The 72,089-nt window shown below is 46.3% G+C and overlaps 1 pseudogene; it reads left to right on the top strand.

Moving 5' to 3' along the window:
* The first annotated feature begins 22,913 nt into the window (after positions 1-22,913).
* On the top strand, positions 22,914-53,932 carry LOC116903246 (annotated as a pseudogene).
* The last annotated feature ends 18,157 nt before the right edge of the window (positions 53,933-72,089 follow it).

The raw sequence follows: 72,089 nt of genomic DNA, 5'->3' as shown, positions 1-72,089 counted from the left end.
TTGACTTTCAGGCATGGTCACTGCAGTGAGGAAGTTGGAGACTCAGGCAGAGGAGGATGTGTTCGTTTCTATTGTGAATGGTCTCTCTGCTCCTCTCCATGGCCCTTTATGTGCTCCTTTGTGATAAGCCTGCAAGGTGTGGACCACACAAACATGAACTGAGACCCCAGAACCCCAAGAACTGTGAACCAAACTGAACCTCTGCTTTTCACAGGGTCCTCTGGCTCAGGTATTTCATTTTCCTGGTGTAAAAGAAGGTTTATTGGGGGAAGGGGAGAGGAATGAAGACCTGGGAAACCGAAGAGGCAGCAAGCAAGCCATGGGGGGTGGGAGGGACAGAGACCCCAGTCAGCAGGAAGCAGTTTAAAGAACACAATAACCTCACTCCTGTCCTCCATCACCCATTCCTGGTTCCTCTGGTATTTTTAAAAATAATGGCAGAAAGGTAATACCTAGATTTTATTTTCATAAGAATCTCTAGGTACCTTTGAAGGCATTATAAGTTTCCTGGGAGGACCACAGGGTCCGAAGCTACATGTTCTCAAAAGGAAAAAGCTAGGGATTAGAGAGATGGCTTGGAGTCAAAAACACCAGAGCACCTGGGTTGGATTCCCATCACCTATGGGGCAAGTCATAACTGTCATTGACTCCAGTTCCAGGGGATCTAACACTATCACACAAACAAATGCAGACAAAACACCGATGCACATTTAAAAGAAGAAGAAGAAGAAGAAGGAAAGAACTGTTGTATCATATGCCTCATGGGAAAGAACTTTCTGTGGTAGCATTTATCCTCTCAAGTCCCAGGTGATGAGAAAGGCTTTAGGTGGGGCTTCATTAGTCTCCAATGGGCTGAGTTGTCAGAAACCATTCTTCTATTTGAGCCTGACAGATGTGAACCAATGGATCACCAAGAGTGTGTAGAAGATGTAATTACCAGTTTTCACACTACACTATAGCAAAGAATAGAAACTCTGATGAGGTTATACAGACAATGGGGTGATTACTTGGCCATGTGGTAAGGAATTACTAAAAAATAACAGTTAATATTTGGTGACAATATTTGTCGAAGACGGTGGGTTGGTCCCTGAGAGTAGTGTTAATGATCACCCAAAGTCTCTGATGATAGAAAAGGGTCCTTTCAATAAAGTGGACATGAAGGTCTGTTCTCTATCACTGAGCCACTGTCTTCAGTAGCCCAGGACTTGTGATGTGCCAAGAACAAAGCCATTGGAAGGTGGCAAAGGTTAAACACTGACGGGAGAAAAGGAGAAGGCTAGGGTCCCATGAATCAAGGGCACACTGCCAGTGATCTAAAGACCTTCCATGAGGCCTTCCTTCTAATGATGCTACCATAGCACCATGACTAGGGGACCTAATCAACACTGCTCTTCCCACAGTGTGGAGCAAAGGTTTAGTGGTTGAAGAATTAGTGCATTTATCTCTTACAAAGATATCATGGCACCAATATTTCTTGCTCATTGGGTCCCATCAGAGTGCTATTATTAGTGTAATTAATCCAGTTATTAATGTAACAATCCTATGTGTTAACTCTTGTAAAGTGAGTTAATCAATGGTGAAGAGTTACCAGTACCCAGCTGTACAAAGCAAACTTATTTCAGTGATTTCTATTAACACGGAGAAAAAAAAAATGAGATAAGAACCTTTATAGAAGTGCCTCAGCCAAGTTGGTTTCTTTCAGTGGAGAGAACCCACATCCAGTAATGGCAATTCAATCAACCGTGTTATTAATCACATAATAATCCTCTAGCACTTGAACTTGCAGAACATTCTGGGGCCTGACCCTACTTATAGAGCTAATTACAGGTCTAAAAGGGCTAAAGGTTTGAAGCATGATACCCAGTTTTGCTAAAACAAAGAACCAGCAATAGCCTGCCAGGAAGGGTAGGAGGGCTTCCTTGGTGTGCAGAGAAGGTTTGGGGAGCTAGAATATCCTGGCCCTCTGAAGAATTCACTGGGTCCACCAAATCACAATTTGAATTTGCAGGCTTGGACTCCCAATCAATACGCTGCATATTGTATATGAGATCCAGGAAAGCCAAATTCATTACCGTGCAGGATTCAACTCTAAGACTGCTTTTGCCCATGTGGGACCTACGGCTGTAAGAAATAAAAATTTTAACTGTCTCAAATTTAATGACTATGTTTTGCGTCCAGTAATGGACATATTTTAACTTTCTTTAAGTAGTTTATCACTTAAGAGACACTAGCCCCACACTTAAACGCTCATCCCTGGGGTCTAGTACTTTGCATGAATCCAAGAGACCTGTCAGAACCACAGCTCATTATTTTCTCAAATCAACCCTAAGTAGGCCCAGTAACCAAGCCCATATTTCTTCATCGTGTGAGATCTGTTTCCTATAACTACTGCCGGGTTCAATTTCCCCATCTGTGAATATTCTTAGTTGTGAGCCGTGGAGATTTATTGAGTTGGTTAGGGGGAAAAAAAAAACTCAGTTAGAAAGATGCCATGTGGGCCAATGAAATGGCTCAGCAGCTAAAGGCACTTGCTGCTAAACATGATGACTTGAGTTCAATCCCCAGAACTCACATGGTGGAAAGAAAAAACAAGATTCCTACAAGCTGTCCACACACCACACCCATGCAATGGCATGTACGCAGAAACACACACACACACACACACACACACACACACAAACAAATGTCAATAAATACTATAAAAACTTATAAAAAGCTATCATGAGTTTTAAACAGTCTCTACAAGGGTATGAAAACAAGAAAAACCATCCCCAGATTACACTACAGGGAGCGGCCTCTTCTCATTCCTACACAGGGCAAAGCTGAGTCACGCCTTGCCCCAGTCATGGAGGCCAGGAAAAGAAAGAACTGACATTTCTAACTCTTCTCACTTATTTTCAGTCTTGCTTCTCTGTTAGTTTTCCAGCGCTACAACAAAGCTCCTGGAACTGGGAAACTTTTAAAGAAAAGAGGTTGATTTAGTTCGTTGAGTGGAGAAATAAAAACATCTCCATAGCTTGGAGCTGGCTATCTCGTAGACACCTTGGCAACCTCACAACCTGGCAGATGGCTTCCTAACAGCTATTCACACAAGAGGAAGTGATCACACAACGAGAAAAGGAGCCAACAGTTGGCGAGTTTTCATGCTCCTCCATTAACATCCCTCTCTCAAGAAGTGTCCAGGGTTCCATGAGAGAGCATCGTCAATTCCTTTCAAGAGCTGGGCCTTTATTGACCTAATTACTTCCGAACGGGCCCCTCCTCTATGGTTCCCACCACTTCCTAATAGCGCTACACTGGGCACTGTAACAATCGGGATAGCCCAAACGGTCTGCACATATCCGCACGTATCCTACTGTTCATCAACAACTGGAGAACTTCTGGTGGGGCTAGAAAGATGGCTCAACACTTGAGAGTGTCGGGTATTCTGCCCACTCAAGTAACAGCAAAAGGCTTCCCAACTGTGGACTCTCTTTGTAAACTTTGCATATTTTATATACTTTTTAAACTTTGTAAACTCTCAAGGCCCCCAACCCCTAAAGAAAGGTTGTGTTTGCTCAATTCCCTGCTGGTGGCAACTTGGAGCAGAGGCAATCACCACTGGATTTGTCCCTCCACACCCCGGACCCTCCCAATAAACCTCTTTTATGAGACTTGCTACAGGTGTGGCCAAGAAGCAGTGAAGAAAAGAAGCAGAAGAAGGAGTGCAGGGCTGAGGTTCCTCAGCTCCTCAGCTGGGGATATCTTCCTGGGAGCTGCAACCCCTCTGCTGAGGAGGCTTCTCTCAGAGCTGTGTGTTTCCTGGGCTCCCATTTCTCAGTAGACCCTTCCATCGGGATACCATCCCCCCTCAGAGCCATGTTCCTAAGCTCCCCCCACCCCTGGAACACCTTCCCATCTGAGCAGAAAGGCCCACGAAGAGCACTGGCTTCTCTCCCAGAGGACCTGGGTTCAGTTCCCAGCATCCACTTGGCAGCTTGAAACTGTAACTCCAGTTCCAGGGGATCTGGCATTCTCACACAGATGTAAATGCAGGCAAAACGCCAAAGTACACAACACCAAAATAAGTAAATCTTATAAAAAGAAATTCTTGCATAGCAACATGCCTGAAGGGTAGGTACGTGACTAGGTAAATGCTCTAAAATTACGGAGGTTAGACTCCTGTGTGAGAACCATATTACTATGAAATAATGCATGTAAGTAGCAATATTTATAAAGGCTATGATAACGGAGAACGGAAATACTAATTCTGACAGGGATAACTGTGAAAGACTTCTAGAAGGAGTGGTATTTACATTGCATTTTTCTTTTCATGTTGCTTTTGGTTTGAGACAAGCTCTCTCTGTAAGCCGGGCTACACTTGAATGCAGAGACGTGCCTGCCTCTGCCTCATGGGTGCTGAGATTAAAAGCATGTGCGCCCCTGGCCAGCTTGTAGCTTATCTGAAAAGCTCAGTACAACTTGCTAAGGAAAAGTAGCAGGTGAGAGCGGGGTGTGTGGCAAGACTGCAAGGCAGAAGGTAGCAGGTATTAAACTTCGAAAAACTGTAGTCGTCCAAAGTTAGCAGGACAGATCAAAGTGGATGCAGGAGGCTGCGAATGGGTTTCAAGGTCTTCCAAGCTTGAGCAGATACTTAACTCCTACGAGAGGCAGTAAAGAGGTTCCAGCAAGAAAAAAAAAAAAAAAAAAAAAAAAAAAAAAAAAAAAAACAGGTGGGACTTCTGTTTCAGAATGAGCACTGTGGAAAAATGGTTCTCTGGGTGAAAAGTCCAAGATCAATGTTTTAGTTAGGTTCCTCTTGCTGTGATAGAGCACCACAATGAAAAGCAATCTGGCAAAGACAGGAACTAAAGTAGAGGCCATGGAGGAGCTTTGCTTACTGACTTATTCGTCATGGCTTACTTCGCCTGCTTTCTTCTATACCTCAGGTCCACCTGCCCAGGGACCGCATCACCTACAGAGGGTAGGCCGGTCCACATCAAATGTCAATCAAGACAATTGCCGTAGACTTGCCCACAGGCCAATTGGGTGGAAGCATGATTCTTAATTAACATTCCCTTTTCCCAGATATGTCTGGGTTTGTGTCAAATTGACAAAAAACCAACCACTTGAACCAGTCATTGTCAACAGGGGTCAGATGTAAGGTCTGGCTGTCATAACAGATGGGACTGATCTGATTACATGGGTGGTAATGTGGATATCGGATGGGAGAGAATGAAAAAGCTAAGATAATACTAATGACTCTCATCGGAGTATCTTTTGCTTGAATGCTTTTGACCGTAGGAACAGGGAAGAACAGGTAGCAGGACGGAGTACGCCATTTGTTTTTGTTTTTTCTCCTTCGGTTTAAGAGGTATGTGAAAGGCATTCACGTTGGAAGGCTGGGTCTGGACACCAGAAGGAAGGCTTTGGAAGGTGTTTACTGGCTCGAGAGCTACAGTAGTTAGCAGGGAAGATATTAGGGCCACAAGAATAGAACTTGAGGTCCAGTGATGCTTAGTTTGTTTATACAAGAAGACGAGAGAATGGCCTAGAGAGGCGAGGAGGAGGAAGAGGAGAAGGTGGAGAAAGAGGAAGCAGAGGAGTAGGAAGAGGAGGAAGAGGATGATGACGAAGAGGATGAAGATAAGAGAAGAGGAGGAGGAAGAGGAGGACGAGAGAAGTCCTTTCGGCAATAAAGGGGAACCAGAAGGGAAGAGGCATCAGGAAGGGGCCCTACACAGAGATCAAGCAAGGAGACGACCAGGCTCATCTACTGCCTTGAACAATCAGGGATACTTAGGAAACTAATGGCTGAAGTCGGACTTCAGTTAGCCTGACGGTGACGGTGAAGGAGAGGAGATTGAGGTAGACTGTCATGAGTAATGTCTGAGCAGAGCTGACTCAAATGTCATATCTGTGAGACCCCTACGCATGCCTGGAACCGTGGATAGCACCAAACCCTATAATTTAATGCCCCTTTCCTTTCTTTCTTTTTTCAGCATGCAGGCATGTGTCATGCCGAGGTCAACGGCAGTTGTCATTCTTCAGTGGCTATGTGCGTTATTATAAAAAAGGCCTTTTTCCCTAGGACTGGGGCCTGGTTAGGATAGATTGGCTGGCTAGCAGTCTCTCCCTCCCAGAACTTCAATGACAGGTACTTACCATTATGCCCGTTTCTTAAAATATGGGCTCAGATAAGCTCACGGCAAGCCTAACTAAGCCAGGCTCCCTGTCTGTCTTTTCTGAATTACCTAAGGACTTACAATGTAGTGGGGCCTTAATGTTTGCAGTCTGGGGTGAAACCATAAAAGTGACATGGATTTCTCGTTCCCTCACAGTAGTATTTATTCATGGTAAGTATCAAGAGAAGGTTCATCCTTACCACCAAGTCTAGCAGCCTCTGCTGATTCTTACCCTCATTGCTTAGTAAGGTGAGAAAAGCCACTGACTTAAAGGTCTCATTGGCTTCATTTCTCGGAACTTCCACTGCCTTCCAGTAGTTCCCATCTTGGGAACCAGGCCTTTGAACGGATGGGTCCTGGAAAACAGTAAAGCTCTGAACTGTAGCACAGCCATGGAGGCCAAGAGAGGTAAGTTTTAAAATTATTAAGATGGGGTTGGGGATTTAGCTCAGTGGTAGAGCGCTTGCCTAGGAAGCGCAAGGCCCTGGGTTAGATCCCCAGCTCCAAAAAAAAAAAAAAAAAAAAAATAAAATTATTAAGATGAGATTGGGCACATTTAGGGTGATATGGCCATAGAAAGTTGGGAGACACAGGCAATATCTAATTTTCAAGGTTGAAAGACAGGGTAGGGGTAGAAATAGAAATGAAGGCAGGTTTCCCTGGCTCTATTTCAGACGACGGAGCTGTAAGCAGCCTCATGTACCTGGAGGCAGGTGGCATTTACAACTCCATTCATGCCAGCCCTGTGTAGGAACCAGTGACCGACGACCACCCCCCACCCAGCTCACTCAGGCTCGTCCTCATTATGGATCCTCACCAAAGCATGTTAAAAGAAAAATTCTTTACTTTGATACTAGGGGTTGAACTCAGGGCTTCACTCATGCTAAGCACTGGCTTGCCTTAAAAAGGGAAAGAAGGGAAAAGAAAAGAAAGTTATAGGGTGTTATAGCTAGAGAGATGACTCAGCAGCTAAGAGCACTGGCTGCTCTTCCCGAGGACCAGGGTTCAATTCCCAGCACCTACATAGTAGCTCATAATCATCTGTAACTGCAAACTGTAGGAGATACATACAGGCAAAACGCCCATACATATCAAATGAAGTTTAATTTTTTTTTAATTAAAGAAATAAAAAAAAACTAGTAAAGCTGTTATTTTTGGAGCCATGTGGTCTGTCTTCTTGTCCCGGAGGAGGAACACGGCTGAACTGATAAACCCTCTTGAGGTTCCAGAACCGAGGACACCGGAGAGTTTTCTCATAAATTGCCTCTCTATTACACTCCGAGTGTATTCACAGTGGAGAGCTCTAAATAAGATGAAGGTGAGGCTAATTCACTTTATAAACATCACTTTAAATCTCTTTCTGTACCTCAGCCACAAAATTAATTATGACTGATAAAATGGCGGGGGGGGGGGCTGCTCGAGTGTGCGCTGAGTATTAGCAGAGCCAATGGCCACACTAACGCAAACGTGCCTCATCCTGTCTGAGCTCTACCAGAGCCCATTTTCTGAGCCAGTTTACTTTCTGAAAGACGAGTGGATGGTTTTCATGACTCTCTGGAGCTGCCTGATGGCAAATCACAGTTATTGAGCTCTCAGCAGAAAATAGATGTAATATTCTTATCATGAAAGGATGCTGCTCTATTCTGGAGCAACAGTAGGTCCCCAGATAGCCCCCACCCATCCTTTAAGAAGTGTAAAACTCTGCAGACAAGCAGGCACTCTCCAGTACATGACGTAGTTTGTTGTAGAGATATCCCGTGCACTCTTTTTTTTTTTTTTCTGGTGTGCATTTCTGGTCCCTGAAAATCCCATTCTCACAACTTCTTCTCTGGAAGGTAAAGTGTCAAGCAAGCCTCTACCTGATTACCGAGGTAGGCTTTTCCACCGAGTTGCTTAGCCCAGACTACTGCATTTGAATCAGCGCCCACTTTGACAAACATTAAGATTCACTTACTGACATCGACTGCGTCTTTTTTCTTTTGCTCAAGGTCTTTGCTAAGTGAGACCCTGAAGCCTATGGGAACCAACAAACCTAGTAGCAAATTAATTTCTGCTGACTATCAACACAGACAAGATCAAAGTGACACCCCAAGCATCCTATACAGCCTTGGGGTGCCCAGAGGAGAGTGGTGCTTTTTAATAATCTGAGCACACAGGTATCACAGGCACTGCATAAACAACAAAGGGGTGGGCGAGCACAGCACGGCAGTCACTGGTATTGACCGCACACCTGTTCTCTGCCCTTCTGCCTCTCCACACTGCTAACTCTCACCACGGTTTCCTCGACAAGCGCTGTCTTGTCACCTTCATAGCAAAGCTGGGGAAACTGAGGCAAGGAGAGTAGAATAGCATACCCCTGAAGCATAGGACGACCCGTTGAGAGAACAGGGGGTTGAATCAGATCGTAGAGACTCACACTTATAACTTTGGAGAGAAAGTTTGCTGTGGAAGAAGTGTGGGCTACATAGCAAGACCCCCACACACCCCCTGTCTCAAAAAATAAAAATCAGACAAACAAAAATCTAGGTATGTGTGGCTCAGATCCAGAAACATTGCAGTAGTCTGCCTTGGGGAGATAGGGAGAGGGAGATTTGGACAAATAGCTAACAGGGTCTTTGTGTAGAATGTTTCTGATATATCAAGATCATGTCTTAGCTGTATTCACTGCTCCCACCCCATCTCAGTTTTTTGGAATGACAGGCGTGGCTGCAGTTGATGGAATTTTGCTCTCAAGGGCTTTCGCTCCTAGTCCACATGCCTCCTGTTTACCCGTACACCACCTCAAGTCATGACCTCTGTATTTCTGGGTTCTCTCCCCCACTGTCAATTGGATCAGATCTTTATTCTGTCTGGAGTCAGTGTGCTCAGAGGGTGCTAACTGGATCCAGTTCTCTCCCTTAGGATGACTCATCAGTTCCCCAGGGACGCTCTCCTTCCTGTGTCTTGAGGATGGAAACTGTAACTGTGTTCTTTCCCCTTGGGCAAGGTTATGCAAAAAAATGCTCATCTTGCAAGGTTCGCTATGGTCATGTGGAATGGCACAAGTGCTAGTTTTATCATTGACTTTCGGTTCTTTTTTTTTTTTTTTTTCGGAGCTGGGGACCGAACCCAGGGCCTTGCGCTTCCTAGGCAAGCGCTCTACCACTGAGCTAAATCCCCAACCCCTATCATTGACTTTCACCATTTTTGTGGACCGCCAAATCTTTGCCTTGCAAGGCAATTACACTTGAAAGTATCAAAGTCTGTTTCAGAATTACCACAGATTCTATGTCTGCAAAGGTTTCTTACGACTTCCCTAACATGCCAAGGGAAAGACAATAGGATGGATATTACTTCCCAGGTGGCTTTACCTGGCCATTGATGTTTGAGTGGGATACCATGAACACCTCTAGAAAGTAGAGGTGAGAGTTGCAAGTCTGGTGTTCTTTGGAGAGGACTTGGTTCCCATGTGCCTTCTAGAATGTCTCTTGCATTTAAAGTCTTGCTTCTCCACGAGTTCCTACTTGGAAGTGAAACGCTCTAGACAGTTCTGTGCTGAAGAAGCAGTAGCTTGCCTGCCTCGGAAGGGAAGGTAGATGTGTTAGACTTTGGACCCCACGAGGCTTCTTTCTAATGGATTTTTAGGGTGATTCTGAAACCTTGTGACTTCACTTTGAGTGTCTTCTGCTCTGTGATGATCATGGTGGTGTTTATGATGATATATCACCTGGCATTTTCTTTTTGTTTGTTAGCTTTTAATTGAAAGAAACCTTTATTACAATAGTCTCTGACCGTGATTTCCCCTCCCCCAACTTCTCCCAGATCCTCCCCACTTCCCCAACTCCATGCTTTTTTTAAAAGACAAACAAAACAAAAACAGCAGCAAAAGACAGCCCCCCACCCACACAGAAAGCAAAAAATACAAGCAAGAGATAAATATGAACCTCCCTCCAAAAAGACAAAGCAAAATGAGATCAAAAGTCTACAGAAATATCATCATTGGTTTTGTGTTGGCCATCTAGTGTGGCTTATATACCCAATGAGACTCCATTGAAAGAAAACTACATTTTCCTTTGCCAGTAGCTGTCAACTGCAGCCAGCTTCTTGGTTAGGAGTGAGAGCGTGTGTCTACTTCCCATCTCTGATTCCTGCGACCTTGTCCAGCTTGAACCTGTGCAGGCCCTTTGAGGGTTCCCACAGTCTCTGTGGGCTTCTATGTGCATTAGTCCTGTTGTGTCTGGAAGTTTCCTCTTACAATCTTTCTGCTTCCTCTTCACCTGGATCCATGAGACCTTGAGGGAGGGATTGGAGGAAGATTTCCCATTCAGAGTACCCTCTGGTACTACAAACGCTCGTCAGTATGGGTGCAGCCTCTAGATTGATTTCTACTTATTTGATGAGCTGCATCAATGTTGTCCTCATCAATAAAGTCTTACCATCAGTCTGTGGATAGCATCCAATAGCCTTCACCAGAGCCTGTCCTATTTGGGGATTCCATGGGGTCCCTTTGGCTTGTGACATCAAAATTTAACCTACTCCTCACATTGGTGGTTTTCCTCGGTGGTGTAAGATTGTCTCCCCCATTATTTGGTGACTCAAATTAGATGTCTTTCTTGTATGTGTGTGTGTGTGTGTGTGTGTGTGTGTGTGTGTGTATATGTGTGTGTGTGTGTGTGTGTGTGTCTATGTGTGTCTGTGTATGTCTGTGTGTGTGTGTCTGTGTGTGTGTGTCTGTGTGTCTGTGTCTGTGTGTGTGTGTCTGTGTCTGTATGTGTGTCTGTGTGTCCGTGTGTGTGTCTGTGTGTGTGTCTGTCTGTGTGTGTCTGTGTCTGTGTCTGTGTGTGTCTGTGTGTGTATGTGTGTGTATGTGTCTGTGTGTCTGTGTGTGTGTCTGTCTGTGTGTGTCCGTGTGTGTGTGTCTGTGTGTGTCTGTGTGTCTGTGTGTCTGTGTGTGTGTGTCTGTGTGTGTGTGTCTGTGTGTGTGTGTGTGTGTCTGTGTGTGTGTGTGTGTGTGTGTGTGTGTCTGTGTGTGTGTGTGTCTGTGTGTGTGTGTGTGTCTGTGTGTGTGTGTCTGTGTGTGTGTGTCTGTGTGTGTGTGTGTGTGTCTGTGTGTGTGTGTCTGTGTGTGTGTCTGTGTGTGTGTGTCTGTGTCTGTATGTGTCTGTGTGTGTGTGTCTGTGTGTGTGTGTCTGTGTGTGTCTGTGTCTGTGTGTATATGTGTCTGTGTGTATATGTGTCTGTGTGTGTGTCTGTGTGTGTGTCTGTGTGTATCTGTGTGTGTCTGTGTGTGTCTGTGTGAGTGTGTGTGTGTCTGTGTCTGTGTGTCTGTGTCTGTGTCTGTGTCTGTGTGTCTGTGTGTGTTGGTTGCCTCTTCCCACGTTCCCTCTCTTACCTTCCACCCTCTTCTCCTTTTAATCTCCCCACTCCAGTCTCCTCCCTACCTCTCTCTAACAATATATTCATTTCCCCTTCTTTGGAATATCCAATGAGGTTTTTGTTCCAGTGGGGGTGGGAATGTACAGAGGTAGGGTTTATCTGTGTAGCCCTGTCTGTTCTGGAGCATACTTTGTAGACCAATAGCTTTGAATTCTGAAATCTGCCTACCTTTGCTTCTCCAGTGCTAGAATTAAAGTACATTACCAACATCTAGCTGAGGCATTTTTTTAAATTTACTAATTGATGTTGGAGAGCCCAGTCCATCCTGGGAGGTGCTATTCCTAGACATGTGTACCTGGGCTATGTAAGAAAGGTGGCTGAGGAAGCTGAGGAAAGGGAACCAGTCAGCAGCTTTCCTCCAGGACCCCTGCCCTAGCTTCCTTCACTGACGGACTGTGAAAAGGGCGTGTAAGCCAAACAAACCCTTTCACCGTGAGTTCAGTGTGGTCAGTTTTTATCAGCACAAAAGAAAGCAAACTAGCACAGGAGACATAAGGTATAGGATATACTCACTCTCCCTAAAGGCACACTTCTTTCATCGTGCATTGTCATAGACTTATATAGCATATTCTGGGAGTAACCATGGCCATCCCCTCTGATCTAAGCTGGGTCCAGCCACATGAGGTTCTCCAAAGCAGGAGCCTGAAGATGCTGTGCCCTGATTCAATGCTTCCTGTTGAAGAGGGGTCTAAAAGTTGACCTCACATTGGAAATGTATACTTTCTTCTCTACCTCTCATCTCTGATTTTCTCTGGTTGACTTTCTTTATGGGTAGCTTCCTTAGTGACTACTTCTTAATTGTAACCAGAAGGACTCCTCTTGGTAAGAGCTCTAGAAGCTTCTCCACTGGCTCCTGCTAACACAGATTACATCATGCACCCACCTGTGAACTTGCTGTTGAGGCCCAGGGCATATATGATGCTGGCTAATTGGCCCTGGAGCTGATGCAGAGCCAAGTGGTGCCCACTCTTTGCATAAGCAAGGTGGGCATCAGGGGAGAGAAGCAAACCCAGGACCAGCTGCTGCCTGAAGAACGGAGAATAGGTGCACAGTGGCAAACGCAGCCTGTATCAGTTTCTCAGACCATTGTTGGTCCTCCTGTTGCAACTGACTACAGTGGTAGGTCTCCCTTATCCGTGTATTGTGTTACCAAAATCCCAGTTTACCCAATATCAACCCAATAACAAGGTTATTCTAGTTTCTTTTTACTTATGGTTGTTGATCTCTTGTGTCAATTTTATAAGTTAAACATTTTTTTGTGTGCAGTTCTTATAGGATTCAGTACTATCTGCACAATATCTTGAAACTTCATAAAGGGAATCTATGTATGTATGTATGTATGTATGCATCTATGTATGTATGCATCTATGTATGTATGTATCATGTATCTATCTATGTATCTATCTATCTATCTATGTATCTATATATATATATGTACCTACCTATGTATCTATGTATCTATGTATGTATCATGTATCTAACTATGTATCTATCTATCTCTGTATATATCTATATATCTATGTACCTACCTATGTATCTATGTATCTATGTATCATGTATGTATGTATGTATGTATGTATGTATGTATGTATGTATCTCCCTTCTTCACTCTCCTTCCCTCCTTTCCTTTCTCCTTCCTCCCCTCTTTCTCTTCATCTATCTGTCTCTGTCTCTCTATCCCCCTTTTTATTGTGAACTTGACACAAACTAGAGTAACCTGGGAACTTCAGCTGAGGAACTGGCTCCAGCAGATTGGCCTATGGAATGTCTGTTGGCATTCTTCTTGATTACTAATTGATGAAGGAGGGCCCAGATTACTATGGTCAGTAATAACCATAGGCACATGGTCCAGGATGTGTAAGAAAGTCAGCTAAACAGAAGCCAGTAAGCAGGGTTCCTCCATGGTCCTTGCTTCAGTTCTTACCTCCAAGTGCCTAATTGAGCTCCTGCCTTGACATCTCTCAGTGATGCACAGTTACCTGGCAATGTTAGGATGAAGTAAGCTCCTTCCTTACCTCAGGTTTTTTTCTGGTCCCTCTGTTTGTAGTAGTTTGAATGAGAAGCATCCCCATCAACTCAGGTATTTAAATATTTGGTTCCCAGTGGGTGATGTGTTATTTGGGGAGGTTAAGGAGGTGCAGCTTTGATGAAGGAAGTATGGCCTTGCGAGATTATAGCCTCCTGATTGGCTCCCTGCTTGCTGCCTGCGGTTGATGATGTGAACGCTCAACTTCTGACTCCCACAGTCTGTCATGCTTGCTCTTGCTGTCAGGCCTCCCTGCCGTGATATGCTTTAATCCTTCTGGGACTATGTGGCAAAATCAACTCCTTATTCCACAAGTTGTCCTGTTTTATTGCTGCAACAGAATGACAACTAACACAGTGTTTCTTGGAGCAACAGAAAACAAACAGAAGACGGGTCTTGTTGGTGTTCTTCATAATGTGACTCCATTAAGCAGTATAGTCATGAAAAACCCCCATAGCCACTAGCCGGCCTATAGATTCCTCTTCATCAGCCTCTTTTGTCTAATTAGTCAAGTGGGACTACTATAGCACTAGAAATTAGGAGATGTATGTAAAAGGGGAGGTTTTGGTAGCTATGCTGTAACAGCAAAATAATCAAGGATTCATAGACAAAACAAAAACCTAAAACAAAACAAAAAACAAGTTTTGCATTTTCCCTAAAGTGCCTCAACCTTTCCTGAAATGCCACAGAAACCAAAGCCATGCTTACTGAAAGAACTGTGTTTGTAGAGAATGGACTGTGTGTTTCTTTAAACTCTAGAGCAGATGACTGGATGGAAAGTCTAGAAACCAATCATCGTATTGACTAAAGGGAAATGAGTTTGATAAGAAAAGAGGAAAGGGGTTCAGAAGGACTAAAGGGGAACCGCAAGTGCTCGCAGGAAAGTAAAGGTCGAAAAGACACAGGCTGGGCTGTGGCTCGGCAGCTGAGGATTTGTGTAGCATGTGCGAAGCCTGGGTTAGATGCTCAGCCCTGCAACCAGCACACACACACTCGCGCACACATGCACACACACACCACACACATGCATACACACACACCACACATGCACATACACACACGCACACGCACACCACACACACACATGCACACATACCACACACACACACACCACACTCACACACCACACACAAACACCCACACACACAACATGCTCACACCACACACCACACACCCCAACCACACACAACACCCACACACCACACACACCCCCTCACCCCACACATACCACACCACACACACACATGCACACATACCACACACACCACACACTCACACTCACCACACACACACATATACACACACCACACACACCACACACTCACACTCATACACACACCACACACACACACACAACACAAATCCACACCCGCACGCCCACACACACACACACAGAGTGTAGACATCACCTTTTGTTCCTCCACATTTACAAAGTGCAGATGGAAAAGAGCTGTTCAATAGTAACAAGAAGTAGCTTCCTTATCCATGGTTGGAAATAAGGAGAAGCACCTAAAGGGTCTGAGAGTCCTTATGGAAGACTGTGGAGTAGATGCCTGGCTGCTTCCGTGTGGCTAGGGCTGTTATTTGGGAAGCCCATACATCTTTAATTGATTGTGATCAATGAAAAAGTGCACCCCCGCCCCCGCCACCTTAACTAGAATGCTGAGCTAGGGTGAGGTCAGCATCGAATTAAAGGAGCCCCCCATTCCCATTCCCATTGTACTAGCAGGAGCCTGAGCTTACAGACCCCCTTCCATGCTGCACCCTGGGTTTCTGGTGGCTTCTCATTAGTTCTAGTCTCCTGTTAATCACTTAGCCCTGGTAGGCTGGGACACCCTGTCCTCCTGTCAGCCTCTGGAGGGCCGTGTTGACAGATGTGTACCACCAAACCTAGAAGTCCTTGCCCTTTTCAATAGAATGAGTGGCTTCGTTTTCCTAAGAGCAAAGCTTTTTTGGTGGCTTAGATGAGACACTCACATTTTATTGTTCTCTTTCTGACCTAGGTTGCTGGATTCAAGCTTAAATAAAGAATGTAATTTGTATGTGAGAAAGAAAAGAAAAATGCAAGTTTTTCTAAGTAAATTTTTAAAAAATCCTATTATCACTCGTGTTAGTTCAAATTGTTTCCTTGTTTTTTGCCACTACAGGCTATCACACATCTGCCATGACTAGAATCATCCCGAAGGCTGGAGGGTAGCAGCCACCTCTGATCTTCACACAGGTGAAGTCTTCTGTATCATCCAAGCACTCCCTAGACGTGTCATGTTCTTGTGACTCATTAATAATTGGCTGCAACCTTTCCAATTTTCCCCTCTAATAGGCTCGCAGTGTTTGTTACTTATCTCGTTATGAGCCCGGCTCTCCCCGGTTTTACATTACTCGTCTGAGGCCCTCAGGTAAATTGGAGGATCACCCGCGTGACGCGGTGCTGATGAGGGAAGTTTTGAGGCAAATACCAACCCAGACAGGACCAGAATGTCCTGGAAACGTGGGATAACTGTCACCAGGCCACCTAATGTGACCACACCATACCTGGCTTTCTCTCCAGCACTGAGGAAAATGTCCCGTGAACAGTGAACAAATGTTCCCATGAAGGAATCAGGTGGGGCTGAATCTCACTTATTTTCTCACTGAGTGGCACCACATTTGTACAGACTTCAGCCTTCAACTTCCTCAGAGGCCACACTCTCCACAAGCATCTCTCCTAGTCATAAGCATGGTGCAAACTTTAATTCTGTCAGAAAGTAGTCCAGGCTTCTTGTCCTACTGGAGCTGGTTACATACATATATACATATATACATTGTTTCTCTTTAGGCACTTATTCCTGGGGGGAGGGGGGAAATCCTTAGACAGTTCCACTTACATTGTCTATTTTCAGGTCATATTGAAAAAAAAAAAAGATGTAGGGATGTGTAGCACATGTTTTTAGTTCCAGCACTTGAGAGGCAGAGGCAGGAGGATCTCTGTGAATTCGAAGCCAGCCTGGTCTACAGAGGGAGTTCCAGAACAGCCAGGACTATACAGAGAAACCTTGTCTTGAAATAGCAAAAGAAAAGAAGGACAGCTTTTTAAAAAAAATAGTAATTATATAACATTATTTGTTACAACTCAGGTGTGGGGTGTGGTGAAAAGCAAGCACTTTCCCTCTGGGCTTTCCTTTCAGTGTTTTGGTTCTCTGGCTTCAGCCCGGAGAAGCTTTAGGTGTACTCTGTGGGCTGCTTGGCCAGTTCATCCAGTCTCTCAGGGGAAGTGAGTCTAAAGCCTGTTTCTATGCAAGAAATGATTTGTTAGGGTGCCTGGAGGTATTTGGCTTAAGACTGTTGCTTGCTTAACCCAAAACACAAGACACTGACATGGGAACTAGGACTCTAATTCATTCATTCTTAGGGCAGGATAGACCAGTGACAGTGTGTGTGTGTGTGTGTGTGTGTGTGTGTGTGTGTGTGTGTGTGTGCGCATGTGCATGTGTGTGTGCATGTGTATATGCACGTGCGTGTGTGCATGTGTGAGCGTGTGCGTGTACGTGTGTGTGTGTGTGTGTGTGTGTGTGTGTGTGTGTGTGTGTGTGTGTGTGCGTGATGCAGATGGCTGCTGATGTCTGTCCCCAGGAATCACCTGCGTCCATCTCTCCTGTAAGGGAGCAAATCCTAAAACACAGTAATTTCTGCCTAGGGCTCATTTTCCTCTCCCCAGCAATATTAGAGAGAATATGACAGTTCTAGACTCAAACTTTCTTTCCCAAAGTCCTCATGCTGACCATTTCAGTCCTAGAATCTTGAGAGCAGCTCACAATTTTTACCCTCCTACCCACCATGTCAACCAGAGTCCACTTGGTGACAGGTTATCTCCTCCTGAGAATGTTTGCTCATTGTCTAGTAAAATTCGTGCCTTCAACTTCTGTAAACTATTCATTTGCTTGTTGACAAGTCCTAAGATTGCAGCATTTCTGCAGGTAGATGGTTATGGTTAGAAGACTAGGGATTGCCAGGGTCCAGGACTCTGTTCTTTAGGGTCTTAGTAGCTTCTGCTAATGCCAGTGCCTCCAAGAATGAACAATTCAGCATTTTTACATTTACTTATTTCTATGTGTATGACTGTTTTGCTTACATGCACATACATAGGTGTACTACATGTGTGCTTGGTGCCTAAGGAGGTCAGAAGAGGGTGTTGGATCCCCTGAAACTAGAAATGGATGGGTGTGAGCCACCATATGGGTGTTGGATACTGAACCAATGTTCTCTGACAGAGCAACAAGTGCTCTTAACTGCTGAGCCAACTCTCTAGCCCCAGGATTGGACAATATTTACAACCAGGAGAAGGAAAATAATCAATGTATCTTAGACAGGGAAGCAAACAGACCTTTTGGCCTCCGTGAGCAGCAATGATATGTTTGAAAGTCTCAAGACTAGAAAACTCCCCTGGCACAAACGTGTATAAGAAAGTATATGGTGTGTAAGGAAAAGAGATTTGGGAACTAAAAGCAACATACGATCTCTACCCAGTGCTGTCCCCATGAAGTGTGTATATCACCAACTTCTTTTTTTTTTTCTTTTTTTTTTTTTTTTGGTTCTTTTTTTCGGAGCTGGGGACCGAACCCAGGGCTTTGCGCTTCCTAGGCAAGCGCTCTAACCACTGAGCTAAATTCCCAACCCTATCACCAACTTCTTAAGACAGTGAGTATACTGTAAGAATTCATCTCTCTTATACCTAGTAATACACTGAGAATATTCCTCCACACAGGCTGTGTGGGGAGTCTTTGCAACTGAAAGTCTCACAACAGGCAGAGATGACTGATAGCAAGACTAACAGAAAGTAGCTCTCTACAGCCACCTCTCCACCCTCCATAAGTCAGCTTTGTGTGTGTAGCAGGAAGACTCAGAGGGGGGGGAAAAAGCAACATTGATTAGTCAGAACACAGGCCTCACTGGAAAACCACCTTTGGAGGGCCAGGAAATGACCATTTCAGCCTCCTGTGGTTTGTGAAGGATAAACCATACATAGCGTCATGTGAAACCAGAGACACTCACGTATTTCAGGAAAGCCCCTCCCTCTTGGGGTTGGTGGCTTGTATTCTGCATGAATCAATTCCTGTATTTTCCTCTGGTTCCTGCCGGAAGGAAATGAGAAGTTTTAGTTCGCTGCGGGGAAAGCTACTTCTGAAACCTCCAGGCTCTTACTGGAAAGCCTCCTGTATTTCCCCTATAAGGACCTACAGGTTTAGCTGAGGAGCGAAAGCTACATCAAGATAACGCCCAGCGACAGGCATATTCCTTGTGACCCAAAGTCATCTGCTTAGCGTCTGGGCATCAGCGCTCCCAGGGCTTTGAAGGTACCAGGTGATTAAAGGGAACCTTCTTTGTGTCAATTTCTCCTCTGTAATGCTGCTTACAAGTGATGTGAAGATTCAGAAGGCAGCAAGCAGTGTCTTGCGTCTGTGGCTGTGTATGGCTTCTATGGGAAGGCATTGTCTGCCTGGCTCTGAGGGTAACAGCAGAAATGATCAAATGCATGCTTTCTGTCCACACGGCTTAAAAAGAACTGATATTTGATTTGTTTCATTGTTTAATGAACCCTTGGTCTTGTGCTTGATGGGTCAAATGTTCAACCACTGAGCTATATTCCCAGAAGAAACGTGTAACCGTTTGAATGATCCAATGCTCAGAAATACTTTCAAAGAAAACAAACAAACAAAAATATAAACCCTGACACTATGGGTAAACACAGCATCTGCAGACACAAAAGTATGGCCACTGGTTCCAGTGTGACTGGAGTAAACGTATGTGCTGCTGGGTCGGTCTGATAGACCTGGAGTATTGCCTTGATGTCAACTGAATTTCTTCAGAGGATGTGTTCATTCTTTAACAAATATATCACCAATGTCATCATCTTCATCGTCAATTTCCTCCTCCTCCTCCTCTTCCTCCTCCTCCTCCTCCTCCTCCTTGTTAAATGCTACTGAGAGAACCAGGGCCTTGTATTTGCTAGTCCAGTGCTTTACCACTGAACCATATTCCTGCCCTTCCACAGAATCCAGATTTGAGCATTTCTTCAGGATCATGTGTTTGTCCTATGGTTTTTGGTTTCAACCAATGGTAACAATTTAAGATAGTTATGACCTCCTTCTAGGTCCTCTTGAGTAACTTGAACCTTGGTTTCCTCCATTACTAAGTGAGGATAATATCAGTTCCTATCTCTGAGAGCATTTATGTATTAATCCAACAAACACTGAATGTCCTCAGAACGTCAGGTATTGAGGCTACGGCGGGAGCCACATGGAGGATGTCCCCCGCCCTCCTTGTTATTATGGACTAGGAGGCAAAGTGAACAAGTCCACAAATAAAGATAAAGTGAGTTTACAGAATGTGAGGTGCCTTGAGAGAAGAGAACAGGGTTTGATGGAAATAGAGACATCTAAGCCAAGGGATGGGAAACTGGTATTATAGGTGAAGGAAGGAAATATGCCATGACCCCGAGGTCAGCTGTGGTGAGCAGGACTATAGATAACAAACCCTCGGAGAGGGGTTGGGGATTTAGCTCAGTGGTAGAGCGCTTGCCTAGCAAGCGCAAGGCCCTGGGTTCAGTCCCCAGCTCCGAAAAAAAGAAAAGAAAAGAAAAAAAAAAACCCTTGGAGAGATGACCTGTGGACTGATGGTATAGGTGCGTTGTGTTAGTAATTTGTGTTAGTAATTTTTGTTAATGATAATTAACGATAACACATTGTAACCTGACTTCATTAAATCAATCCAGCATGGACACCAGGAATTAAAATGTCATCTCTGATTTCAGCTACTACACCGTCAGAAGAGGGAGCAGAGTGAGTTTACTGACTTAGGTGGTACCCACATCTAAACCTGATTCAAATTTGAATTTCCTACTTTTAAATCTCATTGTCTTCATACAAAGTTTAACAGATCAACGTTGTGATGTTTTTTTCACCATTGAATTAGTATACTCATCTTAAAGAAAGCATCTTTTGAAAGAATACCTTCAAGAAACACTATACTTGTTTTGAAATTTACTTTCTGAAGGTTAATGACTAAAGCCTCACTCAGGTGGACTGAGAAAGCTCTAGACAGGAAAGTTGAATTCCCCAATGTCGGGGATCCCAGGAGGCCTGCCACTCTGAAACTGCAGAGGGACCTTTCATCCCCTTCCTTTCCTGCCCCTGTAAGCCCCTGATCCCCCTGATCCACCAGTGCAGTCTCTACTCCAGGAAAGACTGTGGTCCTGTAGTCGTTGGGAACAATTCTGATTCCGGAGGTGTCTATCTCTTCCTTTCCAAGATGCCCCCATCAATCCTGATCTAACACTTTTGACCCAAAACGAACCCATATGTAAAAAGAATGTGTGTCTGGAAAGCCGGCATACACCGAATTCTCAGGCTACAGAAAACCAAAGACATCACTCAGTTCCCCCTTGCTATTCTGTTAGAATTAAGTGCTTGGTGACATTTTCTTAACCTCCAGGCACCAGGCAGAGTAAGCCCAAGTCGTTACTAAACCAATAAAGATCCTGTAGCAGGGCTGGGGATGTGGCTAAGGGGTAGAACTTAAGCCCTCACCGTGGGTGCACCTCTGGTGCCGAAACAAACAAACATCAAAAAACATGGAAGCAAATGCCAAGAAACGCCCCCGTGCTCTTACCGATCACGTGATCTGGTAAGGCTGTTGTGAGGACTGAGCGCAACATCCTACTACATAGTCCAACAGCAACTAGGTAGCAGCTTAGCAACTGCTGTCTCTTCAGGCGACTATCAGACACCAAATACCATTTAAAAAAAAAGAAATGCCCGTGCTCTAGGTAGAATTAGTTTGGATATTAGAAAATAGTGCTAGGATTTTTGACCTGTGACCTTAATTTGACTTTTGAGCCAAGTTGAGGACTGGACAGGAGCCCGGTCCCAGCCCTGGGTGACAGTTACAGTCTCCTTGGAGTTCTCCTCAAGTCACAGCCTTCCTGCTCGGTGCAAGGTGGCCCTGTAAATCCTTGAAATTACACTTGTAACCTGGGCGTTTGAGAAGCCAAGGGGGCTGCGGTTTCAATTCCCTCTGTCCTCTGCTTCTCTAATTATCTTTGTAATGCTCTAATGCTAAGTAATGATGCTGCTAATGCACGCTGCATTTCGCACACAGGTGCCAGCTGTTACCTCGCTGGGCAGCTGACCTCACAGTGCAGACCAGGCGTATTCACGGCCCAGCCCTGCCCACACCAACAAAACAAAGAAAGCCCAGCTTTCTATCCATCTACCCGCCCTCCCTCCTCTCCTCCAGGAGGCCCTGCGCAGAGTCCCTGGCCTCGCTCTCCTTCTCAGCTCCCTTCCTCACCCTTCCCCTATCTACCCTCCCTCTCATCGGTGGTTTCTTCCTGCAACAGAAATCCAGGAAGCCGCCCCCCGCCCCACCCCACGTTTCCTCTACCCACATTTTCTCCGGGGCCCTGAGTCACACAGTTCGGCTTGATCTGGAGTTCTCCTTTCTCCGCCTCAAGAGAAATCCTAACTATTCCATTTCTTCATTTATTTCTGCAACTAGAGCTTGTCAAAGAGGTTGCTTAGGTTTGAGCGTGATAACTTTCATCATTAATTTTTTTAAAAGGGATACTAAGGACTAATGACCAGAGGACAAATGGGAGGCTGTTGGCTTTACAGACACAGGCTTCCATGCAACCAAAGACCTTTCACACTCTCCGGTGGAACAGCCTTCAGCAGACATCTGCAGGATGAGTTTTTTTTTTTTTTTTTAAACTTTAATCTCACAATTCATTGTGTCTGTGGTGACGGTTCCGCCGCTAAAAGGGTCTAACAGCAGCCAACTTGGCACACAAATTTAAATGTGAACCGAGGGCTTTGTGCACCTTATGATGACTGCTTTGGACTTATTGCAAAACCTCAAAAAAAAAAAAAAAAAGAAAGAAAGAAAGAAAAGAAAGAAAGAAAAAAAGAAAAAAAAAGCAAAACAAACAAACAACCTCCCCCATCCCCAAGCGGTGGGTTGGCGAGGGTCGGGGGACGAGAGTTGCAGTTGCTAAATGGGGTGGAGGCTTCTTTAATCCTGACAGCACGGATGCTAGCAGGGGTCACCGCACATCTGCTCCGGCAAAGACAAAGGGCAAGGTGGGGCGGCGAGGCCGGCGCGGGGCTCCTGCAGGGAGTCGGGCCCGGCGAAGGGGGCCGTAGCCCCGCCGCAGCGTTTAACCTTGACTTCTGCCTCTTGGCTTTCTGGCACCAGAGCAAAGCCCGGCCAGATGGGCGTCCTGATTGTAACGACCCCCCCGCCCCCACCGCGCTCTCTCTCCCCCTCTCGCACAGATGTCGCAGGCTGCCCCCGGGGCCCCTGCCACGCCGCCCATGAAGGCCGCCAAGTCAGCACAGGCTCCTTCACCCTCCCTGCTCGCCCGCCCTGGGCGCCTTGGCGTCCTCCACTCGGCCTGGCCCCGCTGGGACCTGAGCGCCCAGGCCAGCTCCGGGTGTCCCCGCGGGAGTCCCCGGGAACAAAGGCGAGCCTGTGCTCGGCCGGCTGGGGGGCGTCGTCCCTGCAGCTGGTGCGTCCCTCGGGGCTGAGCACCGCTCTGTCCCCGCGGCCCCAGGCCGGGCTGCCCCGCGGGGCGCCAGGGAAAGGCCGGAGGAGGCGGTGGGGGTGGGGAGAGATCTGAGGTTCAGAGACCAGTGCTCCAGGACAACAGTGTCACCCGCGCCCGGCACGTCCATGGAGACAAACCAAGCAGTGACAGGCCGGAGGCGGCTCGACGGATCCATAATTTATGATGTCGTTCTACCAACAGGGTTTGGGATTTCACAAGCTTTGTCTGTTTCCTTCCCATTTGTTGCTTTCTGAGTCCTTTTTGGAGAAGACTCTTGTCCCTTCCAAGACAGAGAGAGCAGTTATTATGTTGAATTAATGATATAAGAAGAAAGTGGGATTTTAATGGAGGCCCGGGTGAGTAGGGTGAGGGGACACGGGTAAAGGGGCAGGTGGCTTAGGCCACTGTATAGTGGACTAACTGTCCCTAGATTACTCAGAACAAAACAAACCCTGTACGTCCTTTAGACACACACAGCACAGCTATCTTTATGCTTCTTTTTAATAAATAAGGCTTTGGGTCGCCATTTTGATTTTCCTCCTGCCGGCCTGAAGTGAACAATCCCCACCCCCTCAACTTGGGTGGCAGGAAGGGAAGAGGTTAATGGCTTCTTACAATATTCTCTGTTGATCTCTGAGAGGACTCTGCTTTGCTGACCTTAGGTGCTTCCAGTTTAGAATTCTTCTGGGACCCTTGGGCAAAGGTCCTGAAAATTCCTTGAATTGTTTTAGTGACTGGGAAGCTTTGTGGATTTTACCAATTTGGGAGCAATACTGACTTTTGTGTGCAACAAAGGATCTGAAACTAGGGAAATTTTTTTTTTCTAGTTACCTCCCCCTCTCTTTCCTTTGAAAACTACATTCTGGACGTGTCCTTTTTGGCATCCAAGGTTGCTAAATGAATTGCTGTGGTGTTCCAGGGAGGATGTGAAATATCAAGAGGTTTTAGAGGACAGGCTCCATCTTGGTTGCTACAAGTACAGGGAAGCCCTCCCTGGTAAAGAAGTGACAGGTCTGGGGAGAACTGTCTGCCCCTCAAGCCAAAACTCCTACAGATGGCTGGGTCACTGTGTGGCTTACAAGTGACCAAGTCAGGCCAAAGCCAGTCTCTGTGGTTCTAGGCAACTGTGCTTAGTCACACGGTTAGTGACCCAGTTGTGACAAGCCTTTATTTCCCCTTTCTCTTTTGCAGCACATCCTCTGTGAAAAGAGCATTCAGTTAACATCTTGCCGGCTTGATTTTAGAAACTGCCCATGTGTATGTGGAAAAGCAAAATTGCGAGGGGGTAGGAAACCGAAGTCAGCCTGTAGGTTTAACTAGGCCTGGAGTTGGTTTGCTGAAAGGGAATATATCAGGGTGTGGAAAGTGGAATTTCTCTGACGGCTGGGGAGAGATGCCTTCCGGGTTCAAGGATAGCTCGTTTCCAAGGGAGTCTGTGAGAAAAAGAAAGGGGCTTCCTGGTTGCTTTGACTTGGCCATTTGTAAAACGAAAGTGGGGCTGAGGGAGGGCAGGAAAGGGAAGAAGAACCCTCAGTTTGGAGGTTTGTGTGGGTTTTTTTTTTTAACTTCTTAAAAATAGCATTTCTTACCACAGGGGCACAGGAACTTGTAAATAAGAGCTGCCAGCAACAGTAAACAAATCAGTCTGGGTCCTTCTACCTAAGTGTGCTTCTCTCTCTCTCTCTCTCTCTCTCTCTCTCTCTCTCTCTCTCTCTCTCTCTCTGTCGTGCAAAACAGAAATCCCCCCCTCCCCTTCAAGGCTTCTTTGCTGGTGTTTGTCCAGGAACAAACAGCCTTTCTATAAAAATGGTCTCCAAAAGTTCAGGAACAAAAAAAGTATCCAGTGTCTGAGTACCCACAAAAACGACCTCTGCCGCACAGGAGCTTTTCTGTCATGAATCTGTGGTCTGCTATCAGAGTCCTTTAATTTCTCTGAACAGAGGGCTCTTTGGGAGAAGAAAGGCTGGGGGTGGGGAAGCGGCGACGGAACCGTCTTTTTTTTCCCTCTTCCTTTGCTGTTTTCTTCCAGTCAGCAAGGAGTGCATGACTGGCTCTGATCTGCCCTAGCGTCTTGCTGAGGTGGGAGCCTTGAAGGGTTAAGGGAGGCCACCACCAGTTTCCCTGCTGAGTGGGACAGCTAGACAGGCCCCATCTCAGAGCTGTTCATAGAAAAGAGACACCCCACTCCTGACACCCTTTATCTCCTTTGGAGATTTTCCTTTTTACTGTGTGTTTAAAATGCTTTTCAGTGATGACTGTCTTTTTTAAGCCATAGGTTTCCTTTAACCACTGGGAATCACTTTCAACCTGGTCAAAGGAAAGGAATGTTAGGGATGGGTGGGGTGGGGGGGCACAGGACACAGACACTATGACTACTGTTTGAGAGCTTAGAGAAAAAAAAAATAATTGTGGTTAACTTTTAACAGCCAACCTCTTGATTTTTGATATTTGGCTACTTGTTTGTGGGTTTGAAGGTTTAATTTCATTGAATTCAGTTTGACACACTTTGAGCAGTCTCAACAAAAGCCACGTGCTTCCTCTGGTGCCCAGATCAGGGGCGGGAACAAGATGCACCATAGCCGTGCTCTTCTGGCAACATAGTCTACTTAGGAAGATCGAAGAAAGAATGTCTGAATTTCACCTCTTTGGTATTGGAGATCCAATTTACAACATGATCCACGCAAGTCAAGTGTTCTGTCATTGAACTAAATGCCCAGACCTGGATATCCTACTTAGGACAACTTTTGGATAAACATAATGTATTTTTCGGATAAAACTTCGGACAGAAAGCCTTCCTCTCATTGGGGGGAGGGGGCTGATATGTGCACTGAGACTAAGCAACAAAGATATTATATGGGGGAGACATGGTTAAAGCAGAGAGTCGGGGTGGACTTGAGCAGCAGAGGAAGAAGGGCTGTGTTATAGGCCCAGGGAGAAATGGTAGAAGATGGTCTTTATCTAGCATTTTCTAGTTCTGTGCTTGCTGGAGCTCTCATCGGGACACTGTCAGGGACTCTGCCATTACTGCAGCTCACAATGCCCTGGCTCTGGCCATCTCAAGCCAGCAGAACCTTGAAGGTCCCACACCAGAGGACCTTTCGCTGTCTGCGCTTGACATCCGTACTCACCAGAGGCAGGAACTGTAGCAGAGCCAAAAGACCGAGTTCCAGTTTGGGAGGGAAGATGTGGACACGCATATCTTACGGAGCAGAGAATCATGGGAAGAAATGTAGGTATGTGACGGGTGAGGAGAGCCACCCACAATACCGGTCTCACTACTATTTATGATCAAGACTAGGTTGTGCCCGTAAGGCAGTCCAGAAATGTGTTTTGCCTTTCTCCAGGTCCTTCTATTCCTCTTGTACCACACTTGGCATTTCCTTCCACTCCCACATCTGTTCTGTCTTTACTCCAGGGGTGCTGGGGTATCTTGCCATCACCATCCCTGGTCTTCTTCTGTGTCTGGCATCCAGGGAGCTGGTACATGCAGTTACTTCCTATGAAGCACCAAACCTGGGACAAAATTCCTGGGACAAGTCCTAACCTCTCCTCTCTCTTTCCCGACCTTTCTCTTCCTAAACTTGGGTTCTTCATGGACAGGGGTGTTCTCGTCATTGGTTAGAATAGGGGCAAGAGAAAGAAATGGAGAGAAAAAGAACCAGGCCTGTGCTCTTGCCTTTTTTTTAATGGGAAGTCAGTGGCAGGCCCTCGCTTAGGAAAGTACCCTAGCAGTGACTCTACATGGCTGCCCACATCCTATTTACCTCAGGGCCCCTGGCTCCTTGCTGGGTGGCAGGGATTTCCTTCGAAGGGCCCTCGGAAGTTGGTTATGAGCTGTCTCCCCTGCTGTACTTCCAGCCCGCCCTGACTGCTGAAAAAACCCAGGGGCTGGCAAGATGGGCATGCCAGTCTGAACACTTGCTGCCAAGCCCGGCGATTTCCCTCCATATTTGTAAGGGTGTGAGCAGAAATGAAGTTGTTAGAGGAGCTGATTGATTACCACGTCTCTACAGTCCTGGCCGTGAGGACGAAGTCGAGATACAAGGGTTTATTCATGTCTTCAGAGTTTCTTAAGAAGGCAATGCACTTCAGATTTGGGGTCTCACTGAGCAATCCATACCTGCTGGCGTTTCTTTCCCCGAAGAAAGAGTCATAGTAGCTATAATTAGTCATGGTGAAGGTCTGCCCATGGCCTGGGTGGTCATATACCGAAGGTTATAGGAATGTATATTTGGGCTACTTAAGCTTCACGGAGGACAGAATCTAAACTGTGGCATGGAGAAAGAGGAAGGGTTCATCAGAAGAGGGGGTACAAAGCACACACAACTCCTTGGGGGCATAGAAGCATGACAGTTTTGAGGAACTGAAGAGGTCCAGCTTCGGCAGATTGAAGGCAGGATGCTGAGAGACAGGATTAGAGAGGCTAATGAGCAAGGCCTTGTAAGCCATGTACATGAGTTTTGATTTTACCTTAAAAGGCAAAGGGAAGCCACTGTAGGGTTGTAAATGCTCTGTGTGTGTGTGTGTGTGTGTGTGTGTGTGTGTACACCAACAAGACTAGAGTGTTACAGGGTCCATCTGGTTGTTAGAGAAGAACGAGACAGGGGGAAGGGAACCAGGTACTATGGGATAGATGAAGGCTATGAAGCCTAGACTACAGCAGAGTAAATGAAGGCAAAGGGGTGGGCCGGTTGGGATGGTATTTGAGAGAGCTCGTTATGGTTGAAGAAGAAAACGAAGAAGAAAAGTCAAGGATAGTCCTAGGCTTCTGGCCTTAAGCAATTAGAGGGAGTATGGCATTCATTCAATGAGGCTGGAAACAAGGGGACATGGAGCATGCTGGGGGTGTGTGTGGAGCCTTTGTTTTTCTGTATGTTGAAATTGGAGTTCCTGAGGGGACAGCCAGGTGGGAATGCACTCGGGAACAGGGAACACCGCTCATCAACAGCAAAGCAACAGCACAGGCTTGAGAAAACGCTTCTCTTATCTGTGTTTATTTATGCTGGAGTCTCAGATCTTCGGTCGTGAGGGAAGAAATTTACTCGAGCTAGCTCAGTTAAAAGAAGGTATTGCTCCAGCACAGCAGGCTTCAAAGAGTGTTGCTCATGGGGAAGCCCTGAGCAGGGGGCAGCTCTTCTGAACTTTGCAGAGCAAAGTGGACCCTCTTTCATTTCGACTCCCCTCCCCCTGCATTGTAGCATACCAGAGCAGATCCATGGAGCCCTACCCTCCACTGACTCCTGTTCTATCCCCTACCTGACCCAGTGGAAGTCTGTGCTGAAAAGATTACCTTCGCCTTTGTCATGGTGCGTCCTTCTCTTTATTCAAATTCTGGGAAAGAGAAGATCTAATTGGCCAGTGAGTGGGGCATTAGCAGCTCCAAGGGCTCTCATAGTTGGTCTAGCTCTCTCTCTCTCTCTCTCTCTCTCTCTCTCTCTCTCTCTCTCTCTCTCTCTCTCTCTCTGTGTGTGTGTGTGTGTGTTGATTCAGTGTAAGGGGTGTGGTTTAGCAGGTTTTAATACCTAGAACTTCTGGTTGAATGTATAGAATGTCGATATCTGCTTGCTTAAGGAGCACATGAAATGACAATTCCTCTCGTGCTGTTGTCTTTCATGGAGCAGGAAGAAAGCCTGAATGAGAACAGCCTGACCATCAGGAACTTCTTGGCTGTCTTACCTATATTGTTCTTTGGGGCCTTCAGTATCTTGGCTGTAAAATCATCGATGCAGTCTCATTTGCTAGGAGAGCGTTAGAGGAGAAGCCACCAAGGCAGGTAGAGGGGAGCACGGAGCGACTGCTCCTTCTCTTGGGGTACTTCCCCTTCCGGTTTGTTGAGCTCACCGCTTATCAGCTTGCAGGAAACCTACTTGTTAAGTCACAGTTTAGGGGTAGTGAGTCCAGTGCTGGAACACAAACAAATGGGTATGGGTTGGACTTATCCTTTATTCCGTCCAAAAGAACTCATAACCACCCTAACAGTTTAGGGAAGTGAGCTAAGGAAGAGTTAGTGAGGCCATATGCATGCCTTTATCATAGCACCCAGAAAGCAGATGCAGGCAGATCTCTGTGGGTTCAGCCAGAGCTTACGGTGAGAAAGAAAGAAGGAAAGAAAGAAAGAAAGAAAGAAAGAAAGAAAGAAACCAAGCAAAAATTATTGAGCAGTACTATCCTGCTATCTATAAAAGATACATACATTTTTTGATTTATAGTATTTAACTTTTGTAGGTTTTTTTCACAGAATAATGAACATACAATCAAAAATAAAAGCTATATACTTTAAAAACATCTGATTTTTCTAGTCTAGACTAGTGATTTGCACTATAATTTCTTTCTTTGGGTCTAGAATATTCTTTTATGACAGAATAGTGCCCAATCAATGAAGATCATGTCTACCAAATCACAAATGTGTTCTAGGTTAGAGCTGGAACATTTTGATATATTATATTTAATACAGGGCTAATGAAACCAAGCGTAAGGCTTCTTTCTCCTTAAAGACCATCCTCTATCCTTATGAGTTATGGTGGCCATTGATTTTACCCTTGTCTTGGTTTCTACTTTGCAAGTGAGTGTTAGGGATTCCAAGGAAGAATGGCCACAGAGAATTTGCTCTATGCAAACACAGGGCTGTTATTAGGGCAAGAAGCACGTCATCTCTGAACCGTTAAGTGAGGTTGAAATGGTGGGGTGTGAGGGAGCGCGACTGGCACATTTCTGACCTAGAAAGAACATTCTAGATGGGACTAGAACAGAAGTAGTTCAGAGTTAGCTCTTTTCAATGGACAGTATATGTAAAAAAAAAAAGTCTCTGGCTTCAAATGAAAGATCACTCTCCTCTGAGCATCAAGGCAGCTAGAGGATCCCTTCAGCAGGGGTCTCATCTCTAACAAAAGCTCAGCTAGTTGGAGTTAACCATCCCGAGAGAAGCAAGGTGCAGCTACTGAGTGTGTCTTGATGTAACGGAACCTCGGGGAACATACGGGAAGAGCTCCAGAGAGGTAGGGGCAGTTTGCAAATGCGCTTGCTGTCCAGGGTGTCTTGCTAGGACAGAATGTCAGCGTCTGGGGAGATATCAACTGCCCGGAGCTCTAGAGGCTGTGAAGTCTAAAATCAAGAAAGGCAGTGTTGGAGTTATAGATGGAGACTTCCAGCCTCATTACTGCGTGGTAGAGAGGTTGGGTTTCTTTTTTTTTTTTTTTTTCCCCGGAGCTGGGGACCGAACCCAGGGCCTTGTGCTTGCTAGGCAAGCACTCTCCACCGAGCTAAATCCCCAACCCCGGGGCTGGGTTTCTTTTACACTGATTTGAATCCCATTTGTAAATGCTCTGACCTCATGACAGTCATCTCTCGAAGGCCCCACCTGCTAATGTCATCACTTTGGGGGTGAGCACTCCACACATGGACCGACCTAGTGTGTGCACTGCATTCTGCCTTAGCCCTTTACCTTGGATCACCTTAGATTATTAACAAACACTTTAAAAGAACAATTGAATAAAAATGTACCACAGTACTGGGGGCAATTTCTGCAGTGGTATCAAGTCTTTGTGACCAGGCATTCGTACAGCGCCTCGCCAGCGTCAGACGTACCCTGCTTTCTGTACCCTGATGACTTTTCTTTTGGGGGAACCTCACCTACATATCCAATGCTCCCTGTAACTTTGGAGGAAAGACATAGAGGCTGTTGAAGAATATTGTTTGTGGGTCTCCTGAGCTCTTCTGTTAAAGGATCGGTGTTTGCGCCATTCAGATACTAATCTTTGCCCTCGGGGTTTCAGTGCTAGGTGTGGAGAAGTTCGTCCCCGTGGTGGCTTTTCATCGGTATCCTCTAAGCTAGTTCAGTTGTACACTATAATGAGCAGTGGCGAGCAGAAACTTCTTGGTTCCCTGCTTCCTCGTCTCTCTGTTTTGGAGATCACATAGCACAGGCAGAGAGCACATTATCTGAGGTCCAGCTGAGGGGCCGTTTGATACGGTTCTCACTTGTTACCACATGGGTGACATCATGCGTCCTTATCGATTTATACCTGATGGGTCCAACATGGATCAGGATCAGCCCGATACATCTCATGATGTCTGACCATTATGGTCGGGGAATATGAGATTTGTTATTCTTAACTATGAACTCCCCCAAGGAAAGACAAATGCTGGGTTTCTCTCGCCTTTTTTTTTTTCTTTTCTTTCCCTTACCTCCTCTACTCTCTTGCTATTTATTGGAAATACTTAGCTCCCTTCCCAACAATACTCACTGAAATCCCAGATCATTCCTGGGGCCCCTGAATCAGTCACCAATTGAGTCACTCTGAGTGAAGGATATTGGAAGAAAAGTGCCTGATGTAGGTTAAGGGGAGGGTCAGAGACCTGACGCTGGGTCGCTTTATAACAGGGCTCCTGGTGTTGGGAGTCTCCTTAAACTCTCCAAAGCCAGCGTTCAGAACCGCAACCTTAGAGTTAGGACAAAGGAATAGAATTCTAGGTTTTATTTTTGTGTGTGTGCATGCGCCTGTTGGTGCGCGCGTGTGTGTGTGTGTGTGTGTGTGTGTGTGTAATTCACGCTTTCCGAGAGTTCCCACACGAAGCTTTCCTTGTTTTTTAGCATCAGCTCCTTCCTTGATACCTTTGTTCTCCAGCCGCTAGCTTGCCTTCCTCCCCCTAACAGCTGGACACATCACCATCCCATTTTTCTATTGGTTGTGACTGAAGTAGCTCGGGGTCAATTATTTCCCCAGCAATTGACAAAGAATCTTGATGAAGAGGAAAGTGACATTGTCCCTTAAACAGCCTTGCTCCCTCTCTCCCTCCCCCTCCTCCCTCTCTTTCTTCGAGGAGCCTAGCAGGGCAGTGGCCACTTGGTCTGGGGAAGCCAGTGGATAACATGTGGGAAGCGCAGGGAAGATTTTTCTTCAGAGCGGAAAGGCAGAAGATCCAGAGGCGGCCATTCCACAGAGACTGCATGCAGGCGACCCAAGTCCTATATTTTGTCTTTGCCAAGCTTTAACAGAAAATGTAGATAGAGTTTCGATGTGAAGCTCTCCTTAAGCCCTGTACTTCTGTTGAAGATTTGAATCCTTAGCAGTGCCAAAGGGGCTGTGGGTCCCTTAAGATTAGCGAAAATGTGACCCTGGACCGCCCCAGAACCTTTCCCCTCCCTCAGCCTCTGCACTCAAAAGACCAGAACTCAAAGCTCTCTCTCTGGTCCATGCGCCTGAAGCCTGTCCGTGGCTTTTGTTATTTTGACTGGGCCACTAGGTAAGTCATTCTAGCGTACTGTTTGAATGGACATTTGGGTCGGCTGGTACTTGGGGAAGACACAAATGATTGATGGTTGTTAGGTGCAGTGCCCTAGCTTCCCAGCGGATTTTTTGTAACACAGCTTCCTAGGAAAGGTAAAACAAAACAAAACCAACAGACGCCTCCTTTTGGTACCCCTACTCTTATGACTAGAGGCTGCCCCACAATTTTACCAGCAGAAGGGACGTGTGTGGGGAGAGTGGGTCCAGATGCTCCTGCAAGAAATATTCATAAGTGGCCTGCATCGACCCACCGCGCGCTGAGGACAGCCACCTGTGCCTTAAGTCTTGTCTGCATCAGGTTCAATCGTACCCCCCCACCCCACCCCCCGCGCCCCTTTCCTCAGCTTTGGGTGGTGGGATAAAGAGCTCACAGATTGCAATGAGACCAGAACAAACCGAAGGGAAGAGCATTTTTTTCTTTTCTCTTTGGGAAGTTGCCCTTCCTGGGTACGCAATGACCCACAGCATGATGATAGGACACCGGGAGACCTTGGGGGCGGGGGCACCTTGACGGTGGATGGACTCCATATCCAACTATGTTAACTCTTTAGGCAGGGTGCTTGTTCTCTGGTGCCCACCCCACCCCCGCTAGGTCCCAGTTGTTGAGCGTACTGGGTACTGGTGGATAAGAGTCATCGCTGGGGAGGGGTCCCCCTTAGGAATCCCTTGAGATGTTGCCAATGAAGGAGCGCCTTGCCCTGGTGCACAAAGGCCACGCTTAATGGATTCTTGCAGATAAAAGAACCCTGCTACCTTTCTTTCCTATAATGGCCCCTGAGGCTAATGTCTTAAAGAGGAAACAAAAGGATTGTTTTACAGTACACAAGTGAGGCAGGCAGCGCAGTAGATTGGAAGTCAGAGTACTAAATACAGGGAGAGGTGGCCCCAGCTTGTTAACCCTTCCCCTCCCGCAGCCCCCAGGTCTCATTTGGCCTTTCATTCGTACCCACCACGAAGAACGCTTGAGTTTGTCGTGCCTGGAAGGGACCGTGAGAAGACCTCTGGCTAGCTCAGTCCTTTCTCTGTTTTCCTGTAGAGTAACAGAGGGCAAAGATCTCTTTTGATTTGCTACAATTTCGGAAGGCAACCGAGTAAAGAGGAACATTTCTTGCGTCCCCGGGCAACTATGCAGAGCCACCTGGATTTTTAGACAGTTGAGACAGCCGCGCCTGGGCCCCAAGTAGCCTGTTCTGGGAGCACCTAATGAAGTTTCAGAGAAGGCAGCAGCGCTACTCCAAGAGCCCAAGCAGCACCCTGGGAGCTGCTCTAAGGTCATCAGGTGTAGGCAGCTTTCAGGTGTGAGTGGTGTATGCACAAGAGTGTGTGTGCCTGCTTACCCCAATGTCTCTGACAGGAAGTTTATATTTGCAAACTCCGTTGCTGCTGGGGGTTGGGAGGGGAGGGGAGAGAGAGAGAGAGAGAGAGAGAGAGAGAGAGAGAGAGAGAGAGAGAGAGACAGACAGACAGAGAGAGAGACAGAGAGACAGAGACAGAGACAGAGGGCAGAGACACAGAGACAGGCACAGAGAGAGTGAGTGGGTGTCGTAGTTTCTTCTGCCTTCTGGCTTTTTGTTCTGGTTCCAGGAGAAGATTTGAAAAAAAAAAAAAAAAGTTAAATAGCAGTTGGAGACAAATGATCTAAGAAAAAAAAAAAAAACTCAACAACAAAAATGCCCACAGGGATGGTTTTTAAAACCCTTTATTATGGAAATCCATTGCTTACACAAAAAGGGAGAGAATGATATTTATTCAGCGGGTCTTCAATTTGAGGGTGTATCAGAGTAGCTGAGCAGAATCCTCTGGGGGGCTTGTTAAAACACAGATTGCTGGGCCCTAGCCCCAGAGGTTATTTTATTTGGGAGACCTGGGGTTGGCCCCAGCTTGAGACTTTGCAACTTGTTAGAATTCCCAGGTGCTGCTTCTGGCTGCAGAGATCCTTATGTAACCCTCTCCTGGCTTCAGCATGTGTACCAAGTTCTCCATTACGGTGCCTCCCTCCCCCTCCCCCAACCTGCTCGCTTTGCTACAGAGTTGTAAAGCAAATCTCAGTTATTCTGTTGTTTCACTCCTGTGGGTGATTTTTTTTTTTTAATTCAGTGGTTAAACAGAGAGGACTGTGAACTATGGGAAATGGTGGAAAAGCTTTTTATAAGCTTCCAGGAAGTCCCACTGCCCTTCTGGTCATTTCCCTGGAGAAGAGTCTAGCACCTCTCTATTAAGCCATGCCTGTCAGTGTAAGTGTGAGACCCTGGGTTCTACCCCCTTTCCCCCCACCTCTTCCCCCTCCATCCCCACCCCTCCAACTCCTACCCCTCCCTCCACCCCACCCCCACCCTATCCAGAGAAATAACCCTTCTCTTCTTAACCTTCATTCTCCTGTGTCCTCATGTACTGCTATGGCTCTTTGGTCCTCTAAAGTGTTTTCCTAACAAGATACCTCAAAGGATGGGATTTCGAGCTAGTTTGAATGCTCCAACTCTTCTCAGAGATGCTGGGTTCTGACTCTGAGAGTACTTCTGGGCTACTTCTGTGTCACTTCTAAAAGTCATTATTAAAAAGGAGATTTCAGCCACAGCTCCTGGGCACAGTTGCCACTGAAGCCCAGAGTAGCCTTGTATCATGAGTAGGTCCTGGCATGGTCTGGCTCTGGGTCTTTCTTTTGCTCCCCAGAGCGGTTGAGGAACACTTTGCATTCCTCTTGATTTGTCTCCAGTGCGAGGTCTCTGCTCAGACTCCTTGACTTTCCACTGGGTCACTTCTAAAAAGATTCTTGGCACTCAGCCTTCCCCTCCTTCATCCTCACGAGGGCCTTATCATTTCTGACCACCCCACCCCCCACCCCCACCCCCACCTGAAGCTTACTCTCAGACAAGCCTCAGCAGACTCCCACGAGGTTAGACGGTTACTCTTCTATATGATGGTGGTCCTCTCTCCTTCCCAGAGTCTCCAGGAAGTCATACACATTTTTTCCTTTCTCCATCTGTTGCTGAAGGAAAGCTCTGGGGACGGTGCTCACTCCTGTACCTCAGAGCTTTGCTCTTACTTTCCTGCCACCTCTTGTTTGTATGTTTTCCTTCCTGCAGCAGCCTGGACTCAGCTGCTATTTTTCTGTTTTCTCCTGGGTCCCTCTGCCTGCCTTTGCTTTTCTAGTCTTTCTCAAAGAAGATTCAAACAGCACGCGCGCGTTTGCTCCTCTTTGGGTCCTCCAGCCCCTCATTCTGTTGGTTGGCCTGTCTGTGATGCTGGCTGATAGAGCAGCATTTCCCTCGTGGTCAGGAAAAGGATGGAGACTGCATGGTGCTGGGTTCAAGGCTGCTTTGTTCATTCGACCAACCTGTGTGAACCTCTGCTCTGTGCCAGGCACTGTTTGAAGGCTTGGAGCATTGAGCAAATCAGACATGTTCCTTCCTTCGACTCGCCCTCCTTCCTGTCTGTTCCATGCTTGTGGATTCAGCCACTAGTGGATCAGAAATATGTGAAAAAAAGTTGCATCTGTGCTAAATATACATGGGCTTTCTTGTCATTATTATTCTCTATACATTGTAACTAATATGTTTTAAACTATAACTAATTTACATTATACTAGGTCTTATTGGTAAATTAGAGATAATTTGACACGTCTTTTTAAAATCTTTTTACCCAGGAACTCTTTTGTTCAACAGTGGCCCAGGTATATAGTTATATATAAAACAGACATAAATTTCAAACCATTCTTTGGTATACATTTAACTTTATTATAGTTATTAAAAGTGAAAGCAACTGGGCAGTGGTGGCACAGGCCTTTAATCTCAGCACTAGGGAGGCAGAGGCAGGCAGATCTCTGAGTTCGAGGCCAGCCTAGTCTTCAGTGTGAGTTTCAGGACTGCCAGGACTACACAGGGAAACCTGTCTCAGTGGGTGTAGGGGAAAATGAAAGTAAATTTACACACTGATGGAATGGTGGGATTATTTACTACCACATGCAGAATGTAATATTAGCTGAATATTTCATAATGCAGGGCTTAGAGCATCCTCAATGTTTTTCCAAGTTGACCGATATTTTGAGTTTTATAAATATTAGCACTAAGAATGCTGTTTTGCATAAATATGGGTACAATATACAAAATGACAGAAATGTATTTCAGAAATTATTGGAAAATGTGTTCTAATCCTAAACCAAAGTTCAATGAGCTATTTTTCATGATATTCAAATTAGCAATTCAAAGTAGCACGTTGCTGTTGTTGATGTTGTTGATGTTGTTGTTGTTGTTATTGTTGCTTTGAGACAGGGTTGTCTCTATTATATATGTGGCCCTGGCTATTCTGGAACTTGCTATGTATGTAGACCAGGCTGGCCTTGAACTCACAGAAATCCATCTGCCTCTGAGAGTACTGAGACCAAATAAACGTGTGCATCATCATGTCCCACACATACTGATTTTTACATTTTACATACGAATCTGATTTTTACATACAGAGGAATGGTAGTAGGAAAATATTCAAAAACTCTGGTAATTGAATAATTGTATTTGTTTGGTAAACAAATAAAAAGTTAGTAAATAAATAAATAATCAAATAGCATCAGAAAACATTTTATATATCAAAAACACCACAATGAATAACACAGGGTCAAATCTGAGCCAAGGCGTGCCAGGCAATGTCTGGGTGGGTTCTGTGTTTTGTGCTGGCGTTGTTGGGCACAGACATGTGCTGTACATATATTGTAATACATATTCAGAGCCAAGTCCACAGTAAAGGTGTGGCATCAGAGGGGACTGTCAGAAATGCCTCAGATTCCAGATGTGTTTATTTTGAATTGATTTTAATTTATTGTGTGCCCGGCCTATTGTGAGTGGTGCCATCCCTGGGCTAGAGGTCCTGGGTTCTACAAGAAAGCAGGCTGAGCAAGCTAGGAGAAGCTTGCCAGTAAGCCTCCATGCCTTCATGGTCTCTGCATCAGCTCCTGTCTCCAGGTTCCTGCCCTGTGTGAGTTCCAGTCCTGACTTCCTTTGGTAATGAACAGCAATATGGAAGTGTAAGCCGAACAAACCCTTTCCTCCTGCTCATGGTTCAAGGCACTGTGGTTTAAAGCATGGGAGAGGATGTGTCACAGGCAGGCTATGTGCAAATACAGCGTCAGTTTATACAATGGACTTGGACATCCCAAGATCCTGAGGTCATCAGGGAGTTCCTGAGGATACTGATGGAGACAATGTAGCCGTGAAGATTATATCGTCTGGTCTACAAGGCAGTAACTGGCAAGTTGGAAAGTGTCAAGTGCCCAAGTGAAAACCGAAACAAGGCAGGCAGGATTTGCGCTATTTTTAGACTCTGTGGCCAAGAAAGGCTTCTTAACTGAGGAGTTATATTGAGGAAAGTCTAGAAGCCCGGGAGGACATCTTTTGGGTGAAGGCATCAATAATAGAACCTGATAGAACCAGGTGGGAAGTTACGGGAAAGGTGTACGGAAAGAAAGATACTTACTTGCCTTCTAAAACAGCAGTTGTTACAATCTCTGAATTAGTCCTCATGCTCTAGTGTCTCGGCTGGCTTTGATGTTTGGTTTTCCAGTTACCCACTTCCTTTCTTCAGCTCTAGTGTGGAGGTAAGGCCTGAGGGAAGCTTAGCTTCTTATTCTCTGGGGAAGCCTGAGGAAGCACAGTGGGCAGGGCTAGCTGGCTGTTCCTAGTTCTGGGTTCTTGGGACTTCAGTAATAATGCACAGGAAGTGCTAATTCTCAGGCCGATCTTCTAATGAAAGGAGGTGACAGCGGTCACGAGAGTCCCCAGAAGAAAGGGGACAAACCCAGGCAGAAGCTGAAACTAGGCTGTAACCACAGCCAAAAGTGCTGATAGTCATTAAAGTTGATGTCTTTTACGAACAGCAAGCATTTGAGGTGCTGTGCTCCTGAGTCAGCCAGAATCTCACGTGTTCAACAGGTAGTTGGCGCTGTGGAGCCTGCCCTTGGTCTTACTGATCATTGTGACTTCTCAACCCTCCAGGCCATTTTAGGTACAGGGCTGTAGGTGGCAGAGGCCCCTTCGCCCAGTCTTGTCTATCAGTGGTCATGTTCCTCGAGCTTCTACTTCCTTATGAGTGCTAAGGAGAATAAGGGGAAAATAGATTGCTTTATTTAATTTTCTCATCTCTTGGTGAGGGGCCTTGTGAACCTTTCCCCTGATGTCCACCTGCTTGGTTCTCTGTGGTTCTCTTTGTTGTTGTTTAAGACTGGCTCCACTGACATATTAGAACACCTGGCACTCCCCCCACCCTACCCCACCCCCAGAGCTGACAGTGGAAGCTGTTGTTTCAAATCCAAAAGCAAACAGTAGGCCACAGGGCAGCTGGCCTCCCCAGGAGCACAGGTGAATGGGGGGGGAACAGTGGCTTACTTGTCCTGGAAAGGGGCCATTAGAGGTCTGATCCCCAGGGACTGGCTTCCTCTTACAGCTTCCCCGGAGCAGCTGTGCTGAGAAGGAAGATGCTTCTTGACTCCATTTTGGAAGAGTGGAGAGGCTGTCATCCAGTCTTCTCTTTTCAGGACGATTTCCAGAGGCAGCCGTTCCACTCAACCACGTGTCCGTGTCCCAAGCGCACGCACACAGCATCTTTAGCGACTGGCTGGCAGGAAGGGAGACAGCGCTGAAGGAAAGGATGTGGTTACGCTTCAAAACCCCAGTTCTGTTAAAGGATTTAAAAAAAAAAAATGGTTGCAAAACACATTCGCATTACAGTTCAATAGGTTTGAGCCCATTGAAACATGGCGTTTATGAACATATAGTATGAGTGTGTGTGTTTCTGGGTATTACTAGATGCAAGAGGTGGTGTTACACGCTACGCTTACACGGTCAATGGTTGTTTAATGAGATTAGTACTGTTTTCCAAGAAAATTATTCCATGTTCCTGTATTGGCTTTCCAGGGCTGCCATAACCAAGTGTCATAGACACGCTGAAGTTTATTTCATACAGTTCTGAAAGGCCGAGAATCCAAGGTCAAAGTGTCCTTGGCTTGCAGATGTCTTCTTGTGTCTGTCCCATGCTCTTTTACAAACTTGCCAGAGATACTGGATTTATGGCCCACCCAGAATGACTCTATTAACATCACCTCTTTTAAAGGCCTTGTCGCCAAATCCATCCTCATTTTTGAATAATTGGGGCTAGGGATTTAATATATAAAGGTTTATGTGGAAGAATAGCAGACCTCCGACTTGAACCCCTTTTGCCTTAACCACCCATCAAGGACCCGGCAGGTGTACCATGTGCCTGGCCACTTGTTTGCTTTTCAGAATTAGTCCCACCTTGGTTCCTTCCTCAAGATGAAGAACAGCCAACTGTAAAACTAAAGCCTGCTGCGCACGCTGGTGGAGTTAAGGTAACTAAATTTGTTTCTAGGCATGGAGGGCGTAGCGTAGTGGTGGAGTAATTTCCTGACATAAAAGGACTAAAGGAAAAACACTTTCTGTTTCATGAGTTTTACTGTGGCCTGTTCCATCACCCTTATCATTAAAAATCACAGGCACAGATGTTACCCTTAGTATAGTCATAGTCTCCTCGTGTTGGAGTAGGAAGCCCAGATCTAGGGCAGGGGACAGAGTGAGCTGCCAAGGCCCGCCCAACCCCAGCCAGGTTCTATTTGCTCAACTGGGCAGGTGAAAGCCCCTGGGGTTTGAGGGTTGGCCTGCTTCTTGGATTTATACAGGCAATGGAAAGAGACCGGAGTTATTAAATGAGATGGCCTCTGATCACGAGTTGGGACTTTTCTACTTTTCTCAGAGAATACTTGCCTTTGTTTGTTTTTCTGATCAATCTCGAAACCAGTAGCGCAGACTCCTCCGCGGCCTCCACCCACCAGCTTCCTTCACAACTCCGCCCACAACACCCAGGCCCAAAAAAAAAAAAAAAAAAAAAAAAAAAAAAAGGAGCCGAGAAGGCCTGAGGATTCTTCCTGATTCTAGTCAATGTACTTTATCCCCTAGAAAATAGTATAAAGGGCCCACTACAGCGCTGCTGGCTTCAACAGGAGGCGTGGGTGGGCCGGCTTTTCCTGGCTCGCCACTGGATCACCTCCACCCAGCTGCTCCGGAAAGCTCCCGCCAAGGCCCACCCGGGAAGTGCTGCCCAGTGCGCAGGGGCTGCCCGTCACCACGCATTTGCAGCAAACACCACTCTGAATTTCGAGTCTGATGTGAACAGACATTGTAAGTTGCACCAATGTCACCCGAAGGCCAACTAGTGACTTCATTAGTCAACTGTTTCCTTATTGCAATTAAAATGAGGATGGCCAGATGTTTATTTAGGTTTGAGGAAGGATGCGGTATTGTTTGATACGTGAGAGAGTTACTGAATGTGTGTGTTAAAGTAATTCCCCAGAGTTCTGAGATAGATGGTGTATTTCTCAATGACACAGACTCCCTTGGCCATTCCTTACTGTCAAGATCCAACTTGCCATCTGCTCTGAGATGCCCTGGGTCTCTGCCCAGGATTGTCTAGCAGAACGCACATTTTCTCTCGACTTTGCCATCCCTTCCCATTTCCCAGCATACAGCACTACCTGCTGTTGCCTCCCTCGGCTTCTTCAAAACACAGTGCGCTCATGAGACATGATTTCTCTTCTAGCTTAGCAACAGTCTGGAATGGTTTTTGTTTATTTTTGTTTATTTTTTTTCTCCTTCTGGAGTAGCACCATTAATCTCAAATTCTTTTGTTTGGTGATTTTTTTTTAAATGTGCTAAATACGCACAACATAAAGGTTTATCATTTTCACCACTCTGACGGGCACAGTTCAGTGGCAAATCGTATGCGGCATTTACAGTGTGGTCCAACCGTCACCACCATCCACTCAGAAACTTCCTCATAAACTCAAACATGAACTTGGTGCCCGTTAAGCATGGACTGTCTGTCTGTCCTTCTTTGTCCCAGCTCCTAAATGCTACTTTGTGAATAAGCCTAGTCCAGGCACTTCGTCTGGATGGAGTCATCCACAGCCGTGCTTTGGTGACTGGCTTATTTCATTTAGCCTGAGGTCTTCAAGACTTACCCGTGCTGTGCCATGTTTGAGAACTTCCTTCCTCATCAGGGAATCACATCAGTGTCTTTTTCTAGTCTACGGATTGCCATATTTTTGTAATCTACGGATTGATCTTTTTATTGTTGCTATCTGTCAGATTTTGAGTAAAATGCTAAAAAAAAAAATCCACCTTGCAAGGATCTTTTCCTGCATTTTGTTGATGGTTTGGGGTGTGTACGTAGTAGTAGGAGCATAGGCTTGTGTATCATCCTATATCTAACCTCGAGGTTTTCCCCCAAACAAAGCATTTTTAAATACCTCCTCATAGGTCAGTATTTTCACAAGTGGAATGACTTCTTGGTGGAAGGAGGACACTTCTCTGAAGTGCCCTCTCTGAAGGTATCTTGTGGAACCACCTGCTTCCTTGATGAATAAGCTAGCTGGGAAAGGATTGGGAGGTACCCCTTGCCAGACAGGAAGGACCCAATCCTGTCTCTATACTTAGCACATTTGTTCTCTTGAATGGCTTCACCTATACACTCTAGGGAATAGTTTCTAAATGAGAAAAGTGTTTAATGAGTAGCTAAACAAAATGTGTCCTGCACACGCAAATAGGACTTGCTTTTCTAATGACAAGAATGCTTAAGTTCTTTAGCTATCAAGACCATGGAAAGAAGACAATGTTGGAAAATGCTTGGCACAATTCCTGTTACGGCTGAGCTTTCAATCAATATTAGACAGTTGTCATTACTGTATTTATAGATGAAGGGGCCCAGACTCCTGGAAGCTAACAGTCATATGGCCATTTCACAGCATTCCTTTGATTGGTTTTGTATATGGCTGGCTTTCCATATCTACAGTATGTTGGTAGAGCTCTTAGTTTGCTAGTGACTTCTCTTTTTCCTACAATTCCCTTGGTCTGCTTTCTGTGGCTATTACTAGATAGTACAGACTAGGTAATATACGAAGAATAGAATTTTATGAAGATTCTGTAGGCTGGGCATGTAGGAGCATGACTGGAACCAGACAAGGAACTTCTGCTATCTCAACAAATGAGATTTTTTAAAAAAATATATACTTTCCAAACAGAGCAGCACTATTCATGAGTGTCGTTTGCTGATAATTCTTTGACACAGCTATCATCTTTGAGTAGTAGAGTGACTTGGCATCATCCCACTTTGCTACTTACTAACCATGTGACCTTCGGCAAGCCAGTGCATTGGCCCACGCTGTGGTCAAAGCCATGGAACACATGTAAGTGAATACTTATGCCAGAGTTCTCAGTGAGGGACAATTTCAAGAGCCATCAATCCAAAGAAACAGACCTTAAGATAGGCCAATAGCATCAGCAGCCAAAGCCAGGGTGCTGCGCTCTCTCCATGCATCCCCACTGCTTAGATGTTATAATGCAAGGCTTTGAACTAATGAAACCGGGTCCCTGCCTTTCTGTGCGTGCCTAGGAAAAATGGTCATAAGGAATAGGTGAAGCCTTGGATCTGCCTCTCTCTTGGAAAGGAATAAAGGATCTCGAGCGGTCTCGTTCTGCCTATGAGTAAAGGGCGGAGACAGTTCACCTAGTCAAGTTCAGATATTCCCGGGAAGAGACGGTTCCTTTGGAAAAGCAAACTCATCTCTGGCAAAACAAAAAAAGCAGAAGTTGAACTGCTTCACAGAGGCACTGCCCTCCACTGGTCTCTGGAAAGGAAGCAGCATCCTTAACCCTTGGGATTTGAGTGGGTGGTACCTGGGAGTGTCAGTTTGTCTTCTCAGGTAAACTAGCTACTCATATCCTTATCCAGGGCACCTTGCACAACTGATCCGTTTGAAGGTGCCACCTCCAAGAGTCTGCAACATACTGAGTTGTTGTGCCTTGACATAACTTTGGAGATAGCCTTGGTAATTAATGCTTAGAATCACACAAGGCCTGGTGGCTCAGGGTTTGTAGAATCTAGAACCCTTCTTCAGATCAAACAGCCTCTCCACAAATTTCCCAAGTCCACTGTACTTTTAGGGTTTGAAGGAGATTGTGGGTGACATCCTCCACATCGGTTAGACCTGCTCCCAGGTGGACTGACAAAGGTTCGATCCCTGTGACTGACTTATGCCTCAAGGGTTGTAAGTCATTGACAGTTCTATGCGAAGTAGTCTTTGTCTTCCTTTTGGGCTTTACATTCTTCTCTTGTACCACATAAATACCAGCACTCATTGTGTTCCCAACAGGATTCTAAGCCCTTTCACGTTCTCTGAAGGCTGATATCAGTATTCCTCTTGCCCAGCCACTGATGGAGTGCTCACTCACTCATTGGTCTCTAATGACTTCGAAGGTAACTTTACAGCCAAACACCTCAGCAGCATGACCTATCACCTCTTCCCAAATGGAGTTGATAATTCCATCTGGGATCAAGATCCCTCCTCACCAACATTCTTGAGGGTCTTGCTCTGTGACTATGCCCTTTCTCTTGTGATCTACCCACTCCTATACCTGGGTGTCTTCCATAACAAGAAGAAAAGCAAATTCCAACTTCAGCCTTATGTCATCTTTAACTTACCTCCTATCTTGTGTGATAACTTTTTTTGTAGTTTGGCTCCATCACTGGTATCCATGAAATATGGTCTTTCCAAGGCCGCTATACCCTCCAAGTTGTTCAGTCCAGTGGATGCTCTGTCTTCTCTCTTCTGCTGCAACCTGCATAGCTTAGAGATTGACACAACTGCAGTGACAAACAATACATACAGAAAAGTGTCTCAGTTGGGTTTCATTGCTGTGAAGAGATATCACGACCAAGGCAACTCTTATAAAGGACAACATTAAATTGTGGCTAGCTTATAGGTTCAGAGGTCCAGTCCATTATCACCACGATGGGCAGCATGGCGTATGGGTAGGCTCGGTATTGGAGAAGGAGCTGAAAGTTGACATCCTCAGACAGCAGGGAGAGAAAGCCACACTTGGTGTGGCTTGAGCATCTGAGACTTCGAAACCCACCTCCATTAGCATACTTCCTCCCACAAGGTCACATCTCCTAATGGTGCCACTGCTTTCTGGCCAAGCATTCAAACACTTGAGTCTGTGGGATCATCATTCCCATTCAAACCACCACAGTGGGAATCAGATGGGCAGCGGGCTTTAATGAAGACACACCGGCAGCCTGGAAACTCATTGTCTCTGTTCCCATGTGTCTGGGCTTTGGAGTCCTTGATGTGGTAATGTGTATGTCGATAATGCACATTCACTGAGGATTTCATCTACACCCCACAATCTTCCATAGGGGAGCTTGTCCGTGCTCCCCACTCTCTTCTGGTAGACTCGCTTTCTCTGGCTTTTCCACACTCTGTATAGTTCTGGGCTGCTGTGATGATTAGTTTTATGTGCCAACCGGATTGGGCAAATGTCACACTCATGCATGGTTCAACACTAAGGTATTTCTGGATAGTGTAGGAAGGGAATCGGTAGACTGAGTCAAGTAGGTAGGTGGTCCTCATTCAATCCATTCATGATTTTAACAGAAGGAAGGACTATGTAAAGGGACATTCGTATTCTTTGTGAGGGACACGGCTGGGACATTGGCCTTCTCTGGACCTGAAGTAGAACTTAGCTATCGGTTCTCCTGAATCTCAGAGCTTTGGACTCAGTATGAAATTACACTGTTGATTCTTTGAGTCCTTAGCTTGTTGATTGTGAGTCAGCTTGGACTTCTCAGACTCAACCATCGCTTACTGAAGGCTCCACCCGCACCCCAAACCCCCTAAATCAATGGCTCTAGCTGGAGGCCAAGTATTGAAAAAATGAGTCTGTAAGGGGACGATTCAGATTAAACCACAATCCCACGCAAAGCCCAGATAAAATGAAGCTTGACAACCACTGTAGTCTCATAGAAGGCCCATTTGTTTTGGGTTAGGTTTATTAAAGTTTAATTTATAGGAATAATACTATTCTTAGATATACAGCCATATGAACGTTGACAACTGCCCTGCCATGTAATTGTTACCACTAACGTGACACTGAGTGGTTCTGTCACTGAGAAAGATTCATCTATCCCTCCTTGTGTTTAATTTTTCCTCCTGTTTCTCATTCTGACACCCACTGACCTGAATTTTGTCTTGATATCTTTGTCATTTTAGAAAAGCTGCTCTGACTTACACAGTCATTTTATGTCTTATCTATGCCGTTTAGTCACTAGTGATATTTCGCAGCGTGTACACTGGTTTGCTTTCTATTTGCCGTGATAAAGACCAGACCAAATGTGACTTAGGGAGGAAAGGGTTTATTTGTCAAGGGTCTCACACTGTCCACCAGTGAGGGAAGTCTAGGCAGCAAATCTGGAGACAGAGGCTAATGAAGAATCCATGGAGGAATGCTGCTTACTAGCTTGTTCTTCATGGTTCCCTCGGCCTACTTTTAAAAATACAACTCAGGACCACATGCCTAGGGAGAGCGCCGCTCATAGTGGACTGACCCACATCAGTAGTTAATCAAGAAAATACCTTACAGACTTTGCCTATAGGCCATGATGGAAGCATTTTCTCTATTGAGGTTCTCTCTTCCCAGATGACTCTAGCTTGTGGCAGGTTGACAGAACTCTAACTGCGCAGTGTGAATGCTAACATTTATTTAATCATTTTCCTTTTGATGTGTTATTTGCATGCTTCCCAATCTGGGCAGCTGTTCATGAAACTTCTAGAAACAGGCTTTTGTGTCCGTAAGTTTTCTTTTCTCTTCTCTCTCTCTTTCTTTCTTTCTTTCTCTCTTTCTTTCTTTCTTTCTCTCTTTCTTTCTTTCTTTCTTCCTTGAGTAAACTTAGAAGAAGCAGGTTTTCTGAGTCACATGGTAAAGCGTGGTTAATTTCCTAACAGTTTTCCAACATGGCTGCTGTTCTCATGAATGATGGATGAGACTTCCATTTCACTGCATGTCCTCATCAGTACCTGTTTGTCTGGTTTTTAAATCTTTAGCCATCCTGATAGTATGTGTCTAGGAGGGGTGGGAGGAAGTGGGTAGAGACGCAAATCATTGGCAGTTAAGTCTCCTTTGGTAATTTCTGTGGCTCTATCCTGTCAGAGAGAAGTACATTATGATGACACGCTGTAGTATGAAGCCCTGGGGTTAGCTTAGCTGGAGAAACTGTGTTCCTGGGCTTTGTTCCAATTGTGACAGCTGCCCAGGCTACCTATGTCTTAGATAGCTCTTTCTCCAAGGACAATATTTTTTTTCTGCATTTTTTATTATTATCTTTAATCTTTCCTCACAGTCTAGTCTCTATCTGCCTTCCATTCCCCATCCCATTCCTCCTCCCTCATCTCTAAGAGGATGTCCCCGCTACAGCCCCACAACACCCCCAGGCTTCCCCACTCCCTGGGGCCTCAAGTCTCTCAAGGGTTAGGAGTGCCTTCTCTCACTGAGACCAGACCAGGCAGCCCTCTGCTATATATGTGCTGGGGGCCTCAGACCAGCCAGTGTCTACTGCCTTGTCAGAGATTTTTTTTTTCCTCTTTATTAACTTGAGTATTTCTTATTTACATTTCGATTGTTATTCCCTTTCCTGGTTTCCGGGCCAACATCCCCCCAACCCCTCCCCCTCCCTTCTGTATGGGTGTTCCCTTCCCCATCCTCCCCCCATTACCACCCCCTCCCAACAATCATGTTCACTGGGGGTTCAGTCTTGGGAGGACCAAGGGCTTCCCCTTCCACTGGTGCTCTTACTAGGCTATTCATTGCTACCTATGAGGTTGGAGCCCAGGGTCAGTCCATGTATAGTCTTTGGGTAGTGGCTTAGTCCCTGGAAGCTCTGGTTGCTTGGCATTGTTGTTCCTATGGGGTCTCGAGCCCCTTCAAGCTCTTCCAGTCCTTTCTCTGATTCCTTCAACAGGGGGTCCCGCTCTCAGTTCAGTGGTTTGCTGCTGGCATTCGCCTCTGTATTTGCTGTATTCTGGCTGTGTCTCTCAGGAGAGATCTACATCTGGTTGTCAGAGAGATCTTAAAGGTCCAGGCTCATTGATACTTCTGGCCTTCCTATGTGGTTGTCCTCCTTCCTAGGGACAATGTTAGAAGTTCTTTTTTTTTCCTTCCAAACACCTGAGCTATGTGTTCATGCTGGTATCCTTGTATCTTCTATCTTCTGTCCCTTTTAAAGTTTGACTTGTAGACAGCGTCTGATTCCTGAGCTCACCTTTCAGTTGATTCTAAGGTAGAGTAGGTACTTGTCTTAGTCCATTCAGACTGCCACAACAGAATACTACAGACCAAATAAATGGCTTATAAACAACAGGCGTTTATTTCTCACAACTCTTGAGACTAGAAAGTCCAGGGACAGGGGGACTGCATTGAATTTGCTTTTGGACATGTCAGCAAGGCTATTTTTGATTTCTAATTGCTATAGGAGGGACCAGCCCCTGTGAGCACTGCTGCCCCTGGGCAGGTGGTCCTGGGTCATCTAAGAATGAGCTGACCAAGCCAGGAAGGTGTTCTTCTGTAGTCTCTGCTTCAGTTCCTTCTTCCAAGTTCCTTCCCTGAATTCCTTCAATGCAATGGTGGAGAGTTATCCGGATGTATATGCAAACAACCCCTTTAACAAGTTGCTTTTGCCATGGTCTTTACCATAGAGACAGAAAGCAAACTCCTAATGCATTACACTGGCAGTTAGGATTCTAACATGGGATCCGGGAAGGCTGGCATGACTGGAGGCTCACCTGCCTTGAGGGTGGGTTTGGACTGGGTAAGCACCAGGTAACCCTCTGCTCTGAAGACAGACCCAGGCCCACTCGGATCCGTGGTTGCTTTTACGTCAGAAGATCTTGTCTGAGAGTAATGATACTTTGATGAAGTCTGAGCTGAGAGATGAGGTTGGGAGGTAGAGGCTACAGGGTGAGATGTTCAAGGTCATCCTTGATTATGTAGTGAGTTGGAGACTAGCCCAGCGTACATGAGACTGTCTTGAAATGGGTGAATGAGTAGATGAGTGAATGAATGAATGAGTGAGTGAATGAGAAAGATACTTCCATCACTAGGTACTGTTCCCTGTGGAAACAGGTGTTAACTCGCTCCATCCTTATGGTCCCATCTATGTATACATTCAACTAAGCATCCCTTAGTACAGAGGAATGACTGAGCACAAAGAATAAATGGCCAGTTAGCCCATGATCACAGTTAGTAAACTGAAGATTTCACCAGGCTGAGGGGATTGGAGCATCCGCCTTCTTCCCTCTTCCTATCTCTTCCTTAGAACCCTCCGAGATTACCTCCATTCCTCTCTTGATCCTTTTCCCTGATCCTTGATCCTTGATCACTGCATCTGGCCACTGACAATCCGCTAACAGTCAACTGTGTTATCTCTGGCCTGGATTCTGGTTTGAGGCTCAGGCTGAAGCATTCTGCTTCATCTCCGGAACCTCTACTTAGATACTCGACTGTTTTTTTCTTTTTGCTTCATAATAAAATTATTATACTTTCAATGTCTCCCACCAACAGCCAGTTCTCATCTTGCCAGTTCTGTAGGTCTGAGTAGGTCTGCAGAAGGCCTTAGTAGGGTTACGTCTTTCTCTGGTAGTTGATTCGGGTGGGCCTGCACTTTCTAAGTCACTCAGGTTATTGGCAGGGTTGTTTCTTTATGACTATGGGGCTTCCAAGCCAGGTGTTTACTGGATGCCTATGGAGGCAGCATAAGGCTCCAGAGGCTGATCCCTTACCAGGTCCCCAGCACGACCTGGAGTGCAGCTAGCTAAGAGAGAGCCTATATATCATGATGCAATTACAGGACAGACATTTTGTCTATTTGCCATATTCCATTAGCTGGAAGCAATAGCCACAAGGTCTGTCCACTCTTGAGGGCGGAGGTTTATCCAAGTGTGGGAGCATCAAGAGGCAGGGAAATCAAGAGCCAACCTGGCAATCCACAAGTTTCTTCAGCATGCTCACAGTGGGACTCGCTACCCTCTAACTATGGTGTCTGTCTTCCACAGATCCCTGCCCGAGGAAGTAGTTCTCAAGGCAAGGCCAAGAGCCAGCCTGGACTCACTTCTCTGGTCAAGTTCATGCATCGACAACCATCAAGGCCTGCTCTTTTGTCTCTCTCTCTTTTTTTTTTTTTCGGAGCTGGGGACCGAACCTAGGTCCTTGTGCTTGCTAGGCAAGCACTCTACCACTGAGCTAAATCCCAGCCCCTCTTTTGTCTCTTGAGTGTCTCTTGATCCTTTTCTCCTCTTCACCTGAGACTGAAGCTGCCACCTGCATCACTCCATTTTTTTTCCTTTCTATCACTGGCCACAGCTACACTGTAGAAACGAAGTTCTGGTTACAATGTATCTTTATACTGCACTTGAAGCTTGTGTCCTCACAGGCCTTAGGGGCCATCAGACCTTTTGTACTCTAGCTCTTTGCCCTGTTTTCTAGAAACAATCCTTTGTTTTCCTTTGTTTATTAGTCCTGATGATCAGGACCAAGCTCAGCTCCGATTGCCCTTTCTTCTGGAGAACCCACTCTCCCTCCTCATGGCTCTCTAACCTTCATGCCACTCCTACTCACCCACAAAAGTGTCCTTTCTCAATCGCCTGCTCCTCTGAGCTAGAAGCCCTGTGAGACAGGAGGGCACACATCTTCATGGCTAGCATGTGTTTTTCAACACTGTGAGCTCTCAAGTAATTGGCAAGTGAAGAAAATAATAAATGAAGCCTTGGCTCTCGGTCTACCCTTAAAAATATCCCCAGCCTTCCCTCACAGCAACACCCAGCACTTGCTCCTACCGGGCTCTGTTCCAGTTGGCAGACCTTTGTAAATCGAAAGTAGTATGATAATAGAAGCACCTTTGTTTAGGGTAATATTTCTTTCCTATTATGGCCAGTCCAGTCCCAAGACATTTCCTGGTGTACTCAAGTGACATCAGTGCCAGGACGTCACCTATTTCCTCTTATGCCATATTTGTCCTTTTGCTGTGTCATTAGAGTTCTGTAAAAATAGCTGACCAACAGCAGTACATATAGTTCCTTGTGCTGCCTGGGAACAGTTCTCTGTCCACCCTATGGGGAGGCCCACAGCTGCTCCCTGACATTCCAAGGGATACGTGCTCTCATCTTCTGGGAACAGAAGGGGCATTTGTTCCCTGAGCCCACTCTGGAAGGACAGCTGAGTCCCCAGTCCAGCCAGGTCAGCCTGTCCTAAGCATCAGGCTCTGGTTCCACACAAGTGATTGAGCTTAATTGACAGGTGCGAAGTGTGTTCTTTCTAACCCCACTAGATTTACTTCTGCCTGTAGGGGTAAGACAAACTCACTTGGGAGCCCAATTAGCTCTGTGTGTGTGTGTGTGTGTGTGTGTGTGTGTGTGTGTGTGTGTGTGTGTGTGTGTGTAGATAAAGACAGATATATTTCTGTGAGAAAGTGGTTAGAAAGAGTCTCAGCTATAGAGAGTCAGAGATGGAAACAGAATCTCTAAGGGGAGAGGAGAGGCAGAGAAATAGACAGAAGGCAGCAGAGGAGGAGAGAGGCAGAAAGCTGTGACCAAAGAGATAGTCAGATAAGAGAGCTGGGGGTATATGCACATGGGCACTGCTGGTGGCCTTTTCGGTGGGTTAAGTGCACATAAATGGAAAATGGAGCAGGGTAGGGTGTCAGTCCCATCTGGAGGACCATGTGTGAGGGAGGGACAAAGTGAGCATCGGTATAGTTGTTAATGTATTCCCAGAGGCTGACAGGGGTTGGGGGATTCTGGGAGGGAGAAGGACTAGGTCAGATGAGACCGGAAGGTTTGTGTTTGTGTAGCAGGAGGCATTAGCTTGGCCCCGGGTCAGCTCTCTTGCACACAGACGAGGCTGGGGGGCATGCTAAAAGAAGCCTAATCATGATGGTGGGGCTGGGACGCTCTGGATTGGGAAACTAACTCTACCTGGGGGAAAAGAATTCTCTGGGATGTTTGAAGAGATCAGAAAGTCTAAGCAACGCTCCAATAAAGTCTGTGGGACTGTCTACTGGCTTCTGAACACACTGAGTGGGGACAGGTATCGCATCGGCCCATCCCTTGTGCTTCATGGATTACCTCACTGTGGAAAGATTATCACCTCCACTGTGGGGCTGAAGATACGATGCGCAGAGAAGTTAAACAATTTCCAGAGCACCATGCTACTCGCAAAAGGGCAGAAGTGGGCTTTGAGCTCAGAAGGGTCCAGACTCAGGGCTGATACCCAATGTGTGCTCCTGTAAGCCACAACTGAGCTCTCAAAGCTGCCTCGGTTCTGTTTTTCCTTCTTCTTGAGACAGTGTTTTACTGTGTAGTTCTAGATCAATAGACCAGGCTCATGCCCAACTCAGCAATCCTCCTGCCTCTGTTTTTCAAATGCTGGCATTACTCAGTTCTTTGATCAAGTTCTTCCTAAGGAGGACCGGGGAGGATATAGAAGATAACAGAAGAGCTGACTTCCTGTTCCGGCTCCGCCATTTCTAGCTCCGAGATTGTGAAGTAGGCTGTCTGTGCTTCAGTCAGGGGCAGTAACCGAGTGCATGAACCCTGGCACCACACTAGCTGCCCCTCCGTGACACTGACCACTACCAGCTGGGTACCTTTGCTCTTTACTTAAATGATGTCAGCCACACATTCTTCCTGGTAAAACCAGTACAAAGAAGGGCCTTTTCCACGAGGCTGTGACAGTGGCATGGTTCCTGTCTTGATCTTTCCTGGCATGAAGTAAGCTGCCAACACATAATTCATCTGTGAGGTGATTCCACTCTTATTTTACACAGAGTCCTGCTTACATGTGCACAGGGGATATGTTCTAGACGCCCTCATGATACCCACATCCTCTTACATAAAAAGAGCAATGCATTTGCATGTAACCTGCACTCCCCTGCTTAACCCATACAGGTTATTTATAATACGGAACATGATTTAAGCCTGTACACGTTCAGTATGGATGCAATCTTAAAAAGTGTTTCAACTCATTTTTTTTTCCCTGAGATGACATCTTGCTATGTAGCTTGGGCTGGCCTCGAGCGAGCCCCACCTCCCCCTCCTCACTCCCAGTGCCTGTGGAGCTGACCCCTGAGTGTAGGTAGAATAGGAGTGGCATGGGGGTACTGCCTGTGAGGCCGGCTGGCTAACTCTGCGGCACTGTCAGGTATCAGATATTACTGTTCCCGTTAAACACAGCGCTGGGTTCCTATAAGGCACGTGAAAGGACGGACTTGGCAGTCGGCAAATGGTGGAGCAGGAAGGCAGGGCGATGCCAACGCGTGACTGAAATATTTGTTTGAACATGGAAGACGCACCAAAGAATCCCAATGCTGTGGTCCAGAGAGCAGCAGAGGAAGGGATCAGAGACGCCTTAGGAAACACTAGTGTTTGGAAAGTGTGTGAATCCGTGTTCACTGAGCGCATGTCATATCTCTGCTTGGGTCAGTTAGTTTGCTCAGTACCGGAACATAGCCACAAATACGACATCGGTGTGGTACCCAAGGAGGTGTTTCAGGGATGAGACTTCTACTGTAGTAAGGGGGATTTAGGAGGGCATTTCAAGAGGACAGAATAGGACAAGCAAGATCTGAAGTGGGAAAAGAAGCTTTAGAAAGTCTTTAGGGATCCACAATGTCGGACATGAAGCCTGCAGCATAAGGGGAGGTGATTGTAGAACGGGTGTTTGTAGCAGTCTTGGGCAGTCTTGAGTAACAGTCTGTCATTTGAAAGATAACGAGGTACCATAATGACCACTCAGGACTATAAATCCATAAGGGTCGTAATCGCTAATATAGAGATCTAGTCTTTAAATATATTTTAAAAACTGATTTATTTAGTTTTATTTCATGTGTGTCGGTGTTTTACCTCAATGTATGTCTGCGAGAAGGTGTTGGATCCCCTGGAGTTGGAGTTATAGACAGGCCTGAGCTGCCGTGTTAGTGCTGGGAACTGAACCTGGGTCCTCTGGAAGAACAGCCAGTGATCTTAACCCCCGAGCCAAAAGATCACATCCTGAATATAGATCACAATCTAGGCCAGAAAAGAGCCTCTCAAAACTTTTCCAAGGCCTTCCACAGGAGGCCTACACACTGCTGTGCGTGTCACTGCCAAGTCCCCAGTGATTCCTGAGATGTTCCAGAACATTTTGTGAGTACTCAACACCAAACATCGACAGGCTGAACAAAATGGCCTTTACCATCGCTGCCATTAAGGGGGAGATATACTCATGTGGTATTGAGGAAGACAGACACTGACCTCACCTAGAGGGCTGGAGAACTCACGGATGAAGAGGCGGAGTGTGTGATTGCCGTCGTGTAGAGCCATGACAGTACAAGATCCCAGACTGGGTCTTCAACAGGCAGAAGGATGTGAAGGGTGGAATAGTATAACCAGGCTCTGGCCAACAGTCTAGACAACAAGCTATGCAAGGGTCTAGAGCGACCAAAGAAGATGATAGCCCACAGGGAGCCCTTGTGTCTGAGAGGTTGGCACAAGACCACTGGCCACTGAGGCTGTGCTGTGGGTGTATCCAAGAAGAAGTGAACCTCTGAACCTTTGCTGTTAATAGCTGGTATGCCAATGGGGGGAATGCTTTTTCAAGGAGAGAAAACACACAGTTTCTTAGACTCCTAGTAATCGATCGCACGAAGTGAGCGACTTGAACTTCGCCCAGGCTCAGCCTATGAAGGGGCACTCATGGCAGTAGACTGTACGTTCACGTCGGTTTCCACATTGGAGGTATTTATATATGTCACTATCTTTCAGTATCAAAACCTGATGTGTCACTATAGACTGTTCCAGAATAAATGTATATGGCAAGGTAATTGTTCAGGAATGAAAAGGTGTGCCAACAGAACTCTTGCGAGTTTCATCTCGTGACATTTGGGGCTCTTGTTTTCGCAATGTTTCACTGTGGTAAAAGAGGTAGATTAAAATCGTTGCAAATCAAAGCGATTCTTTTTCAGCCTACGAAATGAATGCCAACTTGCCTTTTCTTCATTTCCCACACATTTGCATAGATCTGTCAACTCGGCTGAGCAATCTTCTAAGGGGAATGCTGGATTCAGAGCTACGAACACCCATGTACAATTGCTTTGCCCTGACTTCTTCGGATCACAGCTCCATGCCCTTCCCTTCACCCTCTCAGGAGCACCCTCCTCCCTGAAGGTTTAGAGGGAGTTTGAGTAGATGGAGAAACTTAAACAAACCAACACTGCCAAACGGAGTCATCCTTCTGAGGAGTCACTGGCTGCTTTCAGCTCCTTACTTTACCCTGTGTGTCTGCGGTTAACAGCTATTTGGCCAATCCTTGGAGAAAGATATTTTCCCGAGGACCTCTCTTGAGTAGGTCCAAGTATTTGAGTGTGCATTCTGCTGGGGTAGAGGATTCTTTTGCCTTTGGTGGGGTTAAAAAGGAAGACCTAAGTGGGGTGGTGGTGGTGCGTGGCTTTAATTCCAGCTCTCGGGAGGCAGAGGCAGGCAGATTTCTGAGTTTGGGGCCAGCCTGGTCTACAGAGTGAGCTCTAGGACAACCAAGGCCACACAGAGACACTCGGTCTCGGAAAAACAAACAGACAAACAAATAACAACAGAAAGAAGGGGTAGAGAGTGCCTAGCAGAGGGATGATGGTGCCCTATTGGCTGACTCTGCTTCTCTATTATTGCAACCGCCATTTGCAGATAGTCACACGGTTGCTCAGTGGTTTGTGTCCATCTGATTGGCTGCCAGCTGTCCTAAGCGATTGCCAGACATACTCCAGGTTTGTTTGCAAGACACATCAGCTCTGCCTGCGTTTAGGCTGCTAACCACAACTGTCAAAGTCTACAAAAGAAACAAAACCTTCAGGCAAGCAGAGTCTCGGTTGAGCGCACGTTTTGTTTTCTGCTGTGTTTATTTCAAATTAATATCGCAGATCAAGCCCACAGCTAAATAGCACATCTGCCTGAGGTTCGCACAGCCATTCACAATATGTTTTTATTCCTTTAATTATGGCTTAGAATCCTTTTGACACTCTCTCAAGTAACAGGTGGTTTTCTGACCATGATAAATGCTCAATGCTGTGGAGGGTAAAGCAGTTAGGCATTGTTTTCTTAGCTGTGGTTACACCTAGGCCCCTGGCAGCTTCTGATTTAGCAGCTTGCAATAGGTTGGAATTCCTGGGGGACTTTACTTAACCCTTAGTTCCCTAAAGCCTGTTTTCAAGGCACCGTTGGGTGGGGCGTCTCATTCTACCCAGCTGCTTAGCAGATGTACTTTTTGTATTCTGGAAGGTGGAAGTGGGGTTGAAGGTAGGTCAAAAAGTTAATATGCCAACATTCTGAAGGGTGATGGGGGTAGAAACTTGGTGATATTAAAGGTGATTTGAATTTAGAATTTTTTTTTGAAGAATAAAAGCATTCTTTTATATATCTGCAATGGATGATAACAATTAAATAAGTCACACATGAATCACTGGAGTTGGAAGGAGGGCAAAGACCTATTAGATCATGCAGCCAGTTCCCTAGAGAACGCAGACTTATTCTCCGCGGCGTGCTCAGGGTGCTTTGTACGGTCTTTGAAAGACTTGAGCAATTGGGGCTTTCCATTATTTCCCCAAGGGAAAGGCTTTTCTTTATAAAGGACCTCAGTGTTTTCCTCCTTCATCTGAGGTTTTCACGTTAAAAAAAAAAAAAAAAGCTTATTTACACGGTGCACACAAAATCATCTGCAACAAAGAAAGAAATTACGCGTACTCATTTCCCAGAAAACAATATGCCCTTGGCTACCTTCCGTGTGCTCCTGTGTCTGATTTTTACACCTGGTTTTCCCATAGTCCTTGGAGAAGGACGTGGAACGGATACATCCTCTAGAGGACTTCCTAGCACACACTACTACTACTCACACGAGACGCTGCACTTCTTTATTTGAAGCTGGGGAGAGAGGTTTTGAAATCAGGTCTGCTCAGACTGTCCACAACTTTGAGATAAAGAACCTTTGTCACCCAGGAAACACGAAGTACTTAGCATTCCTTTCTCTTTGGAACAAACTTGTCTATTCTGTGCTCTTTGCATCCGATGGGCTGATCATTAAGGGCATATGAAGGGGCTCCAGGACAGACACCCTGCCCCAAATACCAGGCAGGGACTGGAGTCCAGTGAGGACAGAAGGTTGCATAGACCTTTCTGTGGAGTTGCTGTACTTTGTTGACACAAAGGACTTTTCAATTCCAATAGGTCAGAGTTTACGAGATTTCTTTTCTCTTCTCATTCAGATTTTACGGTTTGAAGAGGCTGGTTCTAGACCCTAGAAGTGATTATGAGAGGGGATTATGAATAACGATTTATGGAAATGGTGATTATGATTTGCAGACCTCAGATCTGTCCCCTACTGTTGGAGGGCAGTGGAGGGCTGAGAAAGGAAGAATGGTGAACCAAGCTTACAGCCTCGGAAGACTTCCTAAAGAGGTGATACGGCAGACGTAGGAATGATGTTGATGTTGAGGGATTGAGGTAAGGGCTATGACATAGGACATGAGGAACACAGTATGAGTATAGGGCCCGGGGACCTCAGAGAGCCCAGGGTTGGAACCTTCTAAGAAAGTTGAACTTGAAGGATAGATTCCAGGGAAGGAAAACAAGACAGAAATAGAAGAGACAAGGGCAGTGGAGGGAGTGGGAGAAGGTCCCTGGGGAGGGGGCACAGAAGTCCTATGCCTTGGAAACCTTGTCTGCTTGCCAGCTTTGGATCTCCAGAGAGGCCACTGTCCTCATTTTCTTGACAAACTCACCACGGCTCAGAGCAATGTGGTGTCATCTCCTAGACTGCGTAGTCAACGAGAGCTAGGACTTCAATCTCTTCAAACCCTTTGGAAGGGAAAGGGATGTTGGAAGCTGATAGCTCTTGGAGCTGTGTAACTCTGGAAGCTGAGGCTCTCCCAGTGACCAGAACCTCTGTTTTCCATCAGTATGGAACAGAGACAGAGCGTTAGTGCCTCAGTTTACCGGAAAGAAGAAAAACGGTCCCCTTAGAATCCATCAGGTCTTGTAAGTCTTAAAATGACTCATACTGCACTGACTTAGTGCCTCTAGAGTCTCGTCATCCTATCAGGGCTGAGCCAGCCCGGCCTGTGGGTGCCAAGCTCAGCCCGCAGCCATGGGCAAGGCAAATATGTAGCTTTGTGGTCATGGCCTTCCAGTAGGTATGCGAAATATGGGAAATATGAGAACACTCTGTACCCCAGAACAGGGAGGAGGGATGGGAAAGGCAAAGGGGTGGCAGACACACCGGGAACACGTATCAAACATGGTTATTCCTTCCACTGATGTGAGGCTGTGCCTCTCCTCTTAGGCCTTAGTCACTCGCAATGTCATTTCTGTCACATCAACGCAACTCCACTATCGTTGGGCCAGAATAGCCATCTTAGAACAAATAGTCATAGGCATGGTCCAAAAACATACCGTGGCCCCATCTTAGCCCTTCTGGCCACTGCAATAAACACACGGACTGGGGGGGGGGTGTCTATAAATCTCCTCACATAGCACAAAGCCTAGTTGATTAAAGAGTGCTGAAGGTTTCATATAATGTGCATAGTTGTGTACTGAAAATACATCAGAATGGGGACAAACAAAATAAAGCACTGGCAGACTTGGTTTCTGCTGGGGGTTCACTACTCTGCCCGTAGACCATGTTGTGGTAAGGACCAGGCATCCCCCTTGAACCTCTTTTATGAGAGCTCCACCATCACACACTAATCTCTCTGCAGTGTTCCCACCTCCGGCTGCAGAGCGTTGGTGGCGAGGTTTCAGCCTGAAAAATTTGGGGATGATATGAACATCCTGACCGTAGCTTGACTGAAACTTGAGTTTCTCGTAACTCTCACTTGCCTCACAATATTCTTAGAATTTTCTTTTCAAACATTAACAAAGTCTAGAAAAGCCATCTTGGATCCAAGCTGCACCAAAACAGGCGACGGGCTGTAACCGACACAGGCATTAGGTTTCTGACCCCTGATCTGGCTATGAACGGGTTGCTTCTAATCAGGAAGTTCTTTAATCGTGGGTCTCACTCGTTCAGTGTGTTTTGGTTTTATAACATAGAGGTCAGCAGTAAGTTGCTTCTTCTCCCTCTTCCCCCATTTTTCTGGCAGCATCTAGGTTATAGCTACAGACGGTCTTCCCCTTCAGATGGGTTGCATCCTGGCAAGCCCTTGGTGAAGCTGAGTACATCTCAAGTTGCAGGTACACAATGTGTGCCTACCAAACACTCTGGCTTGGTGCACACCGTCTTGGTGCACACTGGGCTCTGAACATGTACATCGACCTTCGGTCGGGCAAACTCAGCTAGCGCAAAGCTTAGTTTACACAAGAAGTGCTGACGGTTTCATGTAATGTATGAAGCGGTGAACTAGAACAAGACGGAGTGGGCAATGGGACAACACACTGGAATTTTAAACATTAGAGATCAAACTGGGAAATGCTTGGATCTTTGATGCGAGCGTTTGGTGATGTGATATGGTAAAAGAGTGGTCAGATGAGCGCCTACGTAGTAAATGGCTCTCTTTCCCCTTCTCTGTTCCCCAAGGCGGAGCTTGGAAGGCGAGGTCTGTCCTTGATGGAGGCAAGGAGGAAGCTTCCCTTTGCTTTTGAGACAAAGTGAGACTGCAGGTAACCTGGTTATAGACTCTTCTGATTATGGTGAGGGGTGTCTAAAGAGAAATCGTGAGGTGTATGACAGAAATGATACCAGTGGCTTCTTACAGAAAAACCTCAGGCTGACCCAGTGGAATCAAAGGATGCAACAAGCCTGTGCCCAAGTCTCTGTGGAGAGCCCACAGAAGACCCGTGCAGCTCTGATCTTGTGAAAACATGGAATGTTCATCTGACTGGTACTCTCATCCTGAAAAACAGGTGAGGTTACCGTGGGACGTGAGGAAGAAGAGTCTACAATTCCTTCTGTACTGCAAAATCATAATGTAACATCTTAGCTAGCTAGCTAGCTTGTCTCCTCCCTCCCTCCCTCCCTCCCTCCCTCCCTCCCTCCCTCCTTCCTTCCTTCCTTCCTTCCTTCCTTCCGCTTAAAAAAAATCTTCTTTTTCTCAAAGGTCTATTTTTTAGAGAAGCTCAGCTTTCTCTCTCTCTCTCTCTCTCTCTCTCTCTCTCTCTCTCTCTCTCTCTCTCTCTCTCATGTATAATGTGCTATGTATGAATATCTTTCTTCTCATCTGTTTATGCCTGTGGGGAGGTCAGCGGAAGTCATTACGTGTAATGCTGTATCACTTACCCCCTTGAGATGGTGTCTTAGATAGGATTACTATTGCTGCAATGAAACATGACCAAAGCAAGCTGAGGAAGAAAGGGCTTATTTTTCTTACACTTCCACATCATTGTTCATTATTAAAGGAAGTCAGGACAGGGAAGAAACCTGGAGGCAGGGGTAGATGCAAAGGCAATCTTGCATCTCAGATTGCTCAGCCTGCTTTCTTAAAGAACCTAGGAGACCCACAATGGACTTGGCCCTCCCCCATTAACCACTAGTTAAGGACGTGTCTCACCAGGAGCCTGCCCTGGTGGCATGGGCTAGGCAGAGTAGATCTCTCACTTGCAGGTTGCTATAGACAGGGGTGTTGGACCTGCCCCTCGCCTGGGCAAAGCAGGAGCACAGGCAGCAGACCAACTCTGCTATCCAGGCTCAGTTTCAGAAGTTTGCGTTAGTCGGCCCCAACATCTACCCCATCCATGAATTGTTGAAATCGTGAAGGGGCCAGTCCTGTAGCAGATCCAAAGCTACAGAATCTCCGTGACACAGGGCAACAACAAGGTATTTGAGAAGAGTCCCTGTGAAGATCCAATATTTCACTATAGCAGAAGCCAGAGGCCTCCAACCAGACCAATGGCTCATTGCAATGAACATTTGCAAGTGAAGCTGTTTGAACCAAAGGCTGTACTGTGCGATGCACCATAACTTACACTGCAAGATGGTTTTCTCGCTGTTGTTCTGTTTTTCCTTTGCAGGAGGGAGATTGCAAGGACAGATATGGAGGGATGGGGAAATCAGTGGGGTGCATGATGTGAAATTCACAAAGAATGAAAAAAAAATAGAAAAGGAAAAGGAAGAAAATGCCTGGATCTTAGGGAGGCATCCTCTCGGTTGAGGTTCCTTCCTTTCAGATAACCCTGGTTTGTGTTTCAAGTTGACGTAAGAGCAGCCAGCATGGATGGCTTCCCACTGACCGGGCAGTACAGTGCTGGCCTTAAGCCTTCATGGCTGGCTAGTGCTAGTGTTCTGAGCATAGGAGGCTTTCTACATGGATGCAGAGTAACAGAAAAGAAACCGTTTCATGGCTCAGAGGGCATCAAGTATTCAAACATATAAACCTATGAGGCCCGTTCCTGCTGGCCCAAGGCAGCATTTTAACTGACTTTAAGTGTGTAATCCATTGTGTTTAGCATGTCCAGCATACACAGTCACTCTATGTCCTGTTATTTAATAATTCTGTTTGAAGACTTTGCAGGTTTAAATTATGGCTATTTCTTTTCACTTCTGGACACCATTTTTGCTACTTAGGGTTTTGGTCATTCTGTTTTTTCGTGTGTGTGTGTGTGTGTGTGTGTGGGTGTGTGTGTGTGTGTGTGTGTGTGTTGGGGGGGGGTCCAAGGTTGGTGTCAGGTGTCTTCCTTGGTCATTCTCCATCTTATACACTGCTCAAGGTCTGTAAGTTGCACCCAGAACTCACTAATTTTGCTGTCTAGCTGATCAGCGTGCTCTAGGATCTGTTGATTCCCATACTCTAGGATTACAGGCCTAGCCAGCTTTTATGAGGATCCTTGGGCTACAAACTCCTGTTTCATTTATCTGCTGAGCCATTTCCCCAAGTGTGTATCTTTTTATAGTTAATGGAGCCCAATGTGTGGAAATCATGGGTACTGAAAGCTTTTTTTTTTTTGGATAGTATTTGCATGTCCTCCTGCATGGTATTTATTTTTTTCTTTTTGGGGTGTTTAATTAAGATTATTTGAAAGTTAAACGCAGGCCTATGATTGTCATCTCCCAAGAGGCCATTGCCATTATTTTTGTTGTTGCTAATTGTTGTTGTTTTTATTATTATTTATTATTATTATTATATCACTAATGTCTTCTTACCCAAAGCTACAGTAGAGCCAGATATCAGTCGGTGTTTTTCTGTAGTTTATCTTCTCTGTGAAGAGTGACTCTTTTAGTTACCTTTGTGTCACTGTCATCCAATCATGTGACATAGGCAGCTTAAGGGAGGAAAGGCTTATTTAGAGTCATGGTTTAAGGACATTTCATCTTCCCTTGTAGGGAATGCAATTAGAGTCCCTTCCGGGCAGTGGGGATGCAGGGCAATGGGATGCAGGGCAGTGGGATGCAGGGCAGTGGGGATGCAGGGCAGTGATGCAGGGCAGTGGGATGCAGGGCAGTGGGGGTCCAGGGCAATGGGATGCAGGGCAGTGGGATGCAGGGCAGTGGGGGTCCAGGGCAGTGGGATGCAGGGCAGTGGGGATGGAGGGCAGAGGCTGTCCACACTGTGCCAGGTTGATAAGCAAAGATCTACAGCCATTAGGTGGGCCCCATCACCTAAAGGGTTCCGACCTTCTAACACAGAGCCTCTAGTTGGAAAATGGGCCTCCCCAACCTGGTCCTGAGGGGGTCATTTCAGACTCAAACCATGACGGAGCCTGTTTCAAGGTTTAAGTTTTATGTTAATCTTAGGTTCATCCTTTCCCCTGTGCAGGCTCCAAAGGCCACATTTCTTCGAACAACCATGAAAAATGTTCTTAAGGGTCAGCTAGTATATATTTTGAGCCCGCGAGCCATATGGCGTCAGTTGCACCTGCAGTGCCCCATTGTTGTAACACAAAAGCAGCCACAAACCATATGTAGCTGAAAGGGCGTGGCCGTATGCCAATAAAACTTTATTTACAGGAGCAGGTGGCTGGACTACACTTTGTTTTGCTAACCTTGCTGGAGCGTTCTGGCTTTAACATTTGGTTCCTCAGTACTCCTACATCCTGATATTTTAAAGAAATGTGTTAATTCATTTAACTTAGTCATTAAAACAGCATTGCCGTGTTTTGTAACAGAGGGGTTTTGGAAATACCTAGGCTCCTACAGAACCAGTAGCAGAATTTAGCAATTTCTTTTTTCCTCCCTTTAGTTTACATATTCACTCAGCTAAACAAACCAAACCTAATATGTTAACTAAGTGACAGCCATGTGTTTTAACTTAGGCACCTCCCAAGTCCTGAAACACCACGTCACTAGCTTAGAGCATGTCACCCCATAGCGCCTTTTGAAGAGCGATCCTAAGATTCTGTCTTCTTTTCTCTCAGGTCAGAGGTGGTGTATCGACAGTTGTGGCTTACAATGGTTTGACTCATGATTTTCTGGCTTTCTAACAGACTGAGTGTGTATGCCCATAAATCATTCCGTTTCTCACTTTCAGCACAGTCTTCAATAAATTATCCAAGATGGCCAACACCTTGTTGTAAATAGGATTTGTGTTAGGTGATTTTGACCACCTGTAGGTTTAACATAGGCGTTCAGAGCACCTTTAAGGCAGGCTGGGTTAAGCTACGATGTTTCCTAGGTCAGGTGTACCAAATGTGTTTTGCCTTGTGACAGTTTCAACTTACGTGTGATGGGCTTATGGGTCTGCAACTCCACCGTAAGTCAAGAGCCTGCTGGAGAGGAGGCCGAGGCAGAGTGTGGACTGTGGCTTCCTGCCTTCTGCGAGCTCTGTAGCTGTGCCTGTCAATCTACTGTGTATCTTTAGTGCATTAGATACACATTAGAGGTGGAGATTCACTGGTAGAAAACAAGAGAACAAACACTGCTCTCTTGGACTTGGCATTTTTATAGTAAGATACAAGCAAAGCAACGGTGGTAAAAATACATACATTTTTAAGAATAAGGATAATATCAAGAAACGAGAGAACTCTGTTGAAAAGCACTGACATTATTTTTAGGTGAATGTGTTGTTTAGGCTCAGTGGCAGGGAGTGTTGCTGCTACCTGATTGGAATGGATAGGGCAAGAGGGGAAAAGATCTGAGGCAGGGAAGGGAGACAGTTCTGGTGTTTTCCAGGAGTCAGAAAGAACACAACTAAGGCTGAAATACAGTGAAAAACTGGAGTAAAAAGGACCAAAGGGCCTTGGGAATCTGAGGAGCAGAAACGCTGGTCAGGAGTACAGGGAAAAGTGGCCTTGGGATGTGAACTGTGTAACATGTGTGGAAAGCAGTTGATCCCAGGTAGAGCAGGAGGACCAAGGGACCAGTAAGACTGTGTAGAATAAGAAAGGGCTTCAGCCCAAAAGCTCGGAATACCCAAGATACAATTCACAGACCATATGAAGTCCCAGAAGAAGGAAGACCGAAGTGTGGATGCTTCATCCCTTCTTAGAATACTCACAATACTCACAGGAGGAAATATAGGGACAAACAGTGGAGCAGAGACTGAAGGAAAAGCCACCCAGAGACTGCCTACCTGGGGATCCATCCCATCTGCAGACAACAAACCCAGTCACTATTGCTGATGCCAAGAAGTGCGTGCTGACAGGAGCCTGATATGGCTGTCTCCTGAGAGGCTCTGCCAGAGCCTTACTGATACAGATGAGGATACTTGCAACTAACCATCAGACTAAGGATGAGGACCCCTATAGAGGAGTTAGAGAAAGGACTGAAGGAGCTGAAAGGACTTGCAACCACATAGGAAGAACAATATCAACCAACCAGACACCCTAGAGCTCCCAGGGACTAAACCACCAACCAAAGAGTACACATGAGGGGACCCATGGATCCAGCCACATGTGTAGCAGAGGATGGCATTGTCTGGCATCAATAGGAGGAGAAGCCCTTGGTCCTGTGAAGACTCAGAATGCCAGGGTGTTGAAGGAAGAGTGGTTGGGTGGGAGGGGGAGCATCCTCACAGAAGCAAGGGGAAGGGGGATGAGAGAGGAGGCAACCGGGAAAGGGGGTAACATTTGAAATGTAAATACATAAAAAATCCAATAAAAAAAAAAAGAAAAAAGAAAGGACTCCAGCAGCAATCGCAGAGCCTGCATTAGTCCTCTGCATATATGTCATGGCTGTTAGCTTGGTGTTTTTTTTTTTGTGGAGGGCTCCTGACAGTGTGGGCGGGTGTTACTGACTCCTCTGCCTGCTCTTGGGACCCTTTTCCTCCTATTGGATCTCCTTGTCCAGCCTCGATATGAGGGTATGTGCCTGGTCTTACCGTGTCTTGTTATGCTATGCTCGTTTGGTGTCCCGGAGAGGCCCACTCTTTTCTGTGGCAGGTGGGGGCACAGGAGGTGGATCTGGGGGAGAGGGGAGGTGGGGCAGAACTGAGTGGTCAGGATGCAGTGTTTGAGAGAAGAATAAGTAAAAATCAAAATAATGAAGGAAGGGGCTTTAGGACATGCTTTGGAGAATTTGGGCGGTTTTCTTAAAACGGATGATTTAGTTGGTACAACACTTGCTTCACACTATGTTCAATGCCCAGCACCCATGTAGAAAGCCAAGCACTGTGGTGCACACTCAATCTCATTGCTGGAGAAGCAGAAACAAGTGGATCCTGGGAGCTCAGAATGGGCCAGCCAAATAGCCTAGTGAGTTCAAGGTCCCAGTGAGAGGCCTGGAAAACAAGCAAACCAAACTCCACTGTGGACGTCTACTGAGAATGCTGCCTGGGGGGTTGACCTGTGGCTTCCACACGTATGCCCACACACACGCATGCATGCCTGTGCACGTGTGCACCCTCACACACGGTGAGAATAGTGAGACATGTGCATGTCTCCTGCCTACACACAAGAAAATGGAAAGGAAAAAAACTAGGGAAAAGATAAAGACTTTATAAGAAATTCATAGTTTGAACAGGACAGCTCAAATGCGGTGTGGTCCAGAGTAGATGATATGACTTCCCGAGGGAAGGCCTTCACTCTTGATGCGTGGTGCATAGCTCTGGGAACAACACGGCTGTAGTGTCACACTGTCCACGTCGTGCTTTATCACGTCACATTGTTTTCGCTTTTAAATTTAATTAAAGTGGGAGGCAGGAAGATTGCCACAATTTAGAAGTCTGGACTACTAGGTAAGACCATTTTTCACTACCCTCCAAAGTATGTCTTGCTCTTTGGATATATGTATGCATTTCGAGGTGACCATTGTGATGAAGATAATTTATACATCTATTGTCTCTGACAGTCACTATGGTGTGTGTGTGTGTGTGTGCGTGTGTGTGTGTGTCTGTCTCTGTGTGTGTCTGTGTGTCTGTGTGTTGGTGTGTGTGTGTATGTATGTCTGTGTGTGTGTGTGTGTGTGTGTGTGTGTGTGTGTGTGTGTATGTCTGTGTGTGTGTGTCTGTGTGTGTGTGTGTGTGTGTGTGTGTGTGTGTGTGTGTGTGTGTGTGTGTGTGTGTGTGTGTGTGTGTGTGTGTGTGTGTGTGTGTGTGTGTGTGTGTGTGTGTGTGTGTGTGTGTGTGTGTGTGTGTGTGTTGTGTGTGTGTGTGTGTGTGTGTGTGTGTGTGTGTGTGTGTGTGTGTGTGTGTGTGTGTGTGTGTGTGTGTGTGTGTGTGTGTGTGTGTGTGTGTGTGTGTGTGTGTGTGTGTGTGTATGTGTGTGTGTGTGTGTCTCTGTGTGTGTGTCTGTGTGTGTGTGTGTCTGTGTGTTGGTGTGTGTGTGTATGTATGTCTGTGTGTGTGTGTGTCTGTGTGTGTGTGTCTGTGTGTCTGTGTGTCGGTATGTGTGTGTCGGTATGTGTGTGTGTGTGTCAGTGTGTGTGTTGGTGTGTATGTGTGTGAGTGTGTGTCTCTGTGTGTGTGTTTGTGTGTGTGTGTGACGCAATGACTCTTCCATGAGAACAGTCCCAGTTCTCACTGTTCATATTCATGTGTCATTATTGGTAGAGATTCCTATCCTTACCTCCCCAGCACTGTGATTACAAATGTGTCCCCCACGCCTGGCTTTCTGTGGGGCTGGTGATCATCTTCGTGCAGTGAATATATTATATGTTTTTTAACCACCTGAGCTATCTACCCAGCTCCAACACTCGCAGACTGGGCAAATCCTTCACCACTGAGTTACACTCATAGCCAAGGGGGACACCTTTAAACCACAGCAAACAAATGACTGCCCATGACCTACGAAGAAAGCTCAAATTCTTTGGCAAGATTTGCAAAGTCTCACACACACACATATTCATCCATGCTCATGTGCCGTTATGCATTGCGGGGTGCAGGTGAGGTCCTGAGTAAACGTGTATTATCGTCGTCGTGGTGAGCATAGCCATGGCAAATTTCTCAGTGCCTCAGGCCCATGGGAATGGCAAGGCCTTCCATGGGTCACTCTCAGAGGAACGGCAAAGCCTTCCTCTTGTGTGGTGTTGCCTCTGTGTGCAGAAACGGTCAAACCACAGCTTCTTCCTCAGGGATGACTGCAACTGGAGACTGCTCTCCTACAGAGACCTCCTACAAAGAGCCGATAGCTAGCCTCCTCCCAGATTCCCTTGACCTCAGCTCTGTGTAATAAACTTGTGTTTCCAGACTGAGGCTGCTGCACCTTCATTAGAGTACATGGTCCACACAACCCCAGCTTTATTGTATGCCTGTCATTTCCACATTCGCTGTCATGTCATTCCTAAAGCAGATCATGGCAGCAAATATTGTTCCTTCTAACCTTCTTCTAGTCCTCCTACCCTGCATCTCTGTCTCCACAGCCACATATGTGGCCGGCAGGATAACAGACCTCCCAGTGGCCCCGAGGCACTGTGCCTTGATGACGTCTATTTAACCGTGCCTGGGATAGAGCGATTACAGCATCAGACTGGGGGTCCTCGTGTGGTTCCAGTCTTCTTGATTCTTACTGTATCTTTGGGCAAGTGATTTAACTTCTAAGAGGTTCTGGGCGGACCTGTGAAAAGGGGGTCATTGTGAAGTTACCTCACAGGGCTGTTGAAGACAGCCTCTAGCACAGAGCCTCCAGCCCCATGAATCTCACCCTCTACTCTTCGATTAAGGAGATTCTCTCTCGGGGTGTCCTTCCTGTGTCGTCTGCCTTTGTTGGTGTCCGAATTCATCATACACACAAACTTCCTCTGGAATCCTTGCTGTGTGAGCCCTGCCAGTGTCAAGGGAGCTCAGTGTTTCCCATGACATTCCTGGTGTTCCCTCAGAGTTTAAAATTGGGAGATCTCAGGAGAAAGGGAAGGGAGGGAGGATGAGGCATAAGGCAGAAGCAGAACTTGACCGTGGGAAGGAGGTTCCAATTGATCACGAAGGTGGTGGGATCCTGGAAGGCCCTGGCAGGATGATTCTGCTCTGGGGGGGGGGGGGAGAGGGAGGGGCATTCTATAGTTTCACAGACATTTGATTAGGGTACCCTTCTGCTGATATATTAAAAGTAATTGCTTCCCTGTCACAGTTCTACCTTAAAGAACAGCAGAAGATGCACATTTCTGACCAGCAGGCCCACTGCTCTCAGCACAGAATTATGAGGCTGGCCTGCCTGGTGCTGTGTTGGCTTGGAGCGCCCCTCTTTTAAGTGCTGGTGTTTGTTTACCCAGAGTCCATTGCAACCCTGCACAGAGCAGTCAGCCCTCCTCCTCTGAGGAGCTTCTTCCTGCTGAGCTGGCTGACACCTGACTTGGTATGACGCAAGCTCAGTCAGTGATTTGGCTCCTCTTAAAGCATGGACAGGCTTCTGGAGTCCCGGAGCCCCCACTGCTCACAGCCAGAGGCAGAGCCCAGCTGTCTGCAACCCTCTGGGGACTCCACTTTGTTTACTGAATGGTCATATGGTAATCTCTTCCAACTCACGAACAGGCTGTGCCCGTTACCTCATCTGCAGTCCAATGACCTCACCCACCTAAAATGTAGCAAGTATGAGACAGGAACAGAGCCAGCTAGAATCTCACTGGAGCCCCGGGGGGAGCTGGGCAGGCTTCTCATGGGTTCAGGGAATCAGCTGTCCATCTTGTAATCATGCCCCAGCCTGGAGCAGCTCCCAGCCATGTGGTGTGTTCTCTGTGGAGTGGAGCTGAGAGGGGCAAGGGGGGACTCCCGTGTGCCCACACCTGGAAGTTGCTTATCTCAGGTAATGTGCATCACGTCTCATCCCTCAGAAGGGCCTCTGACTCCAAGCTAGTAAAGCTGACCCCATGTCCTTAGCTCATCACCCCCGAGACGCTGACACCGGAAATAGGATGGAAAAATGCACCTTGCAGGGAGGGTGAAAAGCGTGTGCTCTCATAATTTGGAGGTAGAAACAGGACTAGACATTGTGTTAGTGTTTATCACTCCTTTTGAATTATATTTGCTTTCCCCTTCCAAAAATATTGTACGTGATGACTGGGAATGTAAAATAAATTACCTTTGCTATAGGCTGCTGGGTTTATTAGCCTCTTCAAGCTTCACAATGTAGAGGACAGTGTGACCTACAGTCGACTCCTTCCAAGGAGCTCTTGTATTCTCTCTCTCTCTCTCTCTCTCTCTCTCTGTGTGTGTCTGTGTATGAGTGTGTGAGTCTGTGTGTGTCTGTGTATGAGTGTGTGTGTCTGTGTGTATGTGTCTGTGTGAGTATGTGTGTGTCTGTGTGTGTATGTATGTGTGTCTGTGTGTGTGTCTGTGTGTGTGCCTATGTAAGAGTGTGTGTGTCTGTGTGTATGTGTCTGTGTGTGTTTGTGTGTGTCTGTGTGTGTATGTATGTGTGTCTCTGTGTGTGTCTATGTAAGAGTGTGTGTCTGTGTATGTCTGTGTGTGTCTGTGTGTGTGTCTGTGTGAGTGTGTGAGTGTGTCTGTGTGAGTGTGTGTATGTGTGTCTGTATCTGTGTGTGTCTGTGTGAGTGTCTGTGTGTGAGTGTGTGTGTCTGTGTCTGTGTGAGTGTGTGTGTGTGTGTGTGTCTGTGTGTGTGTGTGTGTGTGTGGGTGTGTGTGTGTGTGTGTGTGTGTGTGTGTGTGTGTGTGTGTGTGTGTGTGTGTGTGTGTGTGTGTGTGTGTGTGTGTGTGTGTGTGTGTGAGTGTGTGTGTGTGTCTGTGTGAGTGTGTGTGTGTCTGTGTGTGTATATGTGTGTGTGTCTGTGTGAGTGTGTGTGTGTACAGAATGGCTTAACTCTCTGAGTTACTCCGAGCTCTGTATTCCTTTCCTGGTTTCTTCTGAAGTGGCAGTTCATTTTGTTCTCCAGGGCTGGGGACTTGGCTCCGGTAGCAGAGTTTTGGCTAGCTTGCTCAAGGTCTTGGCTTCCATTCCTAGCGCAGTGGAGGAAATCGAACAAACACATAAAGTAATTGAACTTTATCGAGGCATAACTGGCCATTAAATGCCGCATCTATCTGTGGCACACAATACAAGATCAGTGTTCCCCCACCCTTTCTGTGCGTACGGTCCGAACCCGGGCTTCAAGAATGCTGGGTAAGTTTCCACTGTAAGTCACCCCCCAGCACTCACCCCTGCTGAAGTTTTGCCCATGTTTTACATTTAAGGCAGGCGATCTATGGTATCCATGCTATGTACATTGGAAAGAGCAAACACACGAGAAAACAAGGCCAGGACGTAAGAGAAAGAGACAACAAAGTTAAACAGCCCCAGAGGTCAATAGTGTATTTGGATAAGCTCTTCATATCAAAAGGACTCTTGAGGGTGGAGGGAGACAGGCCATTTTCAAGAGCAAATGTTAATAAACTCACGGTAGTCCCCTTGACTAATAGAGATCAATTAGCAATATAGAATCCTTCACTCCTGGTGTGTGTGTGTGTGTGTGTGTGTGTGTGTGTGTGTGTGTGTGTGTGTGTGTGTGTTTTAAATACTGGAGAAAGCCAGTTTTAGGGTGCTACCTATCTGATAGTCTGGAGGCTTTGGGAGGCAAAGACATCGCTCTAACGAGCAAAAGAGCAAGGGTCGTTATTTCCATGGTGTTTGCAGTGGACTCCTGGGCATGCACTTGACACATTCTTCCTCGTTAGCAGGCAGAGAGCAACAGTGGAGAATACCCAAGCGTTTCTCCAAAATCTGGGCTCCAGGCACGTTTTCTCATAGGCAGACCAATGCCCTCATGAGCCAATTCCTCCCAGCCCGTTCAGAGCCACTTCTGCTTCTGGCAAATAGTTTCTCAGAGCTCAGGTAAGTCAGCACTGCGGAGAAGGAGACTGTATATTTAAACAATTACAAGCCTGTGTGCCTCAGCCTCCTGCTGCCCCGTCCCAGCAAGATGGTGTAATATGTGTGCTTTACATATCAATAGGAGAGGAGGCCGTTTCCAGATGGCGGTACCTAGTTCAAAGCCACCTTTTTATGCAGAAGGAAGACTGTGTGACCTCCCTCCAAGTAAATGCGTTTTGTAAGCCCTGGGAATGGATGCTTAAAAAAAAAAAAAAAAAGGTTCTGGACTATATTTCATGTCCAGTCCAACGTGTGGTGTGTGCACAGCTGCTCTGGGCTGGCATGTGGTAGCATATTAAAAGGAAGATTACCATTTCCAATTTTTCCCCTTCTGAAAGCTTGATATGCATATATGAAACTTGTGGAAAAAAAAATAGGCATAATGAGACAGGGAAGCCGGGTCTCAAGGCACTAGCCAGCACACATCTGGAGTTTCAGCATTCTACAGATAGTTACTTATTCCCAGGAGCCACAGCCGGAGTGGGAATTGTAGCCTGGTATCCATGGTGAACATCCCTATCTCACTGCGCCAGGTGTGCGTGCATGTGCTTCTGTGTGTGTGTGTGTGTGTGTGTGTGTGTCTCCGCACGCGAGCGAGCGTTATTTCCCGAAAGGCTGTCCTCTGTGGGGGTGGGGAGGAGAGAGGACAAGAGAGGAGAGAAAGGGGAAAAAACAGAAGGAAGGTAATTAGGCGCCACCTTGTCCAGTGGAACCCGCACAGGAGTCTACAAAAGGCCAGGCATTGGAAGGGCCCCGTGCAATCAGAGCATGCGCGCAGAGCCTGCTTGCTGCCTGCCAATCCAGGCTTGTTTCTATGGGGACGAGGCCAGCGAAGAGGAACCCCAGGGTCAGAGAAGACACACAGATAACAACACCAAGCAGGGTGGGTCCTGCCGCTTGGCTCTTGTGTACTTTTCAATATCAGGTTTGAACTGAGAATTCTAATTCATGCTATTTGCTACCTCTCCTGTTAAGAAGTTGGGAATGATTTAAACCTCACAGTCCCTTATTTAGAAGAAAGCTTCAAGGGACAGTTTAAAAAAAAACAAAACTAATTTATTTAAGTGGTTTTTTTTTTTTTTTTTAACAAGTCTTACAGTGTAGCACAGGCTGGACTGGAACTCTCTCTTTCTAACTTCCTCTTCCTGTCGCAGTTTCCCGCCTCAGCCTCCTGAGTGCTGGGATTACAGGTGTGTTTCTCCAGCTCCGATTGAAGGACATTGCTTGTGTAGTGTGATTTATTGGCTGATTTTAATATTCCACTCAACCGACAGCGAGAAGGAAGTGCTGGTACCTGTATATGGATCTGCCTCACAGAAGACGGAACTCTACCGGGGCTGAGAACCTTTTCCTGGGAAGAGAGTTTGTTACAGTTTTTAGATTCACAAGATGAGTAGATTTTGATTTAAAAAATTGAACCACAAGACCACGAGATTCCAGATGCTTCATGTAAAACAATGCCCCACGGGGAGGGGAAGTGTGGGGTCCTGCTGGAGGCCACCCTTAGAAGGGCTATAAACAGCAGCTGCTTTTATTGTGCGTGCCAAGTGCTGCC

This window comes from Rattus rattus, chromosome 1 (genome assembly GCF_011064425.1).
Source record: "Rattus rattus isolate New Zealand chromosome 1, Rrattus_CSIRO_v1, whole genome shotgun sequence".
In the NCBI taxonomy this organism is placed as follows: Eukaryota; Metazoa; Chordata; class Mammalia; order Rodentia; family Muridae; genus Rattus; species Rattus rattus.
This window is presented reverse-complemented; position numbering and strand designations above follow the sequence as displayed.